This window comes from Lactuca virosa, chromosome 4 (genome assembly GCF_052849685.1).
Source record: "Lactuca virosa cultivar CGN04683 chromosome 4, Lactuca_virosa_CGN04683_v6, whole genome shotgun sequence".
NCBI lineage: Eukaryota > Viridiplantae > Streptophyta > Magnoliopsida > Asterales > Asteraceae > Lactuca > Lactuca virosa.
Genome location: NC_136429.1, coordinates 479,887,745 through 479,959,833, shown reverse-complemented (window position 1 = coordinate 479,959,833; position 72,089 = coordinate 479,887,745). Strand labels below are relative to the sequence as shown.

Here is a 72,089-nt window from a genome sequence, read left to right as displayed (position 1 = left end):
GAGATGTTTGACTTGCCGGATGGTCAAGGCTGAGCACTATAGACTACATGGAAAGTTGCAACCCTTGGAGGTTCCCATGTTGAAATGGGAACACATCATTATGGATTTCATCACCAAGCTGCCGAGGACGGCCAAAGGATTTTATTCGATTTGGGTTATCGTGGACCACTTGACCAAGATTCCCAATTTTCTCTCTATTCAGGGGAGTTCTTTGGACAAGAAATTGGCCGACGTTTATATGCACGAGATTGTCGCTCGACACAGTGTACTAGTCTCTATTGTATCTTATTGTGATGTATAGTTCTCTTCCCGGTTTTGGCAGAAATTTCATGGGGAGCTGGGTACTAGACTGCATTTCAACACTGCTTATCATCCTCAAACTGATGGACAAAGTGAGTTGTGGCCTAGGAGGGCAATCCAGACTTATGTTGTGGGCTCAGGGGTAATCCATTATGATGGCTGTGGACCCAGTATGCATGATGTTATATGTTTTTGAGGTGGTATTTTGGGGGAACTCACTTAGCTTTGGCATACAGTTTGATTTTACGGTTTTAGGTACATCAGAGGATAGGGGCAAGGCAGAGGCGTGATTATGCACATCATCTTGGATATTTATTTGACTTATGATTTTTGGATACTCTAATTTATACTTATGGTTTTGGAAATATGTTTTGTGTGAATTATGGATTTTGTGATTGTTTTATAAATGAAAATTTTGTCATGATTTTTGGGATGTTACAAATCTTTTCGTTTGAAGCCCTTAATCTATCACCCATAATTCTAAAAACTCTACCAGCATATTCTACAATTATGACCTATATATCTCACTATTAATCACTTAGTGTCATTAGTACCATAAACTGTCATAAGTTAGAAAAACTCTTGAGTGATTGTTATTAATTAGGTGAAAGTAAAGAGTTATGTAGGTTTCAAATGAATATGATCCAAGGATATGGCATATCTTCAAGCACATTCATTCGAATGGTCTCCTTTATTATAAATATATATAGATTTTGATTTATGTTTTGGATTTATGATACTATTTAAATTAACAAATAAGTGTATTATAATAATGATTTTAAATATATAAAAATAATAAGATAATAGTTTGCATTTAATAACACATTTTAAATTTATAGATTAATTATATTAACTTTGAAATAGAAAGGTCGTGAGCTTTCAAATGCATATGGTGATGGGAAAAATGTCTTCTTTATAGTGTAGTATGATATGATATGATGTGACATCCCCTAATTTCTCGGCCAGAAAAGACCGATTTAATTTATGCTTTTAAAATAAAATCAGAGTAATCTTTTTAAAAGATGTTGCGGAATTCGTCCCCAAAACAAAACATGATAAAATTTTATCAAAACCTTTCTTAAAGAAACATATATTTTCATTTTATATCAAAACCTCAGGATGTCATGTTCCGATACAGATCTAAAGCATAAACAAGACATTAAAAGCCTTACAACAGTTATTTACAACTACTGGCCTATAATCCAAAAATCTCTCATCATCATCCGACTATGCTCGGGGTCCACTACCTTTAATAATAAAAGTTGAGTGGGTCAGGCTTGGGAGCCTGGTGAGCATATAGGGTTTTCAACCCACAATAATAATAAATCTATTAGATTCATCAATCAACAATAACCCTGATTATCCATTCCCGTTATCCCCACTTTGCGTCCCTAAACACCTATCACAAGGGACGTAGCCTAAGGAATATCATCGGGATGGACACTACTGCTAAGGGGACTCCTCAGCCATACATGTCCTAAAGGAAACCATGAGGGGGATGGATTACGCCAATGAACATATAGTTCACCAACACCTACAAGTTGAGAACCTGCTAGTGTTCCACTGGACTGTCTAGAAAGGTTCGTGGTCGTCATCTATACTCCGCTAGACGACTACAACAACAACAACAACATCGAGGCCTCTCATCATTTTAAAACACATCGAATATTTCGTCTACCCATGTTTTACCCAACATATTTGTAGATAAAATACATATACAGTTTGAAACTTGTATAAAACATGTATTCAACAGTCACCTCAAATAAACAATTAATATAATTACACATAGCACGTATTTTAAAGAAAATACTTCATATCTATGTGTAAGGTTAAAGTGACTACACACTCACTTGATTTAATGATAATCAGGCAACACTTCGTTTCCTAAAACGATTGTTTCTAACAAAACCGGGAGTTTTATTAAGAAACCGGGCTCTGCAAGGGTTGGGCTTCAAAACCGAAAAGATAAATTTTTCCGGGTCTTCGGGTACTTCGGAACGTATTTTGGGTGTTTGGTATAATACTGGGGCATTAGGGGAAGTTGGAATGGAAGAAATATGAGTTTAGGGGTGTAAAATGACAATTTTCTAAATTATCCCCGGGAGGTCTCGCACCCTTCTATTTATAGGGGGAGGCTTCGGACCGAGGGGGAAGATAAGGGAACACGCGGCTCGCATGCGAGGCTCCAGGTGGTGGCTTCTGATTGGACCGAGGTCTAGGGTCCGAGGGGTGGAGAGGTGGCGTGCCTGCGAAGCTCGGACACGCAAGGAGGGCACGCGTCGCTCCGCGGTTGAACCAGCGCTTCGGATGCGAGGGAGTGCGACACGCGCTGCCATCTGCTTGGATGACTCATCAGATCGGAACACGGGGCGGACACGGGGCAGCTTCCGAGCGAGGGTGACATGGCCGAAGTCTGACCATGCGAAATTCCTCGGATTTTGGGATTTTTCTTGATTTTTGTGCCAAAACTTCTAAAATCCATAACTTTCGCATACAGGCTCCGTTTTTTACGTTCTTTATATGCACGCGTAGGCAAAATTACGCTCTACAACTTTCGCTTAGACTTAGTCAGCTAATTTTGACGTTAATTTTAATATTATTATTTTTAACAGACCGGGACAGGAAATCCGTTAAAAATTCATAACTTTTTCATCCAACGTCCGTTTTCGTCTGTGTTTTTACCGTTGTACTACTATTTACGAGACCTTCGATTCTCGTTTAGGTTGTGTCGGCTAAAAATCACTCGATCTAAAATTCGAGTTTTTAACTGTCTACTGCTAAGCTGAAACATAGAAAAATCATAACCTCCCCATACGAAGTCAGATTTGGGCGTTCTTTTTATGCATACTCTCAGTTTAACGTACACTACGACTTTCATTTAGATCACTAAGGCTAAAAAGTAGTTTATCAAAAACTCACTTTTTACGTCATTCGGCACCGTGTCGGTTTTGTCGCGGAACTTCGACAGGTCATAACTTCTTCGTTATAACTCGGATTTCTGTATTCTTTATATATCAGGAATCCTTGTCACGACCACTACAACTTTCTTAATAGATATCGGCTTTATCTAATATTTATTTTCGACGCTCATTTTTATTCTTAATTAATTAAATCCTAATAATTAAGCATAAAACACATAATTCACATAATAATCACATAATTCCTTTTCATTTCTTCAAAATGAGTTACAAAGGTTAACCTAGACTATTACGTCAATATTAATGCCTAGCCTAGAAACACGGGCGTTACAATTCTCTCCCCCTTATGATGATTTCGTCCCCGAAATCACACATCAGCAAACAAATGCGGGTAGCGACTCATCATGTCACTCTCCGTTTCCCAGGTGAGATTTGGCCCATTCGTATGTTTCCAACGCACAAGCACTAAATCAACCATTTTGCGTCGCAACTTCTTAGTCATACGGTCAACGATTGCCTCTGGTTCTTCAATTAACCTCTTGTTTTCAACCAACCTTAATTCAGAAATTGGAATTATGTCGGGCACATCTCCCATGAACTTTCTCAAATAACACACATGAAAGGTGTTATGAATACCCTCTAGTTATTCTGGTAATTTTAGCTTATAAGCTTGATTCCCGATCCTCTGAAGAACTTTAAACGGTCCAATAAACCTTGGACTCAATTTTCCCCTCTTACCAAATCTTATAAGTCCCTCCCACGGTGAGACTTTAAGTAAAACCGAATCTCCAACTTCGAATGATATCGGTTGTCTTTTCTTGTCAGCATAGCTCTTTTGACGATCTTGAGCAGCTAACATCCTTTCCCTAATCACTTTCAACTTTTCAGCAGTCTGATGGACTATTTCAGGTCCCATAAACTGCTTTTCCCCAGCTTCCAGCCAACATGACGGCATTCGACACTTTTCTCCATACAAAGCTTGGTAAGGTGCCATCTTGATGCTTGAGTGGAAACTATTATTATAGGAAAATTCTACTAGAGGTAAGTGTTCATCCCAGTTACCTTGGAATTCCAGGGTACATGCTCTCAGCATATCCTCCAACGTTTGAATTGTTCATTCGCTCTGACCATCAGTTTGCGGATGGTAAGTTGTACTCAAACACAACTTGGTACCCAATTCCTCTTGTAGACTCCTCCAAAACCTTGAGGTAAAACGGCTGTCACGATCTGATACAATCATTAACGGAACACCGTGAAGCCTCACAATTTCCTTCACGTAAGAATTTGCAAGCTTATCCATAGACCATTTCTCGTTGGCTGCTATGAAATGCGCACTCTTAGTGAAGCGAGCAACGACCACCCAAATCATGTCGTGACTGTTCTTTGTTCTGGGCAGTTTAGTCACAAAATCCATGGTGATGTCTTCCCATTTACCCATGGGTACAGGCAAAGGTTCTAAACTCACATACGGTTTCTGATGTTGTGCCTTAACCCTAGCACATGTTACACACTCGGCCACATACTTAGCAACATCGAGCTTCATCGTCGGCCACCAGTAATAGGGTTTTAGATCCGTATCCATTTTTGTGCTACCAGGATGAATCGAGTACATGGTCTTGTGAGCTTCTTCCATCAGAAGATCTCTTATTCCTCCTCTCTTAGGTACCCAAATCCTATCTTGGAATACCTTCAGTCCTTGACCGTTTGTATCAAACACTACGTTTTGCCCAAACGTTCTTCCTTTCAGTTATTTTTCTCTAAAGGTTCCTCTTGAGCTTTCTTTATACTTTCCACAATTGTCGAGACAACTTCAATTCTCAACGCTCTTGGCCTTTTCTTTTCAAGATTTACCTTCCGACTGAGAGCATCAGCAACAACATTTGCTTTACCAGGGTGGTAAAGTATCTCACAGTCGTAGTCCTTGAGTAACTCTAGCCAACGTCGTTGCCTCATGTTCAATTCCTTCTGATTAAAGAGATATTGAAGACTCTTATGATCAGTGAAAAGTTTGCATTTAGTGCCATAAAGATAGTGCCTCCATATCTTTAAGGCGAATACTACCGCTGCCAACTCCAGATCATGAGTTGGGTAGTTCTTTTCATGCTCTTTCAATTGCCTCGATGCAAAAACTATCACTTTATCCCTTTGGGTCAGAACACAACCTAGCCCAACTCCAGATGCATTACTATAAACTGCGAAGTCATCAACTCCTTCAGGCAAGGAAAGAATCGGTGCTTCACACAATTTCTTCTTTAACTTCTCGAAAGCTTCCTTATGCTTCTCATTCCAAGTATAAGTAGCTCCTTTGTGGGTCAAACCTGTTAATGTAGTAGCGATCGAAGAAAATCCTTGGATAAACCTTCGGTAATATCCGGCTAATCCTAAAAAGCTTTGGCTCTCTGTAGGACTTTTCGGTTGTTCCCACTTCATCACAGCTTCAATCTTCGCAGGGTCAACCATTATCCCTTCTTGGTTAACCACATGACCTAAAAATTGGACTTCTTGAATCCAAAATTCACATTTGGAGAACTTTGCATACAACTTCTCCTTTTTCAGAACTTCTAGCACTTCACGCAAATGCTTGTCATGCTCCTGCTTGCTTTTTGAATAAATCAAAATATCATCTATGAACACTATCACAGATTTATCAAGGTATGGTTTACAAACCCTGTTCATCAAATCCATGAAAGCCGCTGGTGCATTGGTTAGTCCGAACGACATAACCAAGAACTCATAGTATCCATATTTTGTTCTGAACGCAGTCTTCTCAATATCCTGCTCTCTTACCTTTAGTTGTTGATAACCTGACCTAAGATCGATCTTCGAAAAATAGCTCGAACCTTGCAACTGATCGAACAGGTCATCAATCCTCGGCAACTGGTACTTGTTCTTTATTGTCGCTTTATTCAGCTCTCTACAATCGATGCACATTCTCATGCTCCCGTCCTTTTTCTTTACAAATAACATCAGGGCTCCCCAGGGTGATGAACTAGGTCGAATAAAACCTTTGTCCAATAACTCCTGAAGTTGTGTCATAAGCTCTTTCATCTCTGTTGGTGCTAATCGATACGGTGCTTTTGCTATTGGCGTCGTTCCTGGTAACAAGTCGATAGGGAATTCTACTTGTCGATCAGGGGGTAATCCGGGAAGATCTTCGGGAAAGACTTCCGGATAGTCACACACCACTGAAATATTCTGCACCTCCTTCTTTTCCTTCTTAGCATCGATCACAAATGCTAGATATGATGTACATCCCTTGGCCAAACACTTTCTGGCTTTCATTAGCGAAATGATTCCAGAGTTTACTCTCCGTTTGTCTCCATACACCATAAACGACTCTTTCCCTGGCGGTTTTACTTTTACTATCTTCTTTCTACACAATATTTCGGCATCATTGGAGCTAAGCCAATCCATTCCTAAAACTATGTCGAAACCATTTAACTGGATAGGTAATAATTCCTCGTGGAACTTATTCCCATTCAAGACAATGAGGATGTTTTTCATACGATGGCTAACAGGTATAAACTTGCCACTAGCAACCTCGACTATTAAAGCATTAACTAGTCTATCTACAGGCAAAGCTAGTTTTCTACCAAATTCATGCGAAATAAAGGAGTAATTGGCTCCAGAATCAAACAAAATTTGGGCAGGCAATTCGTTTACGAGAAAGGTACCTGAAGCGACATCGGCTTCTTCTTTCGCAGCTTCAAATGTCATCTGAAAGGCTCTCACCTTCGGCTTTGGTGGAAGATTGGACTTTGCTGCATCCTTCTTTTTCGGGCAATCCTTCAAAATATGCCCTTTTTCATTGCACCCAAAACAGACGTTCTTATTGAAGGTGCATTCATTGGCATAATGCCCATGCTTTCCACATTTGTAACAAGTGACTTCCTCGCTGCATTTCCCAGCATGTTTCTTCTTACACTTGTCACACTACTTGGCTTCAGCTCCTCCTCCAAATTTCCTCGAACCAGTCTTCAAGAATTTGTTCTTTTTATTGGAACCTGAAGTTCCTTCAAACTTTCTCTTTTCGCCAACTTCAACCTTACCGGCGACTCTCCCCTTAATCATATCTTCAACATACTTGGCAGCCCAGATAGCTGCCTCCAAAGTAAGTGCTTGACGTACTGGCACTGCATACTCCCATGGAAGTCCCTTTGCGTATCTGTTAATTTTTGTCAGCTCATCTGGGACGATACGCAAAGAAAACTCCATTTTGACTGTGAAGCTATTTGTGTATTCATCAACAGTCATACTTCCCTTCTTAAATGTCAGAAATTGGTTTTCTAGCTCAAGCACATTTTGGGCCGAGCAGTACTTGCGCTTGAAGTGCACCAAGAACTCTGCCCAAGTCAGTTGCAGTGGCTCATTAGGGCTTAGTGTTTTCCCCAGAGTGTTCCACCAACGAGCAGCACTACCTCTGAACTGACGCACTGCAAATGTGGTTTGTAACTTGCCTTGGCAACAACATGTCATGAAAGCCAATTCCATTTTCGAGATCCAATCCATTACTCTGCGAGATCTTCCTTTCCAGTGAAGGTTGATGGCTTGCAAGTCATAAAGTCTTTATACTTGCATCCATTTCTCTCCACTTTATCCTCGTGGTTATTTCTCCCAACCATAAGCGGTTCACTATGACCAACAGATCTACTGTTGTTTCCTTCTTCAGGTTAATCATCATTTAATTCAGGTTGTTCAACAGGAATTGAAGGTTCATTCCTGTTGTTTAACAATATTTGCCTCATTTCCTCCCTTTGTTCAGCCATCATTGACTGAATCATGGCTCGTACTCCAGCCATGGTGATGGGTTCTGGTGCAGCTCCTGCTATAGGCACCTGTTCCACCACTTGGGGTTGAGGTTGCTGGTTTCTATTTGCATTTCCAGCTCCACTTCGTGTTCTTTCCATTAAAATCTATACACCGAATAAGGCGAATTTAGGTCTTTATCCTTGATGGATATTTAAATTCTTCTTATCACTCTGAAACGTTTACATGTTAGTTCTAATATCATAATCATACGCTTAGAATCCTACACATATAAGGTTTTCCAGATCCGGTCGGCAACAGACCACAGATCCGAAAAAATAATGTCATATATGGCAAACATATAGCATTTAGCACATAAAAGCATTTTAGGCATCTTTCCTAAACTAAACTAGTGCTCGTGTCTAAAATATGGTAGACACTCATCTCACAATCATCACTTAGCATTCTAAGTTTAAGTCTAGAAATCCTACAAACTCCTAGTTTGCTTACACTAATGCTCTGATATCAACTGTGACATCCCCTAATTTCTCGGCCAGAAAAGACCGATTTAATTTATGCTTTTAAAATAAAATCAGAGTAATCTTTTTAAAAGATGTTGCGAAATTCATCCCCAAAACAAAACATGATAAAATTTTATCAAAACCTTTCTTAAACAAACATATATTTTCATTTTATATCAAAACCTCGGGATGTCATGTTCCGATACAGATCAAAAGCATAAACAAGACATTATAAGCCTTGCAACAGTTATTTACAACTACTGGCCTATAATCCAAAAATCTCTCATTATCATCTGACTATGCTCGGGGTCCACTACATGTAATAATAAAAGTTGAGTGGATCAGGCTTGGGAGCCTGGTGAGCATATAGGGTTTTCAACCCACAATAATAATAAATCTATTAGATTCATCAATCAACAATAACCCTGATTACACATTCCCGTTATCCTCACTTTACGTCCCGGAACACCTATCACAAGGGACCTAGCCTAAGGAATATCATCGGGATGGACACTACTGCTAAGGGGACTCCTCATCCATACATGTCCTAAAGGCAACCATGAGGGGGATGGAGTACGCCAATGAACATATAGTTCACTAACACCTACAAGTTGCGAACCTGCTAGTGTTCTACTGGACTGTCTAGAAAGGTCTGTGGTCGTCATCTATACTTCGCTAGACGACTGCAACAACAAAAACAACAACAACGTTGAGGCCTCTCATCATTTTAACACACATCGACTATTTCGTCTACCCATGTTTTACCCAACATATTTGTAGATAAAATACATATACAGTTTAAAACTTGTATAAAATATCTATTAAACAGTCACCTCAAATAAACAATTAATATAATTACACATAACACGTATTTTAAATAAAATACTTCATATCTATGTGTAAGGTGAAAGTGACTACACACTCACTTGATTTAATGATAATCGGGCAGCACTTCGTTTCCTAAAACGATCGTTTCTAATAAAACCGAGAGTTTTATTAAGAAACCGGGCTCTGCGAGGGTTGGGCTTCAAAACCAAAAAGATAAATTTTTTCGGGTCTTCGGGTACTTCGGAACGTATTTTGGGTGTTTGGTATAATACCGGGGCTTTGGGGGAAGTTGGAATGGAAGAAATATGGGTTTAGGGGTGTAAAATGAGAATTTTCTAAATTATCCCCGAGAGGTCTCGCACCCTTCTATTTATTGGGGGAGGTTTCGGACCGAGGGGGAAGATAAGGGAACATGCGGCTCGCATGTGAGGCTCCAGGTGGTAGCTTCTGATTGGACCGAGGTCTAGGGTCCGAGGGGTGGAGAGGTGGCGCGTCTGCGAAGCTCGGACACGCAAGGAGGGCACGCGTCGCTCCGCGGTTGGACTAGCGCTTCGGATGCGAGGGAGTGCGATATGCGCTGCCAGCTGCTCGGATGACTCATCAGATCGGAACACGGGGCAGACACGGGGCAGCTTCCGAGCGAGGGTGACGTGGCCGACGTCTGACCATGCGAAATTCCTCGGATTTTGGGATTTTTCTTTATTTTTGTGTCAATACTTCTAAAATCCATAACTTTCGCATACGGGCTCCGTTTTAGACGTTCTTTATATGCACGTGTAGGTAAAATTACACTCTACAACTTTCGTTTAGACTTCGTCGGCTAATTTTGACTTTAATTTTAATATTATTATTTTTAACAGATCGGGACAAGAAATCCGTTAAAAATTCATAACTTATTCATCCGACGTCCGTTTTCGTCTGTCGTTTTACCGTTGTACTACTATTTACGAGACCTTCGATTCACGTTTAGGTTGTGTCGGCTAAAAATCACTCGATCTAAAATTCGAGTTTTTAGCTGTCTACTGCTAAGCTGAAAATTAGAAAAATCATAACTTCCCCATACGAAGACAAATTTGGGCGTTCTTTTTATGCATAGTCTCGGTTTAACGAACACTACGAATTTCAAATAGATCACTAAGGCTAAAAAGTAGTTTATCAAAAACTCACTTTTTACGTCATTCGGCACCGTGTCGGTTTTGTCGCGGAACTTCGACAGGTCATAACTTCTTCGTGATAACTTGGATTTCGGTATTCTTTATATATCTGGAATCCTTGTCACGACCACTACAACTTTCTTAATAGATATCGGCTTTATCTAATATTTATTTTCGACGCTAATTTTTATTCTTAATTAATTAAATCCTAATAATTAAGCATAAAACACTTAATTCACATAATAATCACATAATTCCTTTTCATTTCTTCAAAATGAGTTACAAAGGTTATCCTAGACTATTACGTCAGTATTAATGCCTAGCCTAGAAACACGGGCGTTACATATGATGTTTACTTTGTTAAGAAAACATCTCACCGTATTATTTTTACATTTTTCTATGTACATGGCTACAGTGAAACACATATCAAGGATGGAGGCCTGAACCTTGATTTGGATACAAATGCCCTAACATTAGTATTTGGGAAGGAAAGAGGTGGATTTTTAAAAGGTTTTAGCTTTATAGTGGCTTCCAACAGATATTGATAGGTCCTTTAACAAATGGATATTCAAAATATTGAATTGCAGAACTTGAGTGTGAACTGTAGAATGAGAAATGTTAACCAGAGAAACAAGAAGACTAACTTATAAACTATCCACACAAATGAAGGAAAAAAGGTAACAGACTTAAGTTTTAGCTCATCTAACGGCGCATAGAAATGTGTTACCTAACTATCCATATTCAGCAAATATAATTTCACCAACAAAAGTAAATTGTTTTATTGACAAAATAATGCATTGACATTTAGTAAATTTTTGCTATGAAAGATCTTTATGTTCAAGAAACATTATATGATGATATTGCTAGATAATATATGATCCTAAAGGGTAACACTAACAACAAATTGACGTTAATATATTATTTATAAGAATTTGATCATATATATATATATATATATATATATATATATATATATATATATATATATATTAATTAGTTGGAAAATTATTATTTTATGAAAATAATATTTTACCAACATAAAGAGAATATTTGTTTCTAGGAAATAATAATTAAAGAGAACAAAACTAGTCATAATTCATGTGTAAGGATGAGCGTGGGACAGAAACGGTACCATTTCCAATTTCTCGAAAACGGAGCTCGTATGCAAAAGATATGCATTTTTGAAATTCTGGGCACAAACTTCGAAGCTTATCCGAAGGGAACGCGTTGCGTTCGGAGGAACGCCCCGTGTTCGCATGAAGTGGACACATATCTCGCATCTTGACACGTCCGAAGCCATGCACCCACGGGAACGCGTTGCGTTCGTATGAACGCGCTGCGTTCGAGGGATCAGCCTCATACTATAAATAGAAATCGAAGACCTACGGGTTTTTGTTAACACACCCTACTTTCTATCACTCTAAAACCCTTCTTTAGCCTATTTTTAACCCCCGAAGTCCTGGTATCATCCCCGACACCGGAAGCAAGTCTCAACGCTCCGAAGTTCCCGAGAAAATCATATTTTCAAGCCGAAACTCTGCCCGATTAAGGCCGGTTTTCAACTAAAATCCCTGGTTTCGTCACAAAAAGTCATATTTAGAGCCAAAGTGTTACCCATATTACCATTTAATTCTCGGTTATTTCACGGTGAGTTCAATATAGGGACAATTGTAGGTTAAGTGTTATATGTTCAATGTGCTTTCCCATGTTATTATGATAATGAGCTATACCTTTGACCACGAAGTGTATGACATAAGCATCACTTGGGTACTGGTATGTAGCTTTTGGCCATGAAGTGTACGACATAAGCATCACTTTGTCATTAGCAGAATGCTAAGATAGTTTTGAAAGCCTGTGTATTCTAGCAAAATGATATTCTGAAATTTTATTTTCTGCGCCACTTGGGCTGAAGTCTGATTGATGTATATCAAGTATTGAAATTGTTATGTCTCATTGATTACAAATCTTTGAATCGGATAATTCATTGATATGGAAAGCCTGTCATATGATACTCATTTACCTTTCTTGTTCCTTGTCCCTCTTTGCTTCTGGCATATTGATATGTATATGGCATAATGTTATATTGTAACTGTTATTGAACTCACTAAGCGTCACGCGCTTATCCCTCTCAATGTTTAATCTATTGCAGGTGATAAGCATCCAATATAGTCATGTACTGGTAGGACATGTAGAATAGATAATATTATAACTTTTGTATTGTATTCCTGGGAAAGTATGTAATATATATATATATATATATATATATATATATATATATATATGTATATAACTTTGTAAAAATCTTAATAGTCGGTTTGTATCCTGTCTATGTAAATAAACTATCAATGTAAAATATTGTTTTATGAATATATGCATGTAGCATGTTTTGGAGTAATAAAATTGTGAAGTATGAAATTTTGGGTCTTTTAGAAATAAGAAAGTTTAGAAAGGGGTTCTTTCAATCATGGTATCCGTGCAGTATTTTTAAGTGAACTAAATACCACATATTGGTATTTAGACTTAAACTGTTGGAAGTTCAATATATGAACATATTCATTATAAGTATATGGATACAAACCATAGGAAAGAATTAAGTAAAGTATTAGGTAATAATAAATCATAATATTCTAAAAATATTATATTACTCCAAATTTCAGTGCAATGGCTGAACAGGTGAGTAGCCATACGCTAGAGGTGGGTGGAGATCCTCGTCCTGATGAAGGAGACACTCTAGTATCCCCTCGTGAGGAGTGAATCTTGGGTAAACTTACTGGTATTATTCGGAAGACTCTCGAAGAACACAAGAAGAATAATGATAAAGGCAAAGAGAAAGCCACTGGAGAACCTTCAAAAGGGGAGGTGAAGCGTCCCTCGTTCAAAGATTTCAAGAGTAGTGGTGCTACGGAGTTTTTAGATGTCCTTAATCCCATAGTTCTCTTGACTTGAATTCAGAACACAGAGAAAGTATTTCGTATTTCTCATGTGGATAATGAAGACAAGGTCAATTATGCTTCCGCAATGTTCACCGGAGAAGCCTTGGTCTGGTAGGAGGCAACATTTGAAGCTCTTAAAGAGTATGATCAGGAGAATTTATCTTGGGGAATGTTCAAAACTTGCTTACTAGAAAAGTATTGTCCTATAGATATGAGAAGAAGATTGGAGAAAGAGTTTCTTGAACTTAAACAAGGAGGGATGACCATGAATGAATATGAAACGCAATACAATCAAAAGGCATGGTTTGCTACAAAGTATATTCCAACTGAAGATGATAAAATTCAGTTATTCATAGAAGGATTACGATATGAAATCCACGATTTTGTGAGCAATCGGGATCTGTGAGCAATCGGGATCTTCTATCATTTGAAAAAGCTGTTGAGTATGCTTGAAAGCGAGAGCATGACTTAGAAATACGTGGTGCCACTCTTTCTGTTTCAAAACATCCACGTATCGATCGAATTGTTCCTGTTTCCTCTATTCCACCGGCTCAATCCGTTCAAACTGAACCTAGCAAGCAAGTGCAATCTCATAATACCTCTCATGGCCGTGGTAGGTCACAATCTTTTTCTCTACAGTCGCCATTGTGTCGAAATTGTGGAAAGAATCATCCGGGAAAATGCAGACTAGAAAAAGCATCAGTAGTCTTTTTTGGATGTGGAGAAATAGGCCACAAGAAGCCTGATTGCCTAATGAAGGATGTTACATGTTTTGCTTGTGGTATTACTGGCCACAGGAAGCGCTTCTGTCCTACTCTTACCAGTCAGGTGGCGGGGAGTCAAGCTTCTGTTCAACAACCGGCGAGAAGTCAAGCTCATGTTCAACAACCAAGGAGTACTCCAACTAAAAAGGAGGAGGTGCCAAAATCAAAGGGCCTTGCATTCCAGATTACCACAGAGGAGGCACGCGAGGACCCGAATGTTGTGACGGGTACATTTCTTGTCAACTCTAGACCCGCTCACATCTTATTTGATTCTGGTGCCTCAGATTCTTTTGTATCTCATGAATTTGCGCATTCTTTTCAAATTTCTTGATATGCACTCGCACAACCATTTCACGTAGATACTGTGGGAAGTATATCATTACATGCTGATAAAATCTATAGGAATTGTGTCGTAGAAATTGAAGGCTATAATTTTCTTGCTAATCTTATTCCTATCTCCTTGCCCAACTTTGATATTATTCTCGGCATGGATTGGTTGTCAAAGAACCACGCAGAACTCTTGTGTTATGAAAAGATAGTACGCATTCCTATTGATGGGGAAGATCGTATTTATGTCTACGGTGAAGAAAGACTCAAAATCTTAAAAATCATCTATTTCCTAAAAGCTCGTAAATTTATATCGAAGGGGTGCCCTATCTATCTAGCCTACACCGTTGATATCTCAAAAGAGGAGAAGAAAACTGTAAATGACGTTCCTGTTGTTAATGAATATCCTGATGTTTTCCCCGATGATTTTCCTGGACTTCCTCCGAACAGACAAGTAGAATTCCAAATTGGTCGTGTGCCTGGTGCTGCTCCGATTGCAAAGACTCTTTATCGTCTTACGCAAGCTGAGATGAAGGAATTGATGATCCAACTGCAGGAATTACTTGGCAAAGGCTTTATTCGACTGAGTACCTATCCTTGGGGTGCTCCGGTATTGTTTGTCATGAAGAAAGACGGTTCGATGCGAATGTGTATTGATTACCGTGAGCTAAATAAGGTAACTATCAAGAACAAGTACCCACTATCTCGAATTGATGATTTGTTCGATCAAATTTAGGGTGTTAGCTATTTCTCGAAGATTGATTTGAGATCTGGCTATCATCAGTTGAAAGTACACGAGCATGATGTACCGAAAATTGCTTTTCGTACTCGTTATGGGCATTTCGTATTCCTTGTCATGCCATTCGGTCTGACAAATGCTCCTGCTGTATTCATGGATATGATGAATCGGGTATGCCATCCAATGCTCGATAAATCTATCATCGTATTCATTGATTATATTCTAATCTATTCCAAGTCTGAATCTGATCACGCCATTCATATTCGTGAAATATTAGAACTTCTTCGAAAGGAGAAACTATATGCTAAATTCTCGAAGTGAGAATTTTGGCTTCGACAAGTTCAATTTCTCGGTCATGTGATTTCTGGTGATGGTATATCCATAGATCCTACCAAAATCGAAGCCATTTAGAATTAGGGAGCGCCTCGTAATGCTTCTGAAATTCGTAGTTTCTTGGGTCTCGCGGGTTATTATTGGAGATTCATTAAAGATTTTTCGCATATAGCCGTACCTCTCAAGAGTCTTACACAAAAGGAAGTAAAGTTCGAATGGGGTGAAGCCCAAGAAAAAGCTTTCTCAACTCTAAAAGATCTTTTGACTCATGCTCCGATCTTATCACTTCCAGAAGGTGATAATGATTTTTCTGTATATAGCGATGCTTCAAGGCTAGTACTAGGTTGCGTGTTGATGCAGCGTGGTAAAGTGATAGCCTATGCCTCAAGACAACTAAAAGAGTATGAAAAGAATTATCCTACCCATGACCTCGAACTCGCTGCACTGGTATTTGCCCTAAAACTTTGGAGACATTATCTTTTTTGTACAAAATGCCAATTGTTTACCGACCACAAAAGTCTCAAGTATATATTCAGTCAGCAAACTTTGAATATGAGACAACAGCAAGCCACGGAGCTGATCAAAGACTATGACTGTGAAATCCTGTATCATCCTGGAAAGGCCAATGTAGTTGTCGATGCACTTAGCAGGAAGGTTTATTGTAATTGTGTGTGTTATGTTATTACTCACACTACAGTAAAGTCCACTTTTCTTGATGAACTAGAGAAATGGAAAGTAGAGGCCTTAAAGCCAGAAAATGTGAAAAAAGAAGGGATGGTGCATTATGCTGATGTTTTACTTGATGATCCACGAGGATTGAAGGTATTCAAGAATCGACTATCGATTCTAAAGATTTGTGGATTAAGACGGAATATTTTAGATGAAGCCCATAAGTCAAAATTGTCAATACATCCTGGTACAAGTAAAATGTACTATGATGTACGAGCTGATTATTGGTGGCCTGGATTGAAGAGAGACATTGGAAGATACGTACATGAATGCTTAGTATGTTTACAAGTCAAAATAGAGCACCAAAATCCTTATGGAATTCCAGAAAGTCTTAGTGTTCCTGTGTGGAAATGGGAAGAGTTTTCCATGGATTTTATTACCAAATTTCCAAAGACTGCTAGACAGCATGATAGCATTTGGGTAATTGTCGACCGACTAACTAAAAGTGCCCATTTTCTCGCCATGCGTGAAACAGCCCCAATGGAAAAATATGCACAATTATACTTAGATGAAATCATTGCGAGACATGGCTTGCCACTAAAGATTATTTCTGATCGTGATACTCGCTTTACTTCTCATTTCTGGGCGAGTATGCAACGTGAATTAGGATCTCGGATCGCTCTCAGCACAGCTTATCATCCCCAGACAGATGGTCAGACGGAGAGAACAATCCAAACAGTAGAAGATATGCTTCGTGCATGCGTCTTGGAGTTCGGTGGTAACTGGGATAAGTATTTACCTCTTGTAGAATTTTCATATAATAACAGTTACCACGCTTCAATCAAAATGCCACCATATGAAGCACTATATGGACGTAGATTCCGTACTCAATTATGTTGGCGTGATATAGGACAGAAAATCCTTGGAGGCCCTGAAATGATTCAAGACACCACTGACAAGATTCAAATTATACGAGAAAGAATGAAAGCGGCCCAGGATCGATAGAAGTCCTATGCAGAAAAGAGGAGATGACCCATAGAATTCCAGGTGGGTGATTTCGTAATGCTGAAGGTATCCCCGTGGAAAGGCATTATGAGATTTGGGAAGAAAGGAAAACTAAGTCCTAGATTTGTTGGTCCTTTCAAAATCATCCAGAGAATTGGTAAGCAAGCATACCGCTTGGAATTACCCGAAGATTTGGCAGGTATTCATCATGTGTTTCATGTAAGTTATCCGCGTAAATGTTTAAGCATATATGATGAAGCGGTTCCATTATTCGAGGTGAAACTGGATAATAAGTTAACATATGTAGAAGAGCCTGAAGAGATCGTAAACGAAAGAACGACTAGTCTACGTAATAAAGAAGTAGAGTTGGTGCTTGTCAAGTGGAAACACCATTGAGGCCCAAATTATACTTGGGAAAATAAGAATAAGATAAGAACGAAATATCCACATTTGTTTAAATCGTTGTAATTTCGGGGATGAAATCCTCAAAAGGAGGAGGTATTTGTAACATCCACATTCAGTTATCGAGTTTTATAATGAATAATATTATGAAATAATATATGAATTTGAGTATTGAGTTCTAACAGATAGTTTTTACTTGAATTAAAGTAAAACTATGTTTAGAATCATTCAGAATGTTTGGAAGTCTTATGAGATTCCAATCTAATGTCAAAGATTGAAATTTAACGAAAATATAAAATTTGAAATAAGTAAAATTTTATTATTGAAAGTTTTAGATAATTCCGTTAGAAACATTTAGGCGAAAACCTCATCGAAATCCAAGTTATAACGAAGAAGTTATGACCAATCGAAGATCCGCAACAGAACCGGCACGACGCCATATGACGTAAAAAGTGAGTTTTTGATAAACTACTTTTTAGCGTTTATGATCTAAATGAAAGTCGTTGTATTCATTAATCCAAGAACTATCATAAAAAGAACGTTAAAATCTGACTTCGTATAAGGAAGTTATGATTTTTCTAATATTCGGTATAGCAGTACACAGCTAAAATCTCAAAATAAAGATCGAGTGATTTTTAGCCGACATAACCTAAACGACAATCGAAGGACTCGTCGGTATAGCAGTAGACAGACGAAACGGACCTCAGATGAAGAAGTTATGAAGTTTTAACGGACTTTTCCTGTCCTGGCCCGTTAAAAATATAATATTAGAAATGAAGTCAAAATTAGCCGACAGAGTCTAAACGAAAGTTGTAGAGTATAATCTCACCTATGCGTGGATATAAAGAACATAAAAACAGAGCTTCTATGCAAAAGATATTAATTTTTGAAGTTCTGGGCAGAAACTTCGAAGGTTATCCGAAGGGAACGCGCTGCGTTCGTAGGAACGCCCCTCGTTCGGATGAAGTGGACACGTATCTCGCATCTTACACGTCCGAAGCCACGCACCCACCGAAATGTGCTGCATTCGGGAACACGCTGCGTTCGAGGGATCAGCCTCCTACTATAAATAGAAACTGAAGACCTCCGAGTTTTTGTTTACAAACCCTACTTTCTCTCACTCTAAAACCCTTCTTTAGCCTATTTTTAAACCCCGAAGTCCCGATATCATCCCCGACACCCGAAGCAAGTCCCAACACTCCGAAGTTCCCGAGAAAATCATATTTTCAAGCCGAAACTCTGCCCGAATAAGGCCGGTTTTCAACTAAAATCCCTGGTTTCGTCACAGAAAGTCATATTTAGAGCCAAAGTGCTGCCCAAATTATCATTTAATTCCCAGTTATTTCACGGTGAGTTCAATATAGGGACAATTGTATGTTATGTGTTATATGTTTAATGTGCTTTCCCATATTATTATGATAAAGAGCTATACCTTTGACCACAAAGTGTATGACTTAAGCATTAATTGGGTATTGGTATGTAGCCTTTGGCCATGAAGTACATGACATAAGCATGACTTTGGCATTAGCAGAATGCTAAAATAGGGCTGAAAGCCTGTGTATTCTAGCAAAATAATATTCTGAAATTTTATTTTCTGCGCCACTTGGGCTGAAGTCTTATTGATGTATATCAAGTATTGAAATTGATATGTCTCATTGATTACAACTCTTTGAATCAGATTATTTATTGATATGGAAAGCTTGTCATATGATACTCATTACCTTTCTTGTTCCTTGTCCCTCTTTGCTTCTGTTATATTGATATGTATATTGCATAATGTTATATTGTAACTGTTATTGAACTCACTAAGTGTCACCCGCTTATCCCTCTCAATGTTTAATCTATTGCAGGTGATAAGCATTCAGTATAGTCATGTACTGGTAGGAGATGTAGAATAGATAATATTATAACTTTTGTATTGTATTCCTGGGAAAGTATGTAATATATATATATATATATATATATATATATATATATATATATATATATACAACTTTGTAAAAATCTTAATAGTCGGTTTGTATCAAGTCTATGTAAATAAATTATCAATGTAAAATATTGTTTTATGAATATGCATGTAGCATGTTTTGGAGTAACATTATTGTGAAGTATGAAAGTTTGGGCCTTCTAGAAATACGAAAGTTTAGAAAGGGGTTCTTTCACATAGGCCATAGTGAAAACAAGTTATTGGGATCATGAAGTGAATAATGATGATATATAGTGACAACAAATATGTATTTGTAGTACACTTATAGTAATCATTTGATTGATTGTCTATGTTGATACTATATACAATAGTCACATTTACATACATATGTATGTCTTAATGGTGTCAATAGTCATTCTTAAAAAAAAATGTGTAGATGTAAGTTAAAGGATAAACATATTTAAAAAAACAATCATATTTCTGCAAAATACTTTTGGACATGCATTCTTTAAATCGATGTGTCCAAACTCTCACAAATCAATCCTTTTTGTAACTAAATAATAGCAAAGGGTGCGGTGAATAAATGTTTGTATGATCATTGGATGAACAATAGTCACTACTAAATATCACTTGTTTGTGTGTTTGGAAAGAGTTTATATCCACATTTATAGAGAAAATGATTGATTATAACAACATGTTTGGCCATAATTTTCTTAAATTGATGTGTCTAAAGTCTTAATAAACATTTTTTTGTGACTAAATAATAAAAATGGTCACACTAAAATCAAATTAAGGCGGTTGTTGGATGAACAATAATCACTATAAAAAACTTTTGTGTGTCTACAAAACGTTTATGGTCACAGTTAATAGACAAAATGCTTGATTACATCAAAAAATATTGGTACCCATTAGTCACAAGTTTATAATACGACCCTACTTTTCTAGTTGCTACAACCACTGAAAGTCAATGTGATGATATTAAACCTAAACTAACATGACCTCGGTGCCTTTTTCTGTCGACGTTTTCAACATCTTGCTCTCTACTCAGATGACTCCACCACCGCCTCCACCCTCCTTCTTCCCTACTGCTACCGGCGCCGTTGTCTTCTTTCCACAGGACAATAATCAAACCTTCGATTTCTTCCATTCCTTTATTCTGAAAAACATTTGTCTTAATCCCCAACGCAAATCATCTTCCCTCAATTTGATTCTCCTTCGTACTCCTCCTCCCAACAAAAATGGATCCCAAAACAAAAACAACAACTCCGCCATTCCCAACGCCACCATATCCCCAGCCACCGTTGCATCCCCCAAATCTCAATTCGATCGTTTCCATATTACAAAAGTATCGAGCAGAAGGGTATTCAGATCATACAAATCTAATTAAGGTTAGTAAAATTCATCGATTAAGATCCATTATTTTATCTACTCATCGATTTTGGAATCCAAATAAGAATCAGAAAGTATTTTATCTTTTTAGCATCGATTTCAATCAAATTCTCTGTCTACTATTTTTGATTTTGGGAGTGGATCAGAATCAAAATCAAATTTTCTGTTATTGATGTTTGTACTGTTGCGTTTTTTCAACTGGTGCTTCAAGTTCGTTTCGTTATTTTCTTGCCCTAGAAATTGGTTTTCTAACCAGTGCAATTCTTCTATTCGTGGTAGTCTACTTAACATTCTAAAATTTATTTCGTTTTGTTTTGTAACATATGTCATTGTGTCTTTATATCTATTATTACCCAAAGGAACCATGGTCATTGTTAATGGAGATGTTCAAGCATCTAGCACTAGCACAATAGCCCATAATAGAAACAAAGTGATTTCTATTTTTGTCACTAAGACATACACACATAGAGAGAGAGGGGATGCTATTAACCATGCAATTCGATTTTAGTATGAAGGAGCTGTGATTTTTGGTGGTTGTCAATTGATATTTATGAAAAGAAGTGAGAGCATAGATCAGAGAAGAAAGGAGATAATCTTGATTCTTGCTTTTTATTTTACCAGTACACACACATGCATAAGAGAAAAGGTGGGGCCTTGTTCAAATCCCGTATAACTGTAAATTCATTACATGTTTATATCTTACTCATGTTGTTCATTGTACAATTACTAATTCTCATGATTATATCTTTGTGTAATCTATGACAGTTGACGGGTTTGCGTAGCAAGAAGGTATTCATAAGTCGAAGCTCATTTAATAGATACAGAAGGTTGCTACCTTATCTAACGCACGTTGGAACAAATGGTACATATGCAACTCAATTACTTATTTATCTATACACATATCAATCCCATGTAATGTCATGCCCACTACTTTAAGCTAACTCTTTTCATTCATTTCTTTCAGATTATCCAAGTTTTGAGATAAAGGCCACAATGACTAAACCACGTAAATCAAGTACCATTGTTCCTATATGGTAGCCTCTAAAGACAAGGAGTTCAATGCAGTACATTGTTATAACAATTTGGCAGATTGTGTATCTAAAAGCGTGCACCTACAGGGGATCAAATGTAGCTCCCTTTCATCACTCTTACTTCCATTTTATATTACTATATCATTATAGGGTTATAACTTATAAGTTATTCACGTTCTTTTTATTACTATGATATATGTTTTTCACGGAATGCTCTTATTATTTTTGCAGGTCATGAACAGAAGATAAAAGCTTGTTTTTCTCACGACAATCACATCGGATGGAAATACATAGTGTCCCCATGTGAGAAGTAGCAACAATATTTTTCAGAATGGATTAGCAAATATATTCTCTCAGAATGGATTAGAAATGTATTAATGCCATAATGAATTAGCAACAACATTCTCTCAAAATTTGTTAGTGTTTTACTTAGATTTCAATATTTTTATTTGATTTTTAATTATTCTCAATCTTTAAGAATAAATGTAAATGTTAACTATATTAGTCGTATTCTTTCAAAATGAATGTAATTTATGTTCATAGTTGTATTTTTTAAAAATGAATGTACTTACTGATTCTAAAATATTAAAATTTGTTTCATATAAAATTTGTATTCATTAAAAATTATTCATCATGATAATAGATGTTTATAATATTCTGTCAGAATAGAATGTTTTTTTCAAGAAAATTATGAACACATTCTTTTAAAATGTCAGAATTAATACAATTATTATTAAAAAAATAGATTTTTAAAGATAAGTGAATTAATTATCTCCTAAAATATGTAATTTTCCTTTTTTAAATTTATGCTAATTGACTAACAAAAACCCTTATAATGAAATTAGATGGTAATTTCAATTATTTTTAACTCAATAATATTTATTAATCATTTTCTTAAAATAACTTAAATGATTGGCTCACAATTATTCCTACATCCATACAATAATTACTTAGAACACAATAATCTAAGCATATATATATATATATATATATATATATATATATATATATATATATATATATATATATATATATATATATATACGGGGATGAACCATGTTAGAGATTATATAACCATATATATATATATATATATATATATATATATATATACCATATTTTACGGGGATGAACCATGTTAGAGATTATATAACCATATATATATATATATATATATATATATATATATATATATATATATATATGGTTATATAATCTCTAACATGGTTCATCCCGTAAAATATGGTTATTTAAGAGTTTGCAATTATATTTTAACGATCATAAGTAATGCGGGAATAAAGTTTGTTTGCGCGATTGAGTGGACGGTAAGAAATAATAATATTAAGATTATCCCACTCGACGTCTATAACTTGATTATATCTCGTATCAAGGTTGTCTTTGTCAGCAAAATAGATGAAAAAGTTAGTTTTTAAATTATAAATTATTTTATTAATAATCTATTTGAAATATACTTTTAGTTTGGTGATCTCATCAAACATCATATTGTAATCAGCTCAGAAGTAATCTAGATTATGCATTCCATCAAAGTCTAAATTGATTCTAACTTTACGCTATTGTATGCCTTTGAGTTTTTGTTGTTGCAAATAGTATCATACTATAGTAGTAACCTCTCGACACATGGCGAGTTGGAGACCATGCATCTCCTTAGTAATGGTTTTAGGTGTTTAGGCATAACGAGTGAGCAAAATTTGGATATAAAAGTTGGAATAAGTTTAAGTAAGAGAGCTTTAACAAATTATCGTATATGAATGATTAATAAAAGGATTGATTACCTTATAAGCACACATTACATGTCACTTGCATATGAATACAAATATCCAATTGATATTAACAGTTTGATAATATTTTATTTTATTTCAAAGAATTATTTTTGTTTGGAAAAACATTTTTTTAATTTGATTTTATTTTTTGACTATAAAAAGATTTAATTTAGAAAAAACATCATAAATGGTCCCTGTGGTTTCTTCAGATCTAAAGTTTAGACCCCGTGGTTTAGAAACATCATAGATGGTCCTTATGCTTTCAAAACTTTTGACAATTGGTACTTATCCCTCACACTGTTAGAACTCAACCGCTAGCTCTTATTTTATTAAAATAATATAAGGGCAAATTGGTCTTTTCATGTGTACCCTCTTCTTTAATGGGGGAAATGATTATACTACTGTCTTCTTCACGTCAACTCCCAAACAATTCTTCATCTCCTAAGATACAGTGACTTCATCTTCATCAAACCACTCTCATCCAAGACACGAATTTGGGGTTTAGGGTTTACGTGGCAGTAAAGGACAATGGTTCTCTCGATATGGTGTTTGCGTGAAAAAAAATGTGTGCTTGAAGGACTTGCAATCGAGATATGGTATGATTTTTCAAAAAAAAAAATTCAGTTTTTGTTTTCCTTGAATGTATTCATGAAGATAAATCATTTTCTTTACCCTGTCTATTTTTGTGTTTGTAGAGGGATATGACAACTATTTCACATTGAAGACACAGTATGGTGGTATCTTCACCAAGTCACATGGAAGGAAATATATTAACGATACAGTATCATATGTGGATGCCGTTCACACTGATTTATTTTCAGTCCATGAACTCGATGACATGGTTCGAGAATTAGGCTACAAAGGTGAACAGACCCTTTACTACCATTTATGTATCCCTGAATTTCCCCTAGACTACGGGTTATTGCCTTTAGGTAATGACCAAGACGTACTTAAATTGGTTTCGTGTGTCCCTAAACACATGCTTGTAAAGGTGTATATTGAATTTGGTCAGACTATGGTACCTACATATTTTAAGTCTCCTTCCAAAATTGTTATTGAGGAATTAGAACCTGAGAGTGCATCACTGGAACTTAACAGAAAAAAACTTGTAGAAGATAAGTAGGATCATGTAGTAGAAAGCTTGATTTAAACCACCCTGTCAACTATGTTGTTGACCAGTCACAAGTAATAGATGTCGATGAAAGTCATGATCATTCCAAGACTATTGTCCCATATGTAATTTCACAAGTAAGAGAACAAAGTAATGTCATCTATGTGTATGAAGGAGAGACCATGGGCCACATAGAAGAAGTATATAAGGGTAATTTAGTCAATCATGCAGAGGAACCAATTTGTGAAGATATTGGTGGAGACCAAAGTGTAAGACTTGATGAATTTGAAGCATTTACAAAGGATTATTCATATTATGCCGAGTTTGATGTTGAGTACAGTGTACCAAATGTTGAAGACACTCAAGTAGGAGTGGAAATTCTAGAGGGCATGTTAAGTGACGATAGTGGAGATGCTTTCTATAGTCAGAGTGGAGATGGTTATGATTTTAGTGGAGATGATTCTGATGATAGTGACTACATTACACATGAGTCTAACTTGCAATTTGATGTGGATGTAGACATGAGTGAATTCCATAGTGGTGTGGATGTAGATGAACATGGAATTTTAAACAAGCAAACCAAAACTGTAGGGAATAACATATTTCATGAAGAGTTGGAAGTTATTCAAAGTGATGATTATCAGTTTGCAAGACTTTATGAAGATGAAAGGAAAAGAATGCTTAAGGAGATGAGTAGGTCAACTCCATGCTCACATGGGGAGATCTATTTCAGACTGTATAGGGTGGGTCAGCGTTTCAAAACAAAGAAGGAAGTTGTGGATTACATGCATTCACATGCTGTAAAAACAAGGAGGTCCCTATACTTAGCAAAGAATGATAAAATCAGGATAAGGGTGAAATGTGGAGGTGTTGTGGGCCAATCTACCGAAACAGTTGAACATGGTGGCCCATTAACTAGAATTAAGGTAAAATGCAAGGGCAAAAATGTGATTAGTAAAAAAGGAAAATCTCCTTGGGCAGGCCAAATGAAAATTAGGATTGGTTGATGAAAAAAGTACAAGATGTCCATAAATGTTTACAGACGAGATCATTTGAAGCTTGTACTTCCAAATATTTAGCAAACTTAATTATTCCACAAATTCAGAGTAACCCTAGAATTCCAATCAAACATTTACACGAGGAGTTGTGTAAGAAGCTGGAGCTTGGTATGTCAATTCAAAAGGTTTCTAGGGCAAAGAAAATGGTTTAAGGTGTCATCAGTGGGGACTACCAACTACAATATGTCTATCTGAGGGATTATGATTTAGAACTGCAAAACACTAATCCTGGTAGAACTATTAGGATATATGTGTATCCCGAAGCATGCTTTTCGACTACTACAAGAACTTTTAGAAGGATATATGTATGTATAGGTGTATTGAAGTTGGGATTCAAATCTGGGTTAAGGGATTTACTGGGAGTGGATGGTACATTCTTGAAAGGCCCATATCATGGGCAGGTACTAACTGTTGTGGGTCTAGACTCAAATAAAGGAATATACCATGTAGCATATGCAGTGGTAGAGGCAGAAACAACTAGTTCTTGGACCTGGTTCATGGAACTGTTAGGAGAAGACTTGGAATTGGGATCAAATTCAAACTTTACCTTAATTTCTGATAGACAAAAGGTATGTTTCACCTTATTATTTCTCATGTTACTGTAGCTTAATTTCTATTTTTATAAATAAATCTGAGTATATTTGTATTTGTTAAGGGGATAATACCAGCAGTTGCAAAGGTATTCCCCAATACAGAACATAGGTTTTGTTGGAGGCATATTTAGGAGAATATGAATAAACAGTGGAAAGGAAAAGAGTTAAGTGACAAGGTTCGGGAATGTGTTATAGCAACAACATTAAATCACTTTAAATATGTAATCGATGATTTGAAGAAAATTAATGATGAATCTCATTCTTGGTTATGTAAGATTCCTGCGGAGACATGGTCTAAATCTCACTTCAGCGGTATGTCACTAACAAGTTTTTGAGTTTTAAGTTTTTTAATATAAAACGTGTAATTTTATTTTTGAATATGTTTTACACAGGTAGGGCACACACTGATTGTTTTTTGAATAATCTTTGTGAGGTATTCAATGCTAAGATAGATGAATATAAGGATAAACCAATCATCACCTGCTTACAGTATATTAGGAGTATCTCAGAAGAGATTGTGTGTTGTGCAAAAAGAAATAGATAAGTTTCACGGGGAACTAAGTACTACTGCAACTATAATTTTAGAGGAGATTAAGACTGACGTAGAAAAGTATGTAGCTAAGTATAATGGGGCAGGAAAGTACCAAGTTACAAGCACATGGCAGGATCAATATGTGGTAAAATTTAATGATAGAAGTTGCACTTGTAGGCTCTGGGAGATTACAGATTTTCTATTTAGGCATGATGTTTCTGCTATATGGAACAAAATTTAAAAAAGGAGAAGATGCCCCTGATGTTGAGGATTAGGTCCATCCATGCTATAAGTTATGAACATGGAGAGCCATGTATCTGAAAAAAATTGATCTAATAAATGGTCCTTCAATGTGGGCAAAAAGTGATTGTCCATTCACTTTAACTCCACCAAAACATCACAAACAGGTTGTTATGTCAACTAGACTAAATATGAACTTTGAATGCCAACATGTATGTTTGTGTTTTAACTATAATATATATGCATATGTGTAGGTTGGGAGGCCAAAAAAGAAGAGAATGAGAGGTCTTGATGAGCCCAACAGCCAAACCACTAAATTTAGTAGGAAATTTCTTGCAGTCACATGTTCAAAGTGTCATAAAAAGGAGCACAATTCCAGAACAGGTAAAGGGCACGGAGGCATTGGTGAAGTTGGAGCAAAGGGGAACACATAGGGAAAGGGGAAGACACAAGGAAAGGTGGCTGGAAATTCTGTTAAGTAGTTAGTTGGATGTTTGGGTAATTAGGTCTTTTGAAACTTAAATTATGGTTTGGTTGTTTAAATTTGCAATGTTTGTATGGGTTAAGACCATCCATCATTAAGTATTTTCAAACGAAGTCTCATGTTTAAACTTTCGTATGTAATGGTTTTATCAACAGTTTGCTTATGAATTACCATCTCCAGCCCCTTCTAAAAAAGATGCATGTATAACAATGTACATTTGAAATACCATTCCTAACCATTTGCAAGATGCAGTTATAACAATGTATTTATGAAAATGCACATCAAAACTACTGATTTATAACAAGGTACATTACATTAAACTTCTATTGACTTAATGTGTTACATAAACCTTCATACAACTAAATGAAACCAAAAATCCCATTCCATCACAATCCAAACCCCCTGAAATAGGTAGATGCTTACAAAAGAAACCAAAAAAACCCCATCCTATAACCATCCAAATCCTTCAACCACCTTACTAGTTAAAATAAAACCAAAAACAACATCCATGAACAGAACAAAATCATCTTTTAGTTCTACAGTTTTACACTTGTAATCACAACCCTCACTTCCAATCGATTCATTGGTATTATCAAACATGGAATCACCACCAATGCCCTAGCACACATCGAAGGGTCAACCCACCTTACGAACCCAGATATTGAACAGTTCCAAAATTGCCTTCTGGGGTTTCGATCCATCCATGAGGTCACCTTCGTTGTTTTGATTCCATATCTACAAATCACCATCTTCGACACTTGCTGAAGAGTTTTTCAAATGGATGCACAGTAGAGTGAGAGTAGATGAGGGTGGGTGCGAGAAGGGTTTTCAAAATGATCATACATGCATTTGGTTATAAATAAGAGGGTACACGTGAAACGACCAATTTGCCCTTATATTATTTTAATAACATAAGAGTTAACGGTTAGGTTATAGCGGTGTGAGGGATAAGGACCAATTGTCAAAAGTTTTGAAAGTACAGGGACCATCTATGATGTTTTTAAACCATAGGGACTAAATTTCAGATCTAGGGAAACCACATGGACCATTTATGATGTTTTTTCTATATGTGTGTGTATATATATATATATATATATATATATATATATATATATACTTTAATTATTATTCGAAAATTGATGAAATTGGGAGTGAATGAAAATTAAAGGGTACCAATATTAGATTGATTATGTAACACCCGGTTCCTGGTATGTATTTTAAATAAAATTTATGCACTTTTATATGAGAACTCCACTAGTTGGAGGCCCCAAACTCGTCGAGTAGGTATTATTTTGGGACGCGGGTGAAGAAACCTACTCGACGAGTTGGGAGCCCCAACTCGACGAGTAGGGCTGGCAGAGTGAAACCCTAATTTCAGGGTTTTTGCACCCTATTTAAGCATCCTAGTCCCCACTTGCTAGCCTCATTTACAGGTTCCAAATCCAAAAACCCTAGCCACGAAACCTAAGAGACTTGAGTGAGCGTGTGAGACATTGTTGAGAGAAAACTGGTGCTTTTGAAGCTTGTGGAAGAAGAGGAAGCTAGAGGACTCAAGAAGAAGAGAGTAGATCCAGAAACTTCACTTCATTTGCGGCATTTTCGGGTAAGCAAGTCTCAAACTTGCTCAATGATTTCTTAAATCTCTTCATTTCACTTTTATGGGGTTTTTGGTCCAAGAATGCTAGCTTTTGAGACTTGGACATCCCAAGTGATTACTCTTCTAGATCTGGGGTCTAGAAGGGGTTTCATGGCATAAAGGTGCAAACTTTATGGCCATGGAAGCCCCATGCAAGCCTTAAGGTGTCACTTTGGCCTTTTAAGCTCCAAAAGGCCATGCATGGAAGGAAAGTCAGGGACTTTACGTATTCATATGGTGTCTAGTGCCTAGATGTCAGTTGTTATGCTTTAGTGTGAAGTATTATGGCTTTTGGGTCAAGATTTAGGTCTTAAAGAATTAGGGTTTGCGCTAAACCCATTATGAAGGGCTATTAACGGGTAAAGTTGGAAACTTTATCCTTAAAAGGACATTTTTAGTAGGTAGAAGAAGTGTGTAGTCCAGATCTGAAGGATAGGAGCTTAAACTTTTAAGATGACTCAACAAACTGAAGAACTCGTCGAGTCCATAGAGGAACGCGACGAGTTGGGTCGAAGAATCCCGAGTCTATAAGGGTGAAAACCTCGACGAGTTCAAGGAAGGACTCGACGAGTTGTAGCGAAATGTCCCGATCCTTTTATAGGAAGGAACTCGAAGAGTTATTAAAAGAACTAAACGAGTTGGGTTGCGATTTTAGGGTTTATGATCAATGAAACTTGGCGAGTTGAGTCAACCAGGATATTGACCTTGACTAGGATGTTGAATTTGACTTGACCTTGACCAAAGTTGAACCTTAAAGGGGTTATGGGTATGAAAAGGGTAATTAAAAGAAATGCTTATGTGTAGGAGTCTGAGAGTGGTTGATTTTAGAGCAGGAGCCTTTGCAGCTATTTCCCACTTATCGAGGTGAGTTACCTTCCTGTAGAAGTGGGTCTAAGGCACCAATGTCGCCCCACTATTTGGTGATTATAGTTGAGATGATTGTCTTTGTGATAATTTTCTGGTAGGCTACTATTTTTTATGCTTTATGTTCTAGTATGCTATGATATTATGTGATAGTAGTAGGAGGGGTGTAATAGTCATCGGTTACCGGTTGAAAGAGACCGAAGGGGTAGGCCAACACCCAGATATGCTAGGCAGTATATGATATATTCTAGGGTATTATGTGGTATTAGTAGGGGTGAAATAGTTCCCATATCTGGTTGAAAGAGACCGAAGGGGTAGGCCAGCACCCACATATGCTCGACAGTATTCTGTTGAAAGAGACCGAAGGGGTAGGCCAGCACCCAGATATGCTAGGCGGTTACCGATTGAAAGAGACCGAAGGGGTAGGTCGGGCACCTATATATTCCTGACAGTATGTTATTGTATGGTATGTGGTATGATGGGGGAACTCACTAAGCTTCGTGCTTACGGTTTATAGTTTTGGTTTCAGGTACCTCTTCTCAGAAGGGAAAGGAGCCTTCATGACTGCAACACATCACACACTCGATTTTCCGCACATGAGATTCTTGGGATTTGTACTCTGACATTATTATCTTATGACATGTTTTGAGATATGTGCCTTATGGATTTCTAAGAAATGAGTTAACTTGATGATGTTTTCAATAATCTGTTTTATGAATTACTAACTTAAAAATGAAATTTTGAACTTGAATTTTGGGATGTTACAAGTTGGTATCAGAGCCTTGGTTTGAGGGATTCCGGAACACCTTTGGGGGTGTCTGGACTCAAATCGAGGGTTTGAAAGTTTTTTACAAGAAAAATAAATTTTCTAAAATTTAAAATTAAGGTTTTGAGAAATAAAAAGGAGTGTGATGCGTGCAATCGGCCGAGCTCAAGCAAGTTTCCCCCAAGATACCCATACATGTTATGTTATGATATGATATGATTATGAGAACTACATGCTAGATTAGGGCTGAGGATCTAGAAAGGATGCTTTATATGCCTACTGTATGTGTATGAGAACTACATTCTAGATTAGGGCTAAGGATCTAGGAAGATGCCTTATGTGGCTGCTATATGTGATTATTGAATTACATGCTAGAACTGATTAGTCAGTGATATGACGGCCTGGTTAGGATGTGCTTGGTTTTGGTTACTCAAAGCCCGAATGCTGCTTGCTTTGTGCTTTTAGGAGTTCTAGTTATCTTTAATTAACTAGTGAACGAATACGTTAAGTTACATATTAAGAGGACTAAATAATTTCAGAAGGTTAGGTCTAGCCCTATTTCGCAGCTCTTGTTTGAGTCCAACTGTTGTAGGGTAGGACTTCTCATTCGAAGAATTATCTGGTCTTGGTGATATGTAATGGTATTCGCGAGCTAGTTAGGGAGGGATGGCAGGGACTTCTTACGTAGCTGATGGCGGAGAGTAGGTCGGAGATTACCCTAGGGTAAGCCTAGGATGAGATTAGCATGAAGAGCGAGAGTGGTAAAAGGGACTTGGTGAAGTCAAGGCAATCCTTAAGGAAAGTACAGATAGATGTGGAAGGTAGTATGGGCCCGTACTACTGAAAGCAGAGTATTCGTACTCGAGTCAAGGAGGGATGAGATAGAACCAGGGAACTTGTAGTATGTGAGACCTCTCGAGGTTATGTACGGCCCTTACAATTATGTGTTTTGTTTCAGAATGGTGGTGACACGTCACAGAGTAGGAGGTTCAGGGTTTGGGTCAGGATCAGGTTCAGGTTCGGGTGCGGGTTCCGAGCCGATTGACGACGGATTGCGCGAGTTCATAGCATCCGAGATTACGAGAGGCATCCTTGAGTCGACCCCGGTGATTTTTGGGTCGATCAAGGAAAGGATCATTGAGCTGATGGAGGATCGCCTTAGGCCATTCAGGAGCGACATGGCACTGAGCCATTCAGGGACTCACACACTCTCCTTCAAGGATTTCAAGGGATGTGGTGCGCCAGACTTTCATGGGGTGAAGGACCCCATCATGGATAGGAGATGGATTGCAGATATCGAGTCTGCACAGTTGACGAGCTTCTGCCATGTGGGGTCGAAGGTCCGGTATGTTGCTGGGTGTTTGATAGATAGAGCTAGAGACTGGTGGGAGGCGGTCAGTGACACATTGGGAGACCTAGACCTTGAGGCTATGACCTGGTCGGACTTTATGACCAGGTTTAGGGCTGAGTTTGCGCCGACTGTGGAGCTTCAGCAGCTGGCCAGGGAGTTTCTGGATATGAGGCAGACTACTGAGTCTGTGGCGGAGATTACCGCCAAGTTCAGGGAGAGGTCCTTACTGGTGCCTTAGTATGCGGGGGATGAGAAGATGAGGAAGGCCCGGTACCACGACATGTTGAGAGCTGACATTTCGGAAACATGTCGGCTACTCGGCATGCCCGACTTTGGATGACATGAGTGCGAGGGCGAGGGATAGGGAGATTGATATAGAGCACATCAGGAAGAGGAATGCGGAGAGTGGGCAGGCGACTGGGGTTTCTGGGAAGAAACCCAAGGAATCCGACTCGAGGTCGAAGGGCTAGCAGGGTCGGGGCCGCTGTGGGAAATACGACAAGTCACATGAGGGAGTTTGCAGATTGGGGGCATCGGGCTGCTATAAGTGCGGCAAGACTAGGCACTTTGGCAGGGATTGCATTGCCCCTACCCCCACCTTTCAAATATCAGACCTGAAAGAGTTTTGCTGTTATTTGACTCGGAGGCTACCTGATCATTTGTATCCCTTGCACTCAGCAAAAGTTTTAATGAGTCATCAGGCACATTGGATTGTCCTTTAGAGGTCGAGATTGCAGACGACCGATCCGTCCGGGCGTCAGAGGTTTTCAGAGATTGCGTCTTGAGGTTGTACGACGAGCGTTACCTCGTGGATTTGGTTCCCATTCTGTTTCTTGGGAACAAGGTTATCATATGCATGGACTGGTTGAGCCCTAATGGGGGTGGTGATCAACTGCGAGCAGCAATTGGCTCGGGTCAGGACCCCAAGTAGGGGAGAGTTGGTGATTCAGGGCGAGATGTCACAGCGTGGGCCAGCTTTGTGTTCGGCAGCAAGGGTTAGGCGCTACCTTTAGCAGGGTTGCGCCTGTTATGTCGCGTACATTATGCATACCTGGTAGGTGGGTATGGCGACCTTGAGCGATGTGCCAGTTGAGCGGGAGTACCCGGACGTGTTCCCAGAGGAGTTGCCTGGGACACCTCTGGAGAAGCAGGTGGAGTTCCGGATTCACCTTGTTCCTGGTGTGGAACCTATAGCCAAGGCACCATATCAGTTGGCTCCTCCGGAGATGCAGGAGTTGTCTACACAGTTGTAGGCGCTGTTAGACAAAGGATTTATCACGCCGAGCAGTTCGCCTTGGGGAGCCCCGACCCTGTTTGTGAAGAAGAAGGACGGGCCCCACCGGATGTGCGTATACTATCGAGAGCTGAACAAGGTAACGATGAAGAATCGTTACCCATTCACAAGGATTGACGACCTCTTCGATCAGGTACAGGGGGCATTTTGGTTTTCCAAGATCGATTTGCGTTCAGAATATCATCAGATGAGAGTCAGAGACGAGGATATATAGAAGACTGTTTTCTGGACTCGCTACGGTCATTACGAGTTTGTGGTGATGTCCTTTGGGCTCACCAATGCTCTTGCCACATTCATGGACCTCATGGACCGCGTATGCAGACCGATGTTGGATCGGTCTGTGATAGTCTTTATCGATGGCATCTTGGTTTACTCCAAGATGCAGGAATAGCACGAGGAGCACTTGTGAGAGGTGTTGGACACCATGAGGAGGGAGAACTTGTACGCCAAGTTCTCCAAGTGCAAGTTCTTGTTGCGTGAGGTGCAGTTTCTGGGGCACCTTGTCAACCAGAGCGGTATTCTAGTTGACCCGGCCAAGGTGTAGGCCGTGATGAGATGGGAGGTTTCGAAGTCTCCATTTGAGATTTGGAGTTTCCTCGGTTTAGCAGGCTATTATCAGAGATTCATTCATGATTTCTCCAAGATAGTTGTACCCCTGACCCGACGGACAAAGAAGGCGGTTGTATTTCGTTGGGGGCCTGAGCAGCAGTCAGCGTTCGATACTTTCAGGCAGAGGTTGTGCGAGGCGCTGATCTTAGCCCTGCCAGAGGGCATTAATGACTTTGTGGTTTACCGTGATGCATCCATCTTGAGTTTGGGCACAATACTGATGCAGAGGGGGCACGTCATCGCCTACACTTCGAGGCAGCTGAAGCCTCACGAGGCAAACTACCTGACGCATGACCTAGAGTTGGGGTGATTATTTACGCCCTCAAGATTTGGCGACATTACCTCTATGGAGTCCGTTGTACCATTTACATGGATCACAAGAGCTTGAGGTACCTCATGGATCAGCCGAATCTAAACATGAGGCAGCATCGGTGGTTAGATGTGGTGAAGGAGTACGACTGTGAGATCCTTTATCACCCGGGAAAGGCCAATGTTGTGGCCGATGCACTTAGCCGCAAGGCATTCACAGCCCCAATTAGAGACATTTGTCTGAGGATGAAAGTAGTGACTCCGCTGTTGGAGCAGATCCGGGAGGCCTAATAGGAGGCTATGAAGGAGGAACACCAGAAGAGCGAGCGTATTGTGGGTCCGGTTTCCTGCTTCGACTATGATAATCGCGGGTTGTTGACACTCCATCTTAGAGTGTAGGTTCCGTATCATGGAGGTTTGAGCCAGGTTTTGATGGAGGAGGCCCACAAATCCATGTTTTCTATCCATCCCGGGGCGATGAAGATGTATAGAGATCTTCGTCCTGATTATTGATGGCCCTACATGAAGCGGGATGTGGCCTGGTACGTTGAGAGGTGCTTGACTTGCAGGAAGGTCAAGTCCGAACACCAGAGACCTCACAGAAAGACACAGTCGTTGGATATCCCTATGTGGAAATGGGAAGATATTACTATAGATTTCATCACGAAGCTTCCCAGGACCGCACGGGGAGTGGACTCGATTTGGGTCATCGTGAATCGGTTGACCAAGAGCGCCCATTTTATTCCGATCCAGGAGAGCATTTCAGCTGAGAAGTGGGCCTACATCTACATCAGAGAGGTAGTATCTCATCATGGGGTTCCAGTTTCCGTGATTTCTGACCGAGATGTATGATTCACTTCCAGATTGTAGAAGAAATTTCATGACGAGTTGGGTACTCGTTTGCACTTTAGCACGACTTTTTACCCACAGACGAATGGTCAGAGTGAGCGAACCATCCAGACCTTGGAGGATATGTTGTGAGTGTGCGTCTTAGACTTTGATGGTAGCTGGGATACCTACCTCCCCTTGGCAGAGTTTTCCTACAATAATAGCTACCACGCCAGCATCGACCGTCCTCCCTTTGAGATGCTCTATGGGAGGAAGTGCAGAACCCCGATATGTTGGGGTGAGGTTGGACAGAGGGTCATGGGGAGTACCGAAGTGGTACTAAAGATGATAGAGAGGATCTAGCAAGTCCGGAGTAGGCTCCAGATGGCCCAGAGTCGACAGAAGAGCTATGCCGAGAGACGACGATCAGACCTGGAATTTCGGGTCAGAGATATGGTCGTCCTGAAGGTGTCACCTTGGAAAGGTGTCATCCGGTTCAGGAAGCGAGGCAAGTTGGGCCCCTGATACATCGTACCGTTCAGGGTTATAGCCGGGGTGAGCAAGGTTACGTATCGACTAGATCTGCCAGCCGAGCTTAGTCAGATCCACAACACCTTTCATGTCTCCCAGCTGCGGAAGTGCTTAGAATATGACTCTGCAGTGGTGCCCTTAAAGGATATTCAGGTAGATGACAGCCTAAACTAAATCGAGCGATCGGTAGCCATCCTTGACAGGAAGGCGAAGGACCTAAGGAACAAGAGGGTAGTATTGATGATGGTGCAGTGGCAGCACTGCAAGGGCTCGGAGTGGACATGGAGCCGGAGGATGAGATGAGGGAGCACTACCCCGAGCTGTTTCCAGGCGCAGCAGACTTTGAGGACGAAGTCTAAAATAAGTGGGGGAGATTTGTAACACTCGGTTCCTGGTATGTATTTTAAATAAAATTTATTCACTTTTATATGAGAACTCGACGAGTCGGAGGCCCCAAACTTGTCGAGTAGGTATTATTTTGGGACACGGGTTAAGAAACCTACTCGACGAGTTGGGAGCCCCAACTCGACGAGTAGGGCTGGCATAGTGAAACCCGAATTTTATGGATATTGCACCCTATTTAAGCATCCTAATCCCCATGTTGGATGCATTTTATATGCATCTTTTAGCACAATTTCCTTCTGATTTCGTTATAAAAAGCTAACTAACTCCCGATTATTCTCATGTATTTTTCGTGATTATTTTGTAGAATGCCTGTACTGCTCACTTTTGTTATGATTTTTCAGGCTAATTTGGAGCACATGGATGATTGCGCGAGTTCGGGATGCGTTAGTGGATGATTTGGAGCTTAACTAGAGTTTAGACCGAGAAAGGATGCCGAGAAATGATAAGGAACTGCTTGGAAGGAGGAACGACGATCAAGAGACGCGAAAATGACAACATGCGATCGCATGTTGCCCCTATGCGATCGCAGGTATGCCTTTGCGATCGCAGGTTGGGTCGCAGCTTCACTTCGTAGTATTTTCGTACAAAAAATTCATTAGACTTGGAAAAAAGATGTACATGTGATCGCTGGTTGTGCCCTTGCGATCGCAGGTTGGCCAACATGCTTCGTAATGGTAATGTACTTCATTTAGAAGGCATGTGGTACGTTTTGGGTGATACATGCGATCGCAGGTTGTTCCCATGAGATCGCAGGTATGGCGTTTTTACAGCTAGACATATAAATAGAGCCCGATACTCATGCAGTAACCCTAATTGGCGATTCCTGGCGATTCTAAGGCGATTTTTAGAGGGTTTCATGTGAAGAACGCAGATCTAAAGGAGACGATTCAATTTCTTTTCATTGTTTAGTAAGATTTATCGTTAGATTCTATTTTCTACTATTTGTAATCCGTTTTTAGCCATGTCGGGCTAAAAACTCAGATTTTAGTTTCGCAAGACATAAACGTTTCGTATGATTAATCATTAGGCACTATGTTTGACTGTGTACTGTTTAGTTTGATCAATTCTGTGTTTAATTGACTGTTTGATTTTGATTTTAATTTCTGTTGGCCACTTAAATTGTTTGTGAATCATTCTAGTCATCTAATTGTTTAGATCCGTAATTGTCTAGATTAATTGGTAAAAAGTGACATATATATTAGATTAATTCTGCGTTTAGGGTTAACTCTAATATGGATTGATCAAACAAGTTTTTACGCCTCTGAGCTTATGAGAGGTATTGAACTTTACTGGGAAATTACATTGTGTTTAATGCAACTTTTCTTTGTTAATCAAGAACTTTTTTGGTTAATTTGGTAAAAGTTAGGTTTAATTCAAAGAACTTATTTTGATTAAATAATTTTTGCAATAGAGGTCATTAAAGCTTGTTAATGAACTTCAATACCAGTTTGAACAAGTGCACAGTCAAATATTGTGTTGAAGGTTAATTAGATGATCAGGGGAGTCACCGCGAAACTGGAATTGCTTTCTCATATTTGAATTTTCATCACTTTTAAATTAGTTATTCTTTATCATTTTTTTATTTTTATTAGTCTAAATTTTCAGAAATAAACCCCCCCCCCCTTTTATGTTTAAACAAATAAACTCATCAAGAATTAGTTCACGCCTTACACAAAGATGTGTAAACTTTAGGACGTGTCCCTGCGGATCCGACCCTGCTTACCTGTACTACCTGTTAGTGCAATAGAGCAATTTTATTTATATTTTTATTTGTTTAAATCGTGAACGACAACGGTTTTAAAAAATTAGCGCCGTTACCGGGGACACGGTAAACACTAATAGTTTTATGCCAAGATCTTCACATACAGGTGATCTAATTTTTGATGCAGAGATTGAGAAGACTGCTAGGAAGCTAAAGAAGGAGGCAAAACTTCAGAAGCAACAAGCAGGAACCTCAGCCTCTTCCCCTTCCTCACATTCCAACATACCCACACTACAAGGCACCCCGTTGTGGAACGAATCTGAAGCCTCATTTCAACCTTTTCCAAAAGTACCACCTACTTCACCCACTAACAGCTCGTTCAAAATATACTCATCATCATCTTCAGACAAACCCGAACTCACCGATTCTTCTAAAACCGAAACAGAATCCATCATGAGCGAAAACGAAGACGATGCTGAAAAGACTCTCCGCGAATGGGGAACACAAGAGGTTACCCAGAAACCTCTGTGTATCACCTTTCCAGAAGCTCAGAACTTTGAGATCAAATCCAGTTTAATCCATTTGTTGCCCCCGTTCCGAGGCCTTGAGAATGAAGACCCTCACAAATTTCTCAAGGAATTCCATGTCGTCTGTTCTGGAACGAAACCCCACGTAGTTACTGAAGACCAGATCACACTAAGGGCATTTCCTTTTTCAGTTCAAGATGCAGCAAAGGAGTGGTTATATGACCTCCCATCTGGTTCAATAACAAGCTGGAACGAACTCGCCAAACTTTTTCTAGAGAAATATTTTCCTGAGGCTAAAGTGTCAAACCTGCGCAGAGAGATTCTTGGTATAAAGAAAGGCAAAAGAGAGGGTCTCCACACTTATTGGGAGCGTTTCAAGAAGTTGTTAGCCCAATGCCCTCAACATGGCATTAGTGATTATCAGTTATACCAGTGTTTTTGTGAAAGCTTGATACCCATGGAAAGGTGACTCATAAATGCGTCAAGTGGAGGGTCACATTCAGATATGACACCAACAGAGATCCAAACCTTAATTGAAAAGCTGGCAAATGAATCTAAGCATTCAGCAACTGAAGAAGAATGGTACCCAGACCATCCAAGAGGAGTCAAAGAAATGAGCAATGCCCACATAGAATCTCAGATCTCAGAATTGACAAAGGCTGTCCTTTTGTTGACAAAAGAAAAAGGTATTGAAGCAAAAGTCAAACCTTGCGTGATCTGCTGCAAAACCGGGCACCCAACTGATATGTGCCCACTACTTCAAGAAGACACTGAATCTGTTCAAGCTATGGGAGGTTTTCAGAAAAGGCCATTTGATCTGTTGGATTAGATGTCTAAGCCCATAACTATTATTGGTATGTACTTGACCCGAGAGTAGCATGGTCCATTTGGGTTGCATATCATCAGGACAATTTGTTAGGATGGACTTTTGAGAGAAGGTTATTTATGGTTTATTAATATATTATAAGTTATAATATATTAATATGAAATCATATGTTTTAATTAGTATCGATCAAGAATTAATTTGGAATTAATTTAGTGATCAAAAGAGACTAATTAAATCTATGGGGACTAATTATGATAATTAGTTATATTTATATGTGTTGGGCTTATGATCCATGTTGGACCAAGTTTATATATGGATACATAAAGAGTTGGGCCACATGAACCATGGATCATAAAACCCATGGGTATGGATTATGGGTTATACCCATGACCCTTGGAATCCTACATATAAATAGGTTACTCCATAGCCAAAATCACCACTTCTTTTCTTAGAGAAATATGGAGGTGTTTTGGTGCATGGAATTCTCTCTCAAGAGCCACCTTTGTCCTAGGTGTGTTGTGATTCCATTTGAGGCATTTCATACTATTGGTGCTAAGCTCTTAAGGCCAAATACATCAAGACTTCAAGCCACATAAAAGGTATGTTTCCCTAACTAGTATATTACATGGTTTATGTCAAATGCATGCTAGTTATAGGTTTAATGCCTTGGAAACCATTTGCATGTATAATAGAGAAAACATAGATCCAAGGTATTTAGGGTTGTATGTGCACCATAGGATGTTGTAGTATACTAAAACCCAACAGTGGTATCAGAGACATGAGTTGTTTTCTATTATATTTGATGCAAATGTATTTTTTTTTCAAGTTGAAGGAAAAAAAAAAGAAAAAAAAAACATGAAGTTTGTCTAATTTTATGATAATTACTTGATTTTATGAAAAACTAACTATTTATAAAATTTGAGTCACTTTACTACAAGAGTTGAATTAGGTCAATTTATTAAAAGATAGAATGATATGATTATTTTATTTGTTTTAAAAGTTTGATCTCAATGGTTTTAAGGAGTTACAAATTTTGTCATAAAATTTTGGAACTCAAAAGTTTTTTTTAAAGTTATGATCTTAAGAGTTTTGAAACTTCCATAAGTTATGGATGTGAAATGTCTCATTTATTAACTCTTTAGGTTATGAATTCCAAGAGTCTTCAAAGGATAATTGTCAAAGTTTCAAGATTTGTATTAGTTTATATGATTATCTAATTAATTGAAAATTGTTGATGTGAATTATCTTTACTTATGAGTTTAATCTAGATCATAGAAAAATTATTTGATTATTGTGTTAATTGGAATATTTGATCTTAATGGTTTTCATGAACTCCATAACTTGTCCTCAAGTTATGGAAAGTGAAGAGTTTTTCTTTTTAAAGTGTCATTAAGTCTCATAGGTTATGAAAATAGAAGAGTCACTATTTTTAATGTCATCATTAAATGATTTAATGTCTTCCATAACTTGTCCTCAAGTTATGGAACTTGAATTTTTTTTTTCATTAAACCTTAATTAAACTCATAAGTTATGAAAAATCCAAGAGTTTTGAAAGGTTTCAAAACTTGTCCTCAAGTTTTGGAATTTGTAAAGTTACCCCCCATGTATACTTTAATTCCAAACTAGACCTTAGAATTTTAAAAGTTTAAATTCAACCCTTATACTATTATTATAATTTTATTTATATAGATATGTATAAGATAAAGTCGTCTTACCATTAGTAGGCCTCATTCACGAAGCCGGTCTATAAGGGGGGTATAAGGTTACTGCCTATAAAATGGCAGTTTAATGGGTGTCCACTCTCACTCACCGCTTCCTTGACCGGTGGAGGGTCGTTAGCCGAACAGGTAGGACAAGGACTATAATTCTCCCTTCATTATAAGTATAATGATAAATACTAAGTAACTAAACACTTATAAATTCCCAATCTTAGTTACTTACGAAAATGTGAATAAGGTGCTAATCCATGAAATTACACTTTGCACTTTGTTTAAGCTGTTAGTGGAGCGTGTGTGGTTAACCGGCACACTAACCTGGACTTAACAAGGTAGGCAAAGGGTAACTTAATGTTTATCATAGTATCGTTGGAGCGTGTGTGGTTAACCGGCACATCGATTGAGGGGTAAATAATAAGGCTACCAAGTATATTTGCATGGTTACTTCACACCTTATTTTGTGATCCTCGACATCCCAGTCACAAAACCTGAAGGGCACACTCGAGATTGAAACATGCCATTGAAAAGTTCAATGAATCTCAAAAGAATCTAGGAGTTTCAAAACCAATTAAAACCTAATAATACATTTCGTTTATCTTGGTGGAAATTGGTGAATCGTCATTCACCTACCTTCAAATATTTTATAGCTTGGATTACGGCATCCCTCTTCCAAGTTATAAAATAGTTTGTTGGGTCCTAGCCTTAATATATCATATTGGGTGTTATATTAAGGACTTAAATCAACTTTACGTGAATTTCTCCCATTGTTGATGTCTGGTTTAGACAACAATGATCTTCCCAAACCAAGCTTTCCTAATGAATATGACTTCCCAAGTTTGGCTCATGGAATTCATACTTCTCTTCCTCCACCTCCTCCAATTATTCTCCCTAACCCACAAGTTCAAGGTCACTCAAGCCCTAATGGCAAGCAAGGTCTATGTGTGATCACATCTTAGAGATGAAGTCACATATTGACAAGCCGGGAGAGTTGGGTGTCAAAGTCTTGAGAAAGTTGGATGTTCAATCACTTTCTAAGTCACATAGTGAGTTCCTTTGTGACTACTATGAAACAGACTATGACATGAACCTTAATGATCATATCTATTTGCTTGGTGCTGCTGAATCAGCAATGATTTGGAACGATAGTAAAGAAAATTTGATTAGAAGATCAACTTCCCAAAAACTTCATGGACAGTGACAATGGTGACACTGGAAATCCAGAAAAAGCATTCTCTTCCCAATGGAAAGGGATTGGCCATAGTCAACCCGGTTGACCAAATGGTAAAGAGAAAGGCTAAGTCTGAGATAGTCCCATTACCAAAGGGTCCATATGTTTATTTTGCCAAAGGAAGGGGTGTTGATTGCAAAGCTGCCAAATTTACCTAAGGATGTTAAAGTCAATAAGTTTGACTCTACATCAGGTAGAGCCCATTATCTAACTCTGTTAAGTTCTATTCTGAGATCCTCATTACATGATGTGACTGGGTCACATGTTGATGTTTTAAGAATCAAAGAATAGAGAGAAATCTTAAAGGAAGTATATGTTGATTCTGATCGCGAAGGTGGATTTCGATCGCATCAGAATTTTGAGCAGTTGCTTAAGAAGTTATGATATATTGCTAAGGAATAGATAACAACAATTTTCCATGTGGATTGTAAGGATAAGTTTTTCCGCAAAGTTTTAAAATAAAAGACAATTGTTTAATTTTATTTATTTGAAGTATCCTTACAATGGCATTTGTGGAAAATTGTTGCTTATATGATTCCACTGACAGCAATATTGGAAAATGGATTTGATTCTTTCATCTGTGGTAGTGTCTAAATTTACCAAATCAGGAAAGTTCCTCATCACCCAAGTTTCAATTGGACCGAAACTTGGAATCATGCAAGTTGAATAGTATGATGAATGAGAACTTTCAAGCATTGGAAAATCAAGACTAATTACTTATTCACATGGATGTGTGAGTCAAGCGAAGGACTAAAGGGATCGAGTACACATTCTTGTGCATTGGTCATGTCCACCACAAAGCTTGTTAAGACTATTTGATTTACTAAAGTTTAGTAAATATGATTATACTTACAGGTTTAAGTATAATTCTGAAACATTGGAAAAGTCTCAATGTATGGCAGAACGAATGGGAAGAATCAAATTAGGCAGAAAGATAAAAGTTTCTTAAATCTGAAAAGATGGGAGAGTACTTTAGTATCATGCTTGTGATCATCTTAATGATTTAGAAATCATATCACAATTAGTCCTCTAAAGGTCATCTTAGTGCATTCTTATGACTAAGAAGAGGAGTCATGAATTGTTGAAATGGTTAGATCAGGAAGATGAGTCATACTTCGTTCCAAAACAATTCTTAGAGTCATACTCCAAGATTGTAACTTGAGTGACATATCTTAAAGAAAGGTTTAAAACACTTGTCAAATGTAAGAGTAAAAGTGTCCTACTCTTGTACATTTGAAATTGGTAAGTTGTGATGTTTTGGATAAAACAAAGACCAACTAAGGCCAATTGTGTGAAGTGTTTGTCTTGATAAAGAATCCGCACTATCTCTTGAATATTTGGCAAGATAGTCTTATATGTCAAGAGGATAGTGGGAGTCTTAAAGATCCTAAAAATAATTTCAAGAACTAATCAAGAATAAAACCTGAGGTTCTTCACTAGCACACGACTTGAGGTTTATAACCAATCGTGTTGACATATTCTGTGCCCATTCCAGTTAAAGTTGGCTTTGCATAGGAGTTCTGAAAGTTCTCAATTGGTTGCATAACAACTTGGAAGCAATGGCAGGCCCTGTACTGCCAGGTGGCAAGAAGTTAAGATTGCATAAGTTCAGTCAATATGAGTTTGGATTTGTCATTATCCTTGTCTTGTAACTATGGTTTTGACGATTCACATGGATAAGAACACATACACCATAAAATCTAAGGGTCATAAGGTTTCTCTCCGATTCATGAAAATGATGGTGAGGAAACACTTCCACCAAGTTGATTTGAAGTAGATGGCAAAAGGTCTAAACAATTGAGACTATGATTACGGCATCCCTTTTCATAGTTCTGAAATTGTTTAGACAAACATGCATGCTATCTAAGGAAAGGTGTATGATTTTGATAAAGTTTTATCAAAGCATCTCGTATCAGAAATCTGAACTTTGGTAAGAAAGTCAATAAAGTATTGATTTCTAGAAGTCCAGCTGATTTATGAGTACATGTCAAAGCTAGTGGGAGCATAAGTGTTATGCTAATAATCATCATGTTAGTGGGAGCATGATAATTATTGTTAGTGTTGCAAGTTAGCAATGTTAATTATAGAAAACAAAAGTTTCAATTCGTGAGGCTGCAGGGATTGAAAAAGTTGTTTTGCTATAATTAAGGGAGAGGATATACTTCATTTCAGTTCTAAAGGCTTAGATTGAGACCTTAATCATCTTTAGTCAAGAATATATATATGAATTTCATGTTGGATTGGTTCAACTCAAGGAAATTCTATATATTGCGTTCTCAAAATTCGATTATGATTATGACATCCCTCTTCATAGTCAAATTTTGAAAACATGGCAAATAAAAATATTGTAGCAAAAGACTGGTCTAGAATCATGTCTTTATGTGAGACATCATGAATCGTGTACCATTTGCTTTGGGTACAGGATCGATTGCATGTGCTATAATATTTGTCATTTCTAAATTTTTCCAAATGCCCAGAGGCATTAAGAAGGGAAAAAAGGTCTAGAATTGGATATGACTAAAATGATTAAGCAATTGTCGAGGACAATCTGAGGTTTACCAAAGATTGGTTGCTCAGGGACAGTTGGAAGTATAGTGCTAATTTTGGAAGGACCATATTGACATATTCTGAAAAGAGGCATCTCTTGTTCAGAAGTGATAGTCAAAATGAGAATATGGAGTTGTCTCCATAGGTGGAAGTTATCTGTGTAAGATTAGAAAACTTAATGCAAGAAGCATGTCCAAAGCAATGTACTTTGAATATGAGACTTAGTTTCCATGGAGTTGATCTCCATTGGAATACCTTATAATGACTGTTGACAAGTCTTTGTGACTTTGTACATATTCATTACAGGAGGGTCAGTGCATATAAGTTTAAAATCTAAACAGATTTCGATAAATGATAGGAATTTGAAATTCTCACATTTTTCGATAAGGATTTGGGAGTGTGAAATTAGAATCATTGAAATTATGTTCAATTGGTTTATTTCACAAAGTAAGGATCATAGACAAACATAGAGTGCATACTTGGTGTATGGCAAAGCTATTGTTTAAGAAAAACATTGTGTACATGCTTGGAGCATGGGACAACTAGTGTTTTTAATTCAAGTATAAAGTTGATAAAACCGAAACAATGAATAATGAGTAATCAGTATGGTGATAAATAAAAGTGTTTATTTATATTCATAGGGTTTAAAAGCATATTTGATTCATTTATTCTTGTGTTTCACTTTGCATGTTTTGACTTCCAGAATAACTAAGTCGCTCTTCCTGAATGATTAAGTTATTCAAACCATCCACAGTCGGTCATATGTTGGAAGTAGATATGAATCAAGACTGTCATGGGTTGGTTTGTAGAGGTCCAAGTTGGTGGACAAAGTGGTGCTACAACACTCATGAGTGCTCATAAGTTCTGAGTATTGGATTCAACCCGCGCTCATTTGAATCACTTCATGGATTTTATCACGAGTGATCATGAGACGATAATATCTTATATTCTTCAAACCTAGAGATATGAGTTGTTACTATGAGTTGGTTATACATTGATTGCACGAAAACGCATTTGGTAACTCGATGTTATAAAACGTGCCTTTGTGTATGATTCAACAAGTAGTAGAACAAGCCATATGAGTCGAAGTTTATCCATTCCTTTTACCTTCGGGATAAAAGCGATATCTGTGGGCCCCTCGATGATTTAGCGATGACACATGTGAGTGCTTGGCCAAGCCAGGACTGATTTGATTTGTTCAATCAGCCAGTCATCATAAATTGAAAATCGGGAAACAACAAATGGACAGAGAGAATGATTATAATCCATGTCTCAGTCCATATGATATCTAGAATGGAGGAATATATGATCCCTTATCTAATGGACGCGTCATTGATTTGTTCAGAGTTCGACAGCGGCTTTAAGAGCTACGATTGCTAGTCGGGTTATGAAGTCGTACTTGCAATAATAGTTTTAGACTTATCCAAGTGGGAGACTGTTGGATTAGATGTCTAAGCCCATAACTATTATTGGTATGTACTTGACCCGAGAGTAGTATGGTCCATTTGGGTTGCATATCATCAAGACAATTTGTTATGATGGACTTTTGAGAGAAGGTTATTTATGGTTTATTAATATATTATAAGTTATAATATATTAAAATGAAATCATATGTTTTAATTAGTATCGATCAAGAATTAATTTGGAATTAATTTAGTGATCAAAAGAGACTAATTAAATCTATGGGGACTAATTATGATAATTAGTTATATTTATATGTGTTGGGCTTATGATCCATGTTGGACCAAGTTTATGTATGGATACATAAAGAGTTGGGCCACATGAACCATGGATCATAAAACCCATGGGTATGGATTATGGGTTATACCCATGACCCTTGGAATCCTACATATAAATAGGTTACTCCATAGCCAAAATCACCACTTCTTTTCTTAGAGAAATATGGAGGTGTTTTGGTGCATGGAATTCTCTCTCAAGAGCCACCTTTGTCCTAGGTGTGTTGTGATTCCATTTGAGGCATTTCATACTATTGGTGCTAAGCTCTTAAGGCCAAATACATCAAGACTTCAAGCCACATAAAAGGTATGTTTCCCTAACTAGTATATTATATGGTTTATGTCAAATGCATGCTAGTTATAGGTTTAATGCCTTGGAAACCATTTGCATGTATAATAGAGAAAACATAGATCCAAGGTATTTAGGGTTGTATGTGCACCATAGGATGTTGTAGTATACTAAAACCCAACATGATCAACATCGCAACAACCAAGCTTGAGGAGGACCTCAAAATAACAATTTCCAGCCAAGGCCTCAACAGAACTTCCAGCAAAAGAACCAACACCAAGCTCCACCTGGATTTCAGTAACCTTTCCAGCAAAATCAGCACCAAAGCAACGTTCAACAACCACCTGTTCAGTTACAAGCTAGTAGTTCCAGCATGTCTTTAGAAGACATAGTTAAAAGTCTTGCTACCAGTACCCAAGCTTTCCAGAATGAAACAAAGTCCAACATCAAAAATCTGGAGCAGCATGTATCACAATTCGCGAACTCTATGAGCAAATTGGAAGCACAAACACAAGGAAAATTCCCATCTCAGACTGAGAAAAACCCGAAGCACAATGTTTGTGTTGTCACCCTCAGAAGTGGTAAAAACTACAAAGGACCAGATCAGCAAGAAGATGAGGAAGAATAGATCATGGTTGAGCAAGAATCTAAGGCAACTGAAGAGGTGCAGAAAAAAGATAGACCTACTGAACTTGAAGTGAAAATTACCCCTCCTCCTTTTACCTCAAGTCTAAAAAAAACGAAAAAAGAAAACGAAGACAAAGATATTATGGATTTCTTCAGAAAGGTTGAGGTAAATATTCCCATTCTTGATGCAATTAAACAACTACCCCGATATGCTAAAATTTTAAAAGAGTTATGTACTTCAAAAATAAAATTAAAAGGAAACGAAACAGTTAAAGTAAGCGAGAATGTTTCAGCTGTTTTACAGAAAATGCTACCCCAAAAGTGTAAGGATCCAGGAGTATTTACTGTGCCTTGCAAGTTGGGGAACCTTTCAGTTCCGCGAGCTATGTTGGACTTAGGAGCTTCTATAAATGGTTTGCCATATTCACTTTTTAAAACTATCGGGGTAGGGCCTTTAAAAAGAACAGGAGTCATCATTCAGTTAGCTGATCGTTCTCTGGTGCACCCAAAAGGTGTGCTGGAAGACGTTTTAGTTCAAGTGAATGAACTCATTTTTCCAGTTGATTTCTATGTTTTAGATATGGGAGATGACGACTCACCAAATTCAGGTTCCATTCATTTGGGGAGACCATTTTTAAAAACTGTCAGAACCAAAATAGATATTTATGATGGTACCCTTTCAATGGAATTTGATGGTGAAGTTATCAACTTCAATATTTATGATGCCATGCGTTATCCTGGTGATGTTTCAGCCCTTAATTTCATTGATGTAGTTTAACCATTATCTGCAGAATATTTTGAGATTGCTAACCGTGAGTCACTAGCATTAGTGCTCCACATAAATTTGTCTATTAATGCAACTCAGGTTATATCAGAAAATTATGTGGTTGACAGAGAAGTTCAAGAGATGGCAGCCCATATGGACCAGTAGAGAAAGTTGAGGTATGGTACCCAAACTCTTAAATTACCAGTTTCTAACTCCAAGCTTTTTCCTTCTGTAGTGCAAGCCCCCATCTTGGAGCTGAAGACACTTCCAGAACATCTGAAATATGCATATCTTGGAGAAAAAGAAACATTACCAGTTATCATATCCAACAAGTTGTCAGATTAAGAAGAGTTCGAACTGATCAGAATTTTAAAGGAGTATAAAAGTGAAATTGGGTGGACTATTGCAGACATCAAAGGACTCATCCCATCTCTCTGCATGCATAAAATTTTGATGGAAGAAGATTATAAGCCATCACGGGAAGCCCAATGAAGATGAAACCCACCAATGATGGAGGTGGTTAAAAAAGAAGTTATGAAGTTATTGGATGTTGGGATGATATACCCAATATCTCACAGCAAATGGGTCAGCCCAGTTCAAGTTGTACCCAAAAGGCTGGAGTGACAGTGGTAGAGAACAAAGAAGGAGAACTGGTTCCAACTCAGGTTCAGAATGGACGGGCCGTTTGTAGTGATTACAGAAAATTAAACGCAACCACCCGGAAAGATCATTTTCCTCTCCCATTTATAGATCAGATGCTAGAGAGGCTTGCTGGAAAATCCCACTACTGCTGCTTGGATGGATTTTTAGGTTTCCATCAGATTCCAGTTGCCCCACAAGACCAGGAGAAAACAACCTTCACCTGCCCTTTCGGGACATTCGTGTATAGGCGTATCCCCTTTGGACTCTGCAACACACCCGCTACCTTTCAATGGTGTATGGTTAGTATATTTTTTGAATATGTCGAGAATACCATAGAAGTCTTCATGGATGATTTTACTGTCTATGGAGACTTCTTTGATATTTTTTTGAAAAATATCACAAAAATTTTACAAAGATGTTTTGAAACAGACCTAGTCATAAATTTTAAAAAATGTCACTTCATGGTTGACCAAGGTCTGATTCTTGGTCGTGTTGTTTCAAAAATAGGTTTGGAAGTCGACAAAGCAAAAATAGATGTTATAAAAAGCTTACCCTACCCGAAGAATGTTCGGGAAGCGCGTTCCTTTCGTGGCCATGCAGGTTTTTACACGAGGTTTATAAAAGATTTTTCGAAGATATTCGTTCCCATGTGCCACTTCTTGCAAAAAGATGTTGAGTTTGACTTCAATGAAGACTACAAGAAGGCTTTTGATGTGCTGAAAAATCTTCTTACTTCTGCCCCCATTATTCAGCCCCCAGATTGGAGTTTACTAGGCATCAAAAACCTTGGATAGCACCCAAGAAAAATAACCCACCACAGAAAAAGAAATGTTGTCAATTGTGTTTGCATTGGAAAAATTCAGACAATATTTGTTGGGCATGAAAGTTATAATCTTTTCTGATCATGCAGCTATTCGATACCTTCTTGCCAAAAAAGACTCAAAGCCAAGGTTGATTAGATGAATTTTGCTGCTATAGGAATTTGATATAGAGATCAGGGACAAAAGCGGGAGAGAAAATTTGGTGGCTGATCATTTGAGCCGACTTACTCCACCTGAAGACCCGACACAGATTCGTGAAACATTTCCTGAAGAGCATCTATTCGCGGTTCAGAACCCTCCTTGGTTTGCTGATTTAGTGAACTACTTAGTCTCCAGAGAACTCCTTTCAGATCTTACCCGATCCCAGAAAGATAAAATAAAGAAGGAGGCGAAAAGATATATTTGGGACGAGCCGTATCTATGGAAACACTGTGTTGATCAGGTGAATAGAAGATGTGTGCCTCAAGATGAAGTCAAGTCAATTCTGAATTTCTGCCATTCAGAGGCTTGTGGAGGGCATTATGGTCCACAAAGAACCTCACACAAGGTCTTGGATAGCGGTCTTTATTGGCCTCATATTTTTCGTGACTCTTTTTTGTTTTTCAAAACATGTGAAAGGTGCCAAATGACTGGGTCTTTGACATCTTGTAATCAGATGCCACTTACTCTAATATTAGTATGCGAAATCTTTGACGTTTGGGGTATAGATTTCATGGGTCTGTTTCCGCCATCTTTTGGGTTTGTGTATATTTTACTTGTTGTGGATTACGTATCCATATAGGTCGAGGCAAAAGCTACACGGACAGACGATGCCAAGTTTGTAGTTGATTTTGTCAAATCAAATATATTTTCTAGGTTTGGGACACCAAAAGCCATTATTAGTGATTGGGGTACGCATTTCTGCAACCGCACCCTCGAAGCATTCCTCAAGAAATATGGTGTCACGCATCGGGTTTTCACAGCATATCACCCGCAAACCAACGGGCAAGCTAAAGCTTCAAACAGACAAATTAAGGGCATTATAAAGAAAACCATCAATCCGGTCAAGAAAGATTGAAGTATTCAATTGGATGATGCATTATGGACTCACCGGACATCATACAAAACTTTTATCGGTATGTCACCATATTGAATCGTTTTTGGCAAACTGTGTCGATTACCGGTAGAATTGGAGCATCAAGCATATTGGGCTGTCAAAAAGTTGAATATGAGCATGGATGAAGCTGGTAAGAAAAGAAGATTGGATATCTAAGAGTTAGAAGAAATCTGGAACGATGCTTACGAGAATGAAGCAATCTATAAGGAGAAGACAAAAGCTTTTCACGACAAGATGATCTCACGAAAGGTATTCACTACAGGTCAAAAGGTACTCTTATATCATTCTCGTTTCAAACTTATTTCCGGTAAATTGAGGTCTCGTTGGGTGGGACCTTTTGTTGTTACTAACGTGTTTGATCATGGTGCCATAGAAATTAAGAGTGAACAAACAGGAAAGATTTTTAATGTAAATGGTCATCGTCTCAAACCATTTTACAAGGGGTTTCAAGTTACAAATGAAGAAGTGGAGGTAGTCGAGGTCCCGACTTACCGCAATTGAGGAAACCAAGTAACAATGTCGAGCCAACGACAGTAAAAACGGGCAGCTTGTCGGTAGGCAACCCGGGCGTTTGTTTTGGTTTTCATTTTTGCAACTTCTTTTTAATTTTTGTGCGTTTTTAGTTACTTAGGTCGTCTCTTTTTAACTGAATCGGGGTTTTAATATAAAAAAAAGGGAACAGAGAGAATTTGAAAAATGTTAAAAAAAATTCAGTTTTGGTGGAACCTGCGATCGCAAGCCCAGTCTACACGATCGCAGGTTATGTTTTTTTGGTTGCAGAAAGTCATCGAGGTATTTTTGGAACATTTTTGACGAAAAAAAAGAAACCTGCGATCGCAGGTCCAGTACATGCAATCGCATGTATCACATATTCTATCACTACTATACCTTGAATGTTAAACGATCGAATCCAGCATTTTTATAAAAACTTGCGATCACAGGTTCTATACATGCGATCGCATGTATAGATTTTTTTTGCATCTGGACGTTTCATGCATCGATAAAACAACAAACGGTTATATTTTTTAAGAACCTGCGATCGTAGGTCCCGTCTACGTGGTCGCAGGTTCTACTTTTCCTATAGGGTAGTTTTTATTATCATTTTAGCATCATATTTTGTACATTTGCATGTCATTTATTTAAATAATGTTCAGCTCATGTCTACGCTCCGTTATCACTCCGCAGGCCCCGAAGAGTTGAAACGTTTGCTCGGGACGCAATTCAGAAGAGGTTCATCCGAACAGAATTTCAAAAATCAAAAATTTTTCAGACGCGAAAAATATACTTCTGCTCAGCGCGCAGTCAGGTATATTCGTTCTGAAACTGAATTCTTTTGTTTTTGTCGTATAATTGTTCGGGATTGCGTATCCGCTTTGAGAGTAGTTAGAAAATTTTATTTTTGCTTGATAATTAATTATTTGGAAATTGTGCCAAATTTGTCCCAGTTTTTGACCAGAAAAATGCCTCCTAGACATTCACATTCACGCAGAAATGTTGACACTCCAGACCCGTTGTACACCGTCCAAGTGGACAATGTGACCATAGATTTAGGCTCCCATGCTACCTTAGACTGTTTTCAACGGCTTCAGGAACGATAAAATTTACCACAGCTTTGGGCCCCAGCCGCACATTAATTCGGGAACTCCATATTTATGATGGTATTTGTGCGCTCTTCACCGATATTGGCTGGGAGCGTCTTTTAAATGCAGATTTTGGTACTTGTCCTTTATTGACCCGAGAGTTCCTAGATACACTGAGTGAGGTCAACCAGGAGGGAAACTTCCCTTTTCGCATTTTTAGCACCCCTCACTCAATCCATATTGACCAGTTGTGCACCTTTTTCCATACCCCTGCCACCAACTTATCTCAGCCTTCCCCTGCTTTCGACGTGCGCGATTTTTGGCATTCCATTGCCGGATTGGACTTTTACGATTCGTCCCAATCCGTTCAGACCAGCATTGTCCACCCAGTCCTAAAAATCGCTTTGAAAATTATTTGTAATATTATTTACGCGCAGGTTGAGACTACCAAAGCCGGCAACGCCGAGCTTTTTATCTTATGGTTCATGATCACCAGATTGTACCGCCCTCATTTTGATGATTTAATCATCAAAAGATTCCTCAGAGTTTTGAACCTTCGCACTCTCCCCCGGAGTACACCTTTTTTTGGGTGACTCCTTTCGCTTGACTCTGTAGAACCTTCGGGCCATGCACATGCTACGTCCCGCTCCGGGTGGGAATGTCTGGATGCTTGGATGATCCACTTATTTCAAGGTCACTGGTCCTGTTGACATCGCCCTCGCTGACCCCATTAGCGAAACTGTGTTGGTTCTTCCGTCGAACCTTCCACCACCACTTCGCCTACGTAGGTCACAACAGGCCCCCTCGCGTCCGCGTCCTAACAGACCATCTTTGTCCACTATGCACCCTAATTACACAGACGCTACACCACTCTCCTATAGCCAGCCCGATCCCATGCAGACTAACTTTCAGGACGGACCCCATCATACCCAGCCACCATATCCTGACCCCAACTCTCCCTTTACTTATAAGCATTATCTTGACCTCCGTCAGGATATTGCTGCTCTTCAGCAGACTATGACTGGTCTCCGCCTCGATTATCAGCTTTATATCATTCAGGTTTCCGGGTATCGTGACGAGGTCTTAGGTTATCGTGAGGAATTTACCGATTTCCGCGACGAGTTCTTCTGTCGCTTTCCATCTTCACCCAAGTAGTCGTTTTCCAATCCTCCCTAAGCATTGAGGACGATGCTTAATTTTATGCTTGGGGAAGGGATTTGCTATCCTTTTGTAAAAAGTTTTTATTTGTCATTCTTCATTAAAAAAAATCCAAAAAATTAAGAAGTTTAAAAAAAATCCAAAAAGATTTTCTGATTTTCATTTTGTTGCATTTTGCATTTGCATATATAAAAAAATTAAATATACGAGATGATGACATTGTTTACATACGATAGCTCCATGAAGTGGGATATTGAGAATTAAAAATGAAGAAATCCGAAGCGACCTGATTGTTATTGGAAGTGTAGAATCAGCTGTCATAACTTGGGGACCCAAGACACCGTGATTCGAGACCCTAGCCTTAGATAATAAAAAAATGGCGTACTAAAACGTTTTGTGGGCGGTAATATCAGATTTAGGATGATTTGCTTTTGAATGTTTAAAAAGAATCTTTATCGGCAACTCTGAACCCACAGAACATGGCCCTATTTGTTGACACGCGTTTACCTTGCGGTAACAGAGAGCTTAAGTATCAGACCTACACAGTCAAAGAAAGAAGAAAGGGTACAACGTTATATCCAGTTCCCAAATCAAAGAATTTCAAGTGCTCAAGTGAAGAAATTTCAAGAAATTCCAAAAAAAAGAGATTAAAGAATTCAAGCTCAAAACGAAATACAAATCAAAGTTCAATCAAGTTAGAAGCCGTTTCAAAGTTACATCTGGCGAATAAGATATGATACTTGTGGCTCTCGAAAAAGTGAAAGCATAGAGCTCGGGCTCCTACGGGGGTTGTCCCTTGCTGCTTCGGCGAAAGCTGAGTTGGTCATGCAGATTCTTAAGGATGCATCGATTCTGATTCTTGACCATCTAGTCTTAAGGACATGAGATCCGGACTGTGTTATTTTCGCTCATAAAGCTAATTAAGGTATAAAGTTTAAATAAAACTAGAGTTGGATTATTGGGTTACACTGTTTTGTGGTCTTCCTCACTTTGGGAGTCTGTGATACATGAGAGGTAGCAGGATGGTTGCTTTGGTGGTAGTGATTGGAGCCCATTTTCGATGTAAAGTCTGATCGTATAATAAAAAAATATTAAAAAAAATCATGTTTAGTTTTAGTTGTTCGTTTCTATTTTTCATGTTATTTTCGTTCATTATTCATTCTCTTTATTTTTGGCATGCATATTTTCTTTTTTTTTCTGTTTATTTTCTGCCGTTCTTGTAGTTAGGTTTTTCTTTTAGTTGTTAGTGTGTCTAGTTTATTCCTTTACTACCCTTTCCCTCTATTCTGATTACCACGTTTGTCCTTTCCTCACTCGAGGGCGAGTAAGGTCTAAGCTTGGGGAGGTTTGTTGGATGCATTTTATATGCATCTTTTAGCACAATTTCCTTGTTATTTCGTTATAAAAAGCTAACTAACTCCCGATTATTCTCATGTATTTCGTGTTTCGTGATTATTTTGTAGAATGCCTGTACTGCTCACTTTTGTTATGATTTTTTAGGCTAATTTGGAACACATGGATGATTGCGCGAGTTCAGGATGCGTTAGTGGATGCTGTGGAGCTTAACTGGAGTTTAGACCGAGGAAGGATGCCGAGAAATGATCAAGAACTACTTGGAAGGAGGAACGACGATCAAAAGAAGCGAAAATGACAACATGCAGTCGCATGTTGCCCCTATGCGATCGCAGGTTGGGTCGCAGCTTCACTTCATATTTTTTCGTGCCAAAAATTCATTAGACTTGGAAAAAAGATGTACATGCGATCGCAGGTTGTGCCCTTGCGATCGCAGGTTGGCCAAAATGCTTCGTAATGGTAATGTACTTCATTTAAAAGGCACGTGGTATGTTTTGGGTGATACATGCGATCGCAGGTTGTTCCTATGCGATCGCAGGTATGGCGTTTTTACAGCTAGACATATAAATAGAGCCCGATACTCATGCAGTAACCCTAATTGGCGATTATAAGGCGATTTTTAGATTGTTTCAAGTGAAGAACGTAGATCTAAAGGAGACGATTCAATTTCTTTTCATTATTTATTAAGATTTATCTTTAGACTCTATTTTCTACTGTTTGTAATCCGTTTTTAGCCATGTCAGGCTAAAAACTCAGATTTCAGTTTCGCAAGACATAACATTTTCGTATGATTAATCATTAGGCACTATGTTTGACTGTGATTACTGTTTAGTTTGATCAATTCTGTGTTTAATTGAGTGTTTGATTTTGATTTCAATTTCTGTTGGCCACTTAAATTGTTTGTGAATCATTTTGGTCATCTAATTGTTTAGATCCGTAATTGTCTAGATTAATTAGTAAAAAGTGACATATATATTAGATTAATTCTGCGTTTAGGGTTAACTCTAATATGGATTGATCAAACAAGTTTTTACGCCTCTGAGCTTATGAGAGGTATTGAACTTTACTGGGAAATTACATTGTGTTTAATGCAACTTTTCTTTGTTAATCAAGAACTTTTTTGGTTAATTTGGTAAAAGTTAGGTTTAATTCAAAGAACTTATTTTGATTAAATAATTTTTGCAATAGAGGTCATTAAAGCTTGTTAATGAACTTCAATACCAGTTTGAACAAGTGCACAGTCAAATATTGTGTTGAAGGTTAATTATATGATCAGGGGAGTCACGGCGAAACTGGAATTGCTTTCTCTTATTTTAATTTTCATCTCTTTTAACTTAGTTATTCTTTATCATTTTTTTTTATTTTTATTAGTCTAAATTTTCAGAAATAAACCCCCCGTTTTTTATGTTTATTGGACTCATCAAGAATTAGTTCACGCCTTACGCAAAGATGTGTAAACTTTAGGACGTGTCCCTGAGGATCCGGCCCTACTTACCTATACTACCTGTTAGTGTAATAGAGCAGTTTTATATATATATTTTTTGTTTAAATCGTGCACGACAGCGGTTTTAACACCCCAATTGTTGGCCTCATTTATAGCCTCCAAGTCCCAAAACCCTAGCCACGAAACCCTAGAGCCTTGTGTGAGCTTGTGAGGCATTGTTGAGAGAAGAAGATGAAGCTAGAGGACTCAAGAAGAAGAGAGTAGATCCAGAAACTTCACTTCATTTGCAGCATTTTCGGGTAAGCAAGTCTCAAACTTGCTCAATGATTTCTTAGATCTCTTCATTTCACTTTTATGGGGTTTTTGGTCCAAGAATGCTAGCTTTGGAGACTTGGACATCCCAAGTGATTACTCTTCCAGATATGGGGTCTACAAGGGGTTTCATGGCATAAAGGTGCAAAATTTATGGCCATGGAAGCCCCATGCAAGCATTAAGGTGTCATTTTGGCCTTTTAAGCTCCAAAAGGCCATGCATAGAAGGAAAGTCAGGGAATTTACGTATTCATATGGTTTCAAGGGCCTAGATTTCAGTTGTTATGCTTTAGTGTGAAGTATGATGGCTTTTGGGTCAAGATTTAGGTCTTAAAGAATTAGGGTTTGAGCGAAACCCATTATGAAGGGCTATTAACGGTGTAACACCGTAAATTATCAAACAAAATTTTCATTTTAAAATCGCATACTTTTCATAACATTTTGTATAGAAATCTCATTTATTCAAATTACAAAACACAACTCCATTAATAATCCAGGATCCTCAGAACATAACTCTTTCTCTGGTGTGTACAATCGAGCCGGTGCCTTCCCGCGATCCTCTGAGATACCTGAAACACATAACACATAACACGGTAAGCACGAAGCTTAGTGAGTTCCCCAAAATACCACGCATAACAACTAGCCACTCGAGTCTATAACTCTGCGAGACCTTCCGGTCAATGTGTCTCAGTGGGACCTTCCGGTCGTATAGCTCGTTGGACCCTCTGGTCCTGTCATAGCTCGTTAGACCCTCCGGTCCGGTCTAACTCGTTGGACCCTCTGGTCCGGTCTAACTCGTTGGACCCTCCGGTCCAGTCTGGTTGAGCCTTCCGGCCGCATAAATCGTCGGACCCTTCGGTCCGGTCTGTAACACTCCGCATAGGATAAATCACAAAGAAATAATGCACAGCATAAAACATAAGGCATAATAACACAGTACTCAATGTAAGCACATAAGACCTTCCGGTCACACATAACTACCACTCGAGGTAAAGTATAGTGAGAAGACTCACCTCGGCTAGCAGGTGAGCAAATAACCTCGCGCTCGGATCTCGAACTAGCCTCCTCCTAACACAATGGATGAATATCTCTAATTAGTACTCTTTTCACGACTCAGATAACTGGAGGCGATTCTTTCTTTTTCTAACTCTTAGAAGTGGGTAAAAGACCATTTTACCCCTCCAAGGTCTCTATTACTTATGTTGACCAAAACCCCAAAGTCAATAGAAGTCAAACCCGAGTCAACAGTCCATATTTGACCCAACTCGTCGAGTGCACCCCTGCGACTCGCCGAGTCCCCTCGCATCATATGAATTCTCCTATGACTCACTCATCTCGCCGAGTTGACTCCCAACTCGGTGGATCAACACTGGGAAGAGGCTACTCAGTCAAACCCGCTACGACTTGTCGAGTCATCCCATGTACTCGGCGAGTTGGCTCCATCGGATTTCTCATTCAACCACCTGAGGTCAGATCTGTAACTCTAACTTATAGATCTGACCTCCTTATATGCAAAAGTCACATAAAGGTCCGACCTTGATATCCATGCATAACATATTTTGCTCTATATGCCATTTAGACTCCATAAAAGCTTCCTAACTTCAAAACCTCATGTTTGCACAACAATGGCTTCCTACTTTCTGACTCTCTGGATCATACAAGATCCAGATCTATGGCATACTCAGAAAAGGGGGTTTGATGCACCCAAAACCCCACCAAAAGTGATATGAGCCCTAATTTCTCATACTCAAAGGATCTATTCAACGAAACAGGAAAGGTAAGGGCTTCATACCTTGATCTGAAGCTGCAGATGGGGATGAAATAGATCCACAAGCTCTCTTCTTGATCCTTGCAACACCATTGATCTTTTCCCCAAGGAATGACCTCCAATGAGTCCTTTTCCCTATCTTGCTCACCAATGACTCTAGGGTTTCTCTCAAGTGACGAATGATATTGATGGGGGTGTCAAGGAGGCTATAAGTGCCTTTAAATAGGCCCAGACCCGAGAGAATTAGGGTTTCTGCTAACAGCGCTGACTCGGCGAGTTATCCTTCCGGCTTGTCGAGTCCATTCATTTTCCACGTCACCCAAACGCGACCCTACTCGACGAGTAGAGGCACCAACTCGTCGAGTCACCCCAGGCAAACTCATACTCGCATATAGAAATGTTATACCGTGGAAATCAGGATGTTACAATTCTCCCCCACTTGAATTTGATTTCGCCCTCGAAATCGTTCCTCAACTATACATAGATCGAACCCCAAAACCCGAAAAGCACCGCGGAAGGTTCTCAAACCAATCCGATATCCTCCTCCATGGTCACTTGAACCCAAACAGGAACTCCGCCATCAATGCTAACCCGCAGGGTTTTACCCCCAAGCTCAGAAACCGAAATCTCGACACCTCTTATGTTTCCCACAAGAAACAGAAATAATACCACCCAGGTCACAGAAGGTGACATCTCCACTATCGGCTGATTGCTCAACTCATGCCGCAATCCTCCATAAACGCCATCTCTAATCATCCTTGAGCCTTACGACTTCATCTGACATCTCACCAAAAATAACTTGGAATCATCTCGATTTCCCTCACAAGGGATGCTTTGCTGGAACTTGTTCTATATGACCCTCTGACCTCATACTCTATCGCATCCGATCTCGGTCTAACCAATCACAACAGAATAACAGGTAGAACCAATAACACTAACCACCACGGGTCATGGTACTCGAACCATGTGGCCATCTCTCGATCTGCTATAAACCATGGTACTCGATCCATGTTATCTCCTCTTAATCTGCTACGGATCATGGTACTCGAACCATGTTCTCTCTTCTCAGTCTGCTACAAGGCATGGTACTCGAACCATGGCATCTCCAATCAATCTGTCACTTTGCATGGTACTCGAACCATGACATCACCTCTCGATCTGCTACAAATCATGATACTCGAACCATGACATCATCTCTTGATCTGCTACAAATCATGGTAATCGAACCATGACATCACCTCTCGATCTGCTACAAATCATGGTTCTCGAACCGTGACATCACCTCTCGATCTGCTACAAATCATGGTACTCGAACCATGACATCACCTCTCGATCTGCTACTTAGATTCTCCGGAATACTCCTTGCATCGAGTATAGGTCCTCTACTTTCAGTAGTACGGGTGATGAACCAATGAATCGAGTATTGAATTAATCAGAGTATGAATTCAAGTATGAATGCAAGATTGAACACCAGATGTAAATATGATCTTGTTTCAGCTTGATTTACGCTTTCGAATGTTTACAGAGAAAATAGATAGGTCTGTAAAAACTCTTATCTAACTCTAGTAAATAACCCCTATTTATAGGGAACCGAAAGCGTACAAAAAATATACTAAGGCATTGACTCTAAAGCTTCGAATAAAAGCGCCCTAGTAAAATATATTACAAAACATTCGAAGAGTACAAAATATATTTCGACTAATTACAACAATTCGACCCTTACAATCTCCCCCTTTGTAATCATAGTCGAAGTCTTAAATTCGTAAGAAGTGTGATGGAATACAGTAACACTCTTTGAATCTCCGTATACCAGGAGATAATCTTCTTCAGCTCTTTCTTGTCTCCTTCATTGTTCTTCTTGCAATGATTCATACGAACAATCAAGTTCGTATATTGAGATGTTGAATATCCCTCTACTTCACTTGCTTGGAATAATAACCGTTTAGCTTTTCCAACTTTGTCTTTTCCTGTGAAGACCATTCCAAAAGGCTTCAGGCAAATTTCACCATCAGCATATTTCTTCAATTCCGCCTGAGTCTTCGTAGGAGCCATCGGTGCTTTTATTTCCATTCCTTTGGCAGTAGCTAATTCCACATCTGTTAGTGCCAAGCACTCATAATAGTTTTCGATAAAAATCTTGATGTGAGCAACTCCAAGCTTGAATTCATCTGGTTCAGTGTTTTGAAGGGATGAAAATGATTTTTCTTTTAGAAGTAATGCAACTTGTATAAGATCATACAAGTTCATCAATGGAAAATCAGCAACAGTGAATTCGCAAATATTTCCATTTGCCCTGGCAACCACATACTTAACATTATGGATTGTGTTTTCGAAAATCACATCCTTTTTCATACTTATGACCTTCTTGATTTTTATTAAAGACCAAACTTCCTCAGGGGCTTTTCCAAGAACAACATGAAAACGAATTTTCATGTGTGTACCTTCATCCTTATTTTTAAAATTCCCTTCTGCTTTGAACTGAGGCATGATAAACATCATTTCGTTTATGGGAAAATCCAGCTGGCTTGCATCAATATTCGTGACCAAATAACTCTGCTCTGGTTTCTTCTCGAATGTATACATGTGATTAAAAGCAACCTTGGCCTCAATTGTTTCGTAATTATAGTGTTTAGCTGGATCACCTTTATCCATTCCCTTCGGATCACTAGCACGCTGAGTCATAATGCTTTGAATAATCCTCAGTTTTTCAAGTTCAGCTTCTGTTTCGGCCTTCTTTTCCTCTTTCGACTTTTCCACTACAATTGATTTCCCTTTATCTTTCAAGGCTGGATTGACAATTGTCTCTTTTGGATTCGAACCACTCCCACCAGTTTCTAAAGATTTACCAATAACAATTCCTTTCAAAATTGGTCATGCAATTGGCATTGTTGTTACAACAGTTGAAGTAACCAGTTCAGCAGAAACTATTATTGGTTTTGTTGTTGGGATTTTTGAAGAAAAAACTTTTCCCACAACTTTCGCATCCTCACCACTAGCCTTCGACTCAGTAGTTTTTCTTTCTCCCCCTTGCACCCCTGTGAAAACAGGCGGGGCATTTGTTGTTGGAAGAAGGGTTGATATGCGAAAGAGAGGAGCAAGTTGCTTATTGAGAATGACTTCGAATTGGATAAACTTCTGGGATAAAAATTCAGGAGTAATCAATGGAGAAGAAACCGACCTATCATAAAGCTCTTTTAACTCCTTAAGCAACTTAAGCACTTCGTCAAAGCTTGCACTTTCGGATGTTGAAAGTTGAGTTATTTGAGGACTCAAACTTTCATACAATTTAACAAATCGTGTGACTGCATCACAAATGATATCAACCTTTTGATTTAAGGATGCATAATCTTGTTGAACAGTGACAATTTCTTTTTGCATATCTTCACGAAGTTCGTGAATCTGCAAATTTACATCCTCCCTGACCTTCTTCACTTCTTGCACAAAAAGAACATGCCTTTCCTTTGTGACATTCTTCAAATTTTTCACATCACTGGTAAACATTAAATTTTGAAATTTGATCTGAAGTTCATTATTTTGATCATTATAATCAACCTTCTTCAGAATTCGAGACTCAGAGTCAGTAATCATTCCAGATACTTTGCTAACCACTCTGGCTTCGAGCATTTTCAACAGTGAATCAACCTCCAAACTAGAAACAGATGAACCACCCCCTAGATCTGCTTGAGATTGAATTATTGAATTCAATTTCTGATTCAGAATTTTGAACTGCTTCATGGTCATCAACATATGATCGGGAAACTGTTCTTCTTCTTCATGAAATTCCAATTCATCAAACATACCACCAAACCCCTCATTATCAGTCTCTGTCTCCATAAAAACGGTTTCTTGAACAGGTGAAGTTGGTTTGGGTGGCTCAGTAGATTGTGAAGAAAAAATAGAAGTAAAGGGTTGATCAAGAATGTGTTCGAATGTTGGGGAATCTGTGGTTGAAGTAAGAGGAGTAGTGGATAATGGTAAAGAAACAATACTTTCAAAAGGAGCAGAAGTAACGTGACCTTGAGCTTCATTTTTCGAACCTCCTTCACCTATATCGACATTTGCATCCGTATCAGATACGTGTGCAGGGATGCCTGATGTTCGAACCGCCTCAGAAACTGATTTGGCAATAGAATCTTCGGGTGGTATGACGACTGTCTTCTCAGGAGTGGAACTTTCTGTGAGATGAGTGAACTCTGGGGTTTCTGTAATTCTTTCATCATCATCTTCTGTTGACTCAGTAGAAATCACAAGTTTTCGAGTCTTCTTCTTCTTCTTTGACAAACGTTTGGCCATATCCTCAGCCCTTCGTTTCTTGGACACCGGAGAAATAGGTGCTGGCACTTCTCGAATTAACACACCTTGATGAGTGATTTGAGGTTTTCGAACCACTTTGTGTGTAGGAGACTTGCTTTTGTGAGTGGACTTCATTTTGATTCTTCGAAACATTCCAGTCTTCGAAGGAATGATTAGATTCGCTTGTGATTCTTCAAGAATGGGCTCAATCACTTGAGTCTCAGCAACAGATACTTCAACGGTTTCAGGCTTCTTCTTTGGAGATTTCGAACATTTTGACTCAGTTTCATTCTTCTTCTTCTTCTTGGATTTCGTATCATCTCTATCCAAGAGTATGCCAGTTTCGATTGAAGAATCAATAGTCTTCAAATATGCCACTGTAACAACGAAAATTTCCAAAACAATTTTTCATTTTTAAAACATACTTTCATTCATAAAACATCATAGTAATCCAATGTATCACATGTTATCACAATGAACAAATCCCAGAATCTCAAAAACATAATCTCTATGAGTGTGTACGGATCATGCCGACGCCTTCCCGCGATCCTCGCTAGTACATGAAACACATAACACAACAATTGTAAGCATAAATGCTTAGTGAGTTCCCCAAAATACCACATACAACACATACACCACTCGAGGCTATAATACGACCCTCTAGTCGATGTGTCTCAACGGGACCCTCCAGTCCCGTAGCTCGTTGGACCCTCTGGTCCGGTCATAGCTCGTTGGACCCTTCGGTCCGGTCTGTATCGTTGCACCCTCCGGTCCGGTCTATACAACACATAGCATACACATATCACAATGCAAATAATCTCATACATACACATAGCACACAAGACCCTCCGGTCTACACGTAAATACCACTCTAGGTAATGTATAGTGAGAAGACTCACCTCGGGTATCTCGGATGATCTCGCACACGAATATACTGATCTAGCCCCCGCCTAATCACATACATAATATCCTCAAATAAATAGTGGCTCACAAAGGCTAGATTAAATCCCTTTCTATAATCCCTCAGAAGGGTAAAAAACCATTTTACCCCTCTCATGGCTCAAAGACCCTAACATTGACCAAACCCAAAAAGTCAACGAAAGTCAACGGTCAAACTTTGACCCGACTCGTCGAGTGCACTAGTGTGACTCGGCGAGTACATGTATGTCCACTTCGCCCCTGGATCTCACTCGACTCGCTGAGTCAGCCCTTTCCTCAACGGGTTAACACAGGTCGCGAGTCGCGGGGCAACCCGACTCGACTCGTCGAGTCCCTTATGGGCTCGACGAGTTGCCTCCATAACATCTCTAAAATGACCTTCTAAGGTCAGATCCGCTTCCCTAATTATCAGATCTATCCTTCAAGTGTTCAAATGTCACGTAAAGGTGCAACCTTTAAGTGCATGCAACCCTCAATAAGTCATAAATGGAGAAATAACTCTAAAAATGGCAACCTAGTCCCCAATCTCTCATTTGCTTGCATAAAGCTGAATGCTTGGGACTTCCTGGACCTAAAAGGGTCCAGATCTCTATTACAACTCGAAGAAGGGGGTTGGAGGCATCCAAAACCCCCCAAAAAGGAAGGATTCAAGCCTTAACCCCAAATCAATGAAATCCATACAATAGAGAGAGAGAGAGAGATCCGATTTTATACCTCAAGGTGAACTCCTTGCTTAGCTAACGCAGAATAGCAATATCCTTTTATCCTTCTTGCTGGAGCTCCTCTCCCTTCTTGCAAAATCACACCAAAAGCTCAAATGGTCTCCTCTCTCTCACTGTACACGCTCAAGATCGATGGGGGTTCTCTCTCTGGGATGGTAGCCGCCAATGAAGGCCATAAGGGCCTTTAAATAGGGATCAGGCCCTGAGATTTAGGGTTTCATTTAACAGCGCGGACTCGTCGAGTCCACACATCTACTCGTCGAGTCCAGTCATTAATCCTTCGGATCCATAAAATCCAATATTAATAACTAAAATAAGATACCTGGGAATCCGGATGTTACAGCCACCAAGACAGAGTTCAAAGGATCAACTCTTTTAAGCATAACATCTGGAATACGAGCAACTGATGGAAAAGCTTGAGCATTATCTGTGACATCCTTCGGATAGTGGTATGATTGAAAAACTGCTTTGTCTTCATCATTGGGTACCAAAATCCCTTCCTTATTGTAAAAGTATTGCAAAATCAAACTCCAGTATCTTTCACACGAAATACCATGAATAGCATTCGTGTGTTCTACACCTTTTTGAAATTCCTTCCACAACTGTGTAGAATAATCTACTTGAAGATCATAATAAATGCCAGCAACCATGGCATAAACCTCCATTCTTCCTTTATCAAGACCAGCAGATTTCCCAGTCAAACATCGTAGAAAAATACCAAATAAGAAATTTCATAGGCGTGGAAGACCAGACTTCTTAAAATCACTAATCTTGGACAATGGTGGCTGATATCCTATTTCATTAAACATGTGAACGATTTGTGGAAAAGTAAATGAAACATATGGTGGCGAATTCGGAATATCAAGAATTTGGCAGAAGAGTTTCTTGGATAGCCTGACCTTTTTGTCGTTCACCAGATGAAAAGTAATCCTATCAGATGCTTTGTTGTAAGTCGCAGTTGATCCTGCTTGAGAAAGCCAGGACAATGGAACAGAGAAAGAATTGAACATCGCCTTAGCCAAAACAGAGTTCTTCAAGGCAACTATTAGCATCTTCAATTCTTCCGGGTACTGAGAAACTTCACCCTCCAAGTAATAGTTTGTTGCTTGAAACTTCATTATTGGTAATGAAGAGGCATCTTCAGTGGTATGAGAATCAACATGAGCAGAAGTCGCCATTGTTAGCGTTTGAAGATAATAATGAACAGAGAATTTGTGAAATTTGCTTTTTGATCGCGTAAACTGACAATGAACCCTTGAATCCCATTTTATATGTAACCCTGAAGTTTGAATTTGAAGCGGGATGTGTATTTAATGATATCCGACGTGGAAACCTTGAAAGTCGGACCATTACTGCGGAAAAGTAGCCATGCGTCAAAAAGTAGCTGGCACATCACCTTGAAAACCTGACAGAATACCATACGTCATTTATAAACAGCATGTCTTGTTATCCCCAAGAGTATTGTAACCGTCAGAACCCTTCGAATGGAAGCAAGGCTCTTTCACTTTTTGGATAAAAAGCGAAGTCATACGCCAGAAGTTTGAAATCATCAGCCTGAGTTGGTATTACTCAGAGCCTCAAGGATTTCATGAGTGCAGTGTTCCAAAGAATATAGACAAGAAACAAAAATAAGAAAAATATGAGATATTGTGATGTCAAACCATTGACATAAAAGCAGATAAAATCTCGGGCAAAGATTACTTCATTAATCATTAAGAGAAATGATCAATAGCTTGTGTGGGTTCCCGTGAATTACAATCGAATACTTGTTGACAAGTATCGAAGGGCTTCTTTTATAATGCTGCGTGGGTAGTTCAAAATTTTCGTTACATGTCATCCTAAACATAAGGTGAGAAATTGTAACAGAAATTGCTTGTTTGACCAGTGTAGTCAGTGACAAGTTGGCTTTGATAAAATTTGAAATGACAAGGACATTCGAATGAAACTCACACGGAAATCATATTCAAGAAAAAATTTGTGTGCTGGATCTTGTTGGGTAACAAACATCGTGGGTTTCGAATGTTTGATCAAGACCACTCATTCGAAATGAATATGATTTGGAGTTTCGAATTTTGATACAGAAACAAAAGTTTCGTGAAAATCTGGAACTTAGTTCCCCGTCAATTCCTTAAAAAGGTAATGAAAATTGAGTTTCACTTTCATCACGGTCTCATGATGTCAGATCATAAACACATATTTTTGATATGTCTAAGTCTCGATGGGTTTGATCAGAGACCACTCGGACATATGTCTTCGTGTGTGATCGTGTAAGAACTTTATGGATGAAAAAGATTGGTGTAAGACACGAAAAGTACCTCTGTTATGTTTGGACCAAACAGTAAACTGTTAACTCATTTTGAGAAGAGTCAGCTAGCTCAGAGACTAATGTGAATATAAGCCTGATTGGGAAGAAATTTTCGTATGAAATATTTCATTAAGGCTTTCATACACGCTTTGGACAACATGCAGCAACATGCTTCTAGGGACAACTTAACTAGTTCAAATGATGAAAAATTTATCGATTCATACGAAAAATGTACCTGACCCTAGAACTGAAGCACAAGCCACTCTGTGTCTTCAAGATTATCTGCAACAAAATACTAAAAAAAAAATAAGAATCAAAATATTTTTTTTGTTTTGAGTTTTCGAAAATAAAGACAGAACAAACGAAAATCTTTTTGTATTTTTGAATTTTCGAAAATAAATGACAAAACAAACGAAAATCTTTTTGGATTTTTGAATTTTCGAAAATTAAATGACAAAACAAACGAAAATCATTTTGGATTTTTGAATTATAGAAAATGAAACAGTACTTGTTGCAAAAATGCGAAATTTTATCATCCCCTTATAAGTGACAAATGCACGAATTCGAAGGGGTCGAAGCGTTGACTATGAACAGTAACCTCTGAATCAACCCTTAAAATAAGTGACAAATTTACGAATTCGAAGGGGTCGAAGCGTTGACAATGAACAGTAACCTCTGAATGCTGATGGATATTGCTTTGTCTTTCATTCAGCGCCTCTGAATCAGTCCTTATCATGCATCATTCTTCTTTTTCGCATGGAACAGAATTTCCATCAATCATTCCAAGTCCCTCTATAATTCTCACAAGAGATTTTTCATCTAAAGGTTTCGTGAAAATATCAGCTAACTGATCAGTTGTTTTCACAAAATGTACTTCAATATTCCCATCCTCCACATGATCCTTGATGAAATGATAACGAAGTGCTATATGTTTAGTCTTCGAATGCTGCACAGGATTATGACAAATTCTTATTGCACTTTGAGAATCACAATATAATGGAATATTTTTCATATTTATTGCATAATCACGCAATTGACTTTGGATCCATATTATTTGTGAAGTGCAAGCAGCAGCAGCCACATATTATGCTTCAGCTGTTGAAATTGATACACATGTTTGCTTTTTCGACTGCCAGCTCACCAATTTGCCATCAAGAAATTGACATCCACCACTTGTGCTCTTTCGATCAAGATTACAACCACCCAGGTCTGCATCCGAATATGCTTGTACAAAGAACCCAGTGTTCGAAGGATACCACAATCCTAACGAAATTGTTCCTTTAAGATAACGAAATATATTCTTCATAGTAGTGAGATGTGGTTCTCGTGGATTTGACTGATACCTAGCACAATTACATACAGAAAACATGATATCAGGTCTACTTGCTGTAAGATAAAGTAATGAACCAATCATGCTCCTGTAAAGAGTTAGATCAACTGCAGGTTTATCTAACGAAGGTGTCAACTTTATGCCAGTTGCCATTAGAACTCATAACTTTGTGCTATTCGTCAATCCAAACTTTTCAAGCAGATTCTTCGTATATTCGTCAATCCAAACTTTTTGAATTTTTGAAATAAAGTTTTCTCAAAAATTTTGTTGAACATATTCCCATTATAATTAGCTCAAGCTTTGTATAAATCTTTCCTTAATTAAACATAGGTGATCAGGCTATGTTTAATTGAGGTCCAACGACACAATTCCCGACCTAATTATATTATTAATATGTTTAATGTAAAAAGAATTTTTATAAGTTTTGGTTATAGGTTGTGTTTTCTTAAAGGAAAACTGATGTTCTCTATAACTTTAGCACTGATACCACTTCTGTCACACACCGCTAAAGCGGAAACGCAAGATATGACAGCGATAACGGTTTCATTGCAAAAGATAAAGATACATCACCATAGCAATATTCAAAAGTTTACAACCCATAGCTTAATAGAAACAAGTACAAGTTTTTCCAAAATAACATTGTTCAAAATATAACTTCATAAATAACTTCAACACGATGCAGCATGCTCTATGATGATGAATCTTTATATCCACTTACTAATTATTTCCTGAAAAAACATGTAAAACGAGCGTCAACTATGAAAATAGTTGGTGAGTTCACAAGTTTATAAAATCAAGATTTGGAATAAGGCTTTTCATAAATACAAGTACATTGCTTTAATGAGAAACAAAGTTGATTGCTATTATTGATAACAAGTTTATTGCTATAACGAGAAACGAGTTTGTATGTGTATGAGCAAACAATGAGTCTCAACCAAACCTATGACTGAAGCCCTATCAAGATCTATGCTTATCGTTCCATAGATGAATATGGTATCATGCACTCCAGCAATAGGGCGAGTGAGGAGTTGTCAATTCCTAATAGCGCTATCCATAATGACCATTGGCTCAAAGAGTTAATGGTTAGAGATAAGGGAAGGGCCTTAGTACGATAAGTTCTCATGTTCCGTGTTGCATAGACATACATAGAGAGACATAGCAATACAATAGCAATCATGTTTGATATAAATCGATTTAAATACAACATGCAAATAATAGTTTTTCGGGACATGCTTTTCCACCCCAAAACATAAAAACTGAAAATAGGGGAGTGGTGAATACTCACAATGTTTCGAGTAGATACAAGTGGTGCCTTGGAATACACCAACGTCTTAATGCCGGGATCCTACGACATCAAACACACACTAGTGAGTTTCCATGTCGAAATCTAATGCTAATATACTAAACTCTACATATAGTGAAATGCCAATTTATGTTCTAATATTGGATTTTATATTAATTGGTTACACTTGTTCTGAAATGTTGAAATTCTACAAGTCATGCGATAAATACAACTTTGGGATATTAATTTTCCAGATTTAGTAATATAAATTTAAGGGTGTTTCAACACATTTAAAGGTGTTTTAAATTCCTAAAAATGTAAAATATTATCAAATAGTTTCCAAAAATTGTCAAACCTTGTGTTTTTCATTCTAAATACAATAGAGGTTTTCCAGAAAATTTTCCTTGAATTTTTGATATGGTTAACTATTTTCCAAATTTTTAAGCCTTCATAACAACATAAATTCACGAAAAATAGCATTCAAAGGATAAAAATTCTCAAACTTTTTATTTTACTGTTATTACACATTACTAAGCTAGGAAAAAAATAAAAATGGGTTTCCAAGCTGTTTAATTATATTTTATGATTTTTGAGCATTTATTCTAATAAAAATTGAAATAGATAGAAAACAGTTTCCAAAATTACTCAAACTTTTTATTTAACTGTTATTATACATTACTAAGCTAGGAAAAATATAAAAATGGATTTCCAAGCTGTTTAATTATATTTTACGATTTTTGAGCATTTATTCCAATAAAAATTGAAATAAATAGAAAACAGTTTCCAAAATTACCCAAACTTTTTATTTAACTGTTATTATACATAACTAGGCTGGGAAAAATATAAAAGATATTTTTTAGTGGGTATTTCTATTTTTCCTTGTTTTATCCCCTTAACTAATCATTAATTGAAGAATAAATAATAAACAGTTAAAATAAATTACCAAAAACTTTTGTAACATCATTTACAGTGTAAGTAATCTGGGAAAAATACCAAAAGTGGTTTTCATGTTGTATAATCCGGTTTTGGGTATTTATGTGTATTTAAGTGTATTTAAGTGTATTTAACCTTATAAAATAGGAGAAAAATAGTATACAGTAGAGGAAAGTCATCAAAATTTTTATGTAACCTCCTAATGTACAACATGATGTTCTGGTAAATTTTCATGAATTTTGGATAATCAGAACTATTTTTCCTATTTTTAGGCCATTATAACTACCAAAAATTTGGAAAAATAGAAAGGCATGATGAAAAATTCTGAAATTATTTTTCTGAGTCTCCCACCACAGGTAAGAGCTGCGAAAATTGTTAGATACAATTTTCACACTCTTTAAAGTGGTTTTGTGATTTATTGCACCCAAACAAAAAGAAAATCGAAAATCATACTAAACAGCAACATAAATCGATGAAATTTAATGAGAGGTCATTATTCACCATAGGGGTCATCCACGAATGTATTCCAGATTTATAGACCTCTGGAAGTATTTTATGTGATTTATGCCCTTGTTTTCTTGCAACAATTTTAGTAAATCAAGGAAACGATAAAAACTCTTGGGATTTTCCAGATGTTCATATTACCTTAATGGGAATCTGGAAAAATTTTGATTTGAACAGAAAAGAACTTTTAGATATTTTTATAGACAAGATCATTTACATGCACTATTAACAATGTACTTTGATCACCAAGCTCTTTAGCTTGGTGTTCATCACATGCATCAAGGTTTGAAGACCATGCATGGACATATGTTTGTCATAGTGATGTTTTTAAAGGAAATACTTGAATGCATAAGGTGTATGAACCTTTAAAACTTGTAAAAATCCGAACTTTAGTGTTTGACATAGGTTTTGGTCCTTGGATTTCACCATTAAACAACATGCATGTTGTTCTTGGGTGAAACCCTACCACCATCATCATCAAACACGACATTCATGAACATGTTCATGAATGTTCATAAAGAATGGTGTAGAAGGAGGAGAAGTACAAGAAAACCCTTTAAAAACAAGAAGGAAACGTAAGGAAAATGAAGGATTTTCGTGAATACCTTGAAGAACAACCTTAGAAGATGAAGATTTGAGTGTGGAGAGGTGTTCTTGGCTGATGATTTTCGTGGGTTTGGAGAGAGAGGAGGAGAGTTTGAGAGTTGAAAGGGTGAAGTGTGAGAGAGAGTGAAGAGAGAAGTGGAAGAGTGGGGATTGTGTTTTAATGATTGAAGTTTTGGGAAGAGAGAGCGCATGGGGGAGAGGATGCACGAATTTTATGAGTGAGAGAGGCTCCCTCTCTCCTAAAATTCAAATTATATAATTCTCCCTTCAATTTTTATAAAACCTAACTTTTTATAAAATGTCTCTTTAAGCAATTTTTGATTTATTTGAAAATCTTGTTTTTTTTAACTAATAAATTATGATTAATGTATGATAATTTAAATTTCTATTTCATTGATTATAATCTATAATTTGATTAATAAAAATTTTATATTAGGAAGTTTATAGAAATTTTATAAAGTTTTTAAGCTTTAAAGTTTATAAATTTGGATTTTTGGGCTCTTTAGAGTTTTTGGAACATTGTTTGATATTCACCATCATATTGGAATGTAATTAGAATATTTTAATTTATTTTTAGGGTTTTATACCCTTTTTCAATTGTAACAAAGTTTGAAGTTTCATTCTAATTATGGTATTGGCATTTCCTATTGTAGTTAAGCA

The 72,089-nt window shown here is 38.1% G+C and overlaps 1 protein-coding gene across 1 annotated transcript; it reads left to right on the top strand.

Moving 5' to 3' along the window:
• The first annotated feature begins 47,579 nt into the window (after nucleotides 1–47,579).
• Nucleotides 47,580–48,353, top strand: LOC145106882 (uncharacterized). Its single transcript, XM_079043804.1, has one exon. The coding sequence runs from the start codon at nucleotides 47,580–47,582 to the stop codon at nucleotides 48,351–48,353; it is 774 nt and encodes a 257-aa protein (XP_078899930.1).
• The last annotated feature ends 23,736 nt before the right edge of the window (nucleotides 48,354–72,089 follow it).

Bases quoted from the DNA above. Each gene is read 5' to 3' on its own strand.
- LOC145106882 (XM_079043804.1), top strand. From the start codon at position 47,580: ATGGTTGAGCAAGAATCTAAGGCAACTGAAGAGGTGCAGAAAAAAGAT.